Source organism: Uranotaenia lowii, chromosome 2 (genome assembly GCF_029784155.1).
Source record: "Uranotaenia lowii strain MFRU-FL chromosome 2, ASM2978415v1, whole genome shotgun sequence".
NCBI lineage: Eukaryota > Metazoa > Arthropoda > Insecta > Diptera > Culicidae > Uranotaenia > Uranotaenia lowii.
The window spans coordinates 326,793,739-326,865,827 of record NC_073692.1 but is presented as its reverse complement, the minus strand read 5'-3'; the positions used below and the strand labels follow the sequence as shown (position 1 = coordinate 326,865,827).

The 72,089-nt window shown below is 35.7% G+C and overlaps 1 protein-coding gene across 1 annotated transcript; it reads right to left on the bottom strand.

Annotated features, from left to right (window-relative positions):
• Positions 1-32,995: 32,995 nt before the first annotated feature.
• On the bottom strand, positions 32,996-51,725 carry LOC129742945 (ribosomal large subunit pseudouridine synthase B-like). Its single transcript, XM_055734882.1, has 3 exons — positions 51,503-51,725; positions 50,856-51,453; positions 32,996-33,206 (listed from the first exon to the last, which is right to left on the bottom strand). Exons 1-3 carry the CDS (start codon positions 51,723-51,725, stop codon positions 32,996-32,998), a joined length of 1,032 nt encoding a protein of 343 aa, XP_055590857.1.
• Between the last annotated feature and the right edge of the window lie 20,364 nt (positions 51,726-72,089).

Here is a 72,089-nt window from a genome sequence, read left to right as displayed (position 1 = left end):
TCAGGTCGGTTCAACATCTATCTAATGCCCCTACGACGAATGGCGGTTTGGACCACTTCGCACTACATCGGCCCACACGATCGGTTTGGTATTTTTGGGATTCCGTTTTTCGTTCAATCAAGCCGTCATCGAGCCATAATGATAGTTATAATCCTATCGGCTGTCGCTAATTCGATCAATCGTATTCGTGACTGATTCAGGTTCATTTTTTTTTTGCTGCGGCTTGGAGCTGATGTTGTTAGTTGGTTTTGATACAAATCAAAGCCTAATGGAGATCTCAAATCACTTGCTGGCCGTGAAGTTGTTGACACAAATGCATATTACCGAGCAACGAATCGACAAGATCCGGATTGTTGATAGTTGGTCCATCAATGAACAACTAGTTATTAACGATTTTGGAATTTGGGTTTGCAGATCAAACTGAACCTGTTCGAATTTGATAGGTTGTCAGAGTAAAGATACTTTCGGACCTGACAAAATGTTGATGACAATGCCAATTTGTTGGATTCAAAATGATATAAGGACTACATTTGATAAATTATTTTGAATGAATTTATCTGAAATCTTAAAGCAATTTGTGACAAACGTTTTAAGCCTAGTAATGAAATCAAAAAAAGTTTCAAAAATAGCTCAATAATTCCAGATTCATATGGACTGGGTGTTGCAATATCTTATGTTCTTATGCGATTCTAACTTAGGGTGTCTGTCTCACCCGAATTTCCCAACAGAGAGTCATAAGTTAATTCCTATTTCAGATTTTACGTTTCGGTCATTGACTACCGTACGCATATTTAGATTATTCGGCTCAATATGGAAATGCTTTAGTTGAACCTTCCTGGCCAAGTCCGGTCATTTTCCATGACCATCGAGTGCATAAATAAACCTTTAATTAGAACTGAAAAATGACGACCATGTTCCTACGAGGATGGGTAACTTTTCAAACGCTCCCAAAATTATCAATTCAAATGGCGAGGAAATTTAATCCACCCCGTTGCACCGGCTAGCAATTAATTAGACCCAGATCATGTCAGACGTCTTCCCGCACCAATAAACTTAGAAGAGTTGGACCGAAACGATCTCGACAGTTTTTTTCTGCTCAAGTCGGTTCTTGACAAATGACATTATAGCGAAACCACACTCCAACAACAACCCGACAATAAATTAACATTTAATAAACCTCACAGAATAACAATCTGAAAACGACCGATGAATGCAAAAAAAAGCCATAAAAAATCTATGCTTCTCCCACCAAAAATGGCCAAACGTGTTTCTTTTATTTCGTTTAAGGTGTTGCCATGATTGATCTCTTGTCACCTCATCTCTTGCGAAAATGTTTTCAGGACAAGAGCAGAAATACCCAGATTGGGACGGCCAGCCGAAGAACCTGGGCGCGTAAATTAATGGAGAAATTTGAAACCATCCAAAATCCGTGATCTCACGAGAAAAAAACGAGCTTGAACCTACCGCCGCAGCCTTGCAGGAGCAATAAAAAATGATCCAACTTTTTCTGTTGAAATCATTTCGGGTACAGTTTATCGTTCCGGCTTGAATTTTTTTTTCTTTCATTTGAATCTTACGCAAATTGAAAGAGACAAATGTTGTTTTTCAAATCTCATTTTTATTTACGATTAATCACTGATACATTTTTAAAAATAATTGTGAGATTTTTAAAGAACTAATAAAAATGTTGGTTATCTCAATGATTGTGGACGTGAAAGACCGTATAACACCCTGTGCAGAGTCGTATGGCTGAATGAATTAAAGGCCAAATTATAATTGGCTACATAAATTGTTATTTGAAACGTAAGACATAACGAAATTACCTATTGCGTATTTTTTTTTCGTTAAAAATTTGTGATACAGTAGTTTTTATTTCAACCAGCAATTTGAATCGATCGTGATAACCTGAACTGTGAACGGAAAGATCTGCCACAAGAAGTGTTTACAGAAGTATCTGCCTCCTCTGCTAACATGCTTTTCTAAGTTATTATAAAACTGAGAAAGTTTCATCGCAACTGATTTTAAATTATGCAAATTTGAAAAGATGTCCCAAAATACAATCTCTTCATACATTCCAACAAGTCTGTTCAAAACTGTTAAGCAATTTGTGCAATATATCTTCTACATCTCCGAACCTTAAATATAAGTTCAAACATAAATTTGAACAAAAAGTGATGCTGTATTTCAACATTTCCGAGAGAGGTTTTTCTAAGCCATGGTTCAAGCCGTCTGGTTAGGCTATCAATCATGGTGTGTACCAGAATGAATGTTTGGAAAAAATTTTGATGCCGTTTTTACACAAACATCATGAAGATGAACAGTACGTGGTTTGGCAGGATTAATCTTCATCGCATTTAAAAAAAACACTATCTATCCTGAATACTCGTTTGATCCCATTTGCCGAAGATTTTTTCGTTTTGAGCTCATTGATGTTTAAAAAAAATTGGAGGGTTAAGAACTGCAAACAATTGATTGGTAGAATCAAGAGATGTATTTAGAAAGTTGACATGAAGGTCGTACAACGCTTCTATTCCGACATTAAACGGATGCTACGGCGAACAGCCGATTATGGATCATTTTAAACTGTTCACCAATTTTTTTCAACAATGGACAATGTACGTATAAAACCAATGAATAAAATCTTCTTCACACTTGACTTTTTTTCACAACTTGAAAGAAAAATTCCAAAGTTTTGGTTACCACTCGTTGAAAACTTTTATGGCAACACTGCGAATTTTTCTGACAAAAAAATGTTTGCAAATATAAAAAATATTATTGTTTACTTAAACATCTTTGAAGCTTTTATTGATTTTACGTTAAGTACCTCATACGAAATACTTATCAATTAAGAGGAAGGCACAATAAAATGAAGAACATGAGAACCAAGAAAAAGAAGAACACAAGCAGTTAGAATCGTGATTTTGATAAATTCGTGATATTTATGGCTTATATTCTTTCTTCCATTGATTTTCATATTTTTACATTGTTAACGATCCAAACTTATACGCCTCAAAATTTACATCCTTGAAAAAAAAAAAATACACCGTTATAGAAAATCGGTGTTACGCTTTCGTGCATCGTTTTCGGTCTTTAAAAACTATGAATTTTTAATAAGCAACGTAAATATGTGGATATATTTCACTTTTGTTGAATTACAAACAAAATTTAATGATATTTTCAAAAGGATTTGATTTGATGTTCCGAAATTTAAAACGAGTTTTTCTCGTTTTGAGCTAACTGCTAGTTTCGCCTTTGTAAAATTTAACGGCAGATCTGTTCAAAATGTTTTAATTAACAAACAAATTTGACATATTTTTTGCTCAATTGAAGTGACACTGACAGACTAACTAACTGACAGATAACAAAAAATTCCAAACGGCACACTGAACCTCTTTACAGTAGTCTTTCAACTCAAAAAAGTAATGACAAATTTAGTTGCTTATGGATTCCGACATTATTTTTTCTTAATATTTGTTTATTGCTATTGAAATCCGAAGCCGTTCCGCAAATACCAAATTGAAGTAATTGGCTCGAGACTTGCGGCATATTTCAGAAAATCTTTTGGCCTCCTCGAATCCATTGGTACCACGGTTAATATGGTGGATTGCAGATGTGAAATGTGAGAAGTGAGCTGTAAAAACGAGTCATGTGAAGTGAGAAAGAAGAAGTTAGACATAAAAATTGAGAAATTAATAGCGAGAAGTTAACCAAGAAGTTAGTCGTGAGAAGTGTGAAGTCTCTTACCTCTCACTTCTTACGGCTCCCTTTTCAACTTTTTTGTCCCACTTCCCATGTCAAATATTTTTATTTCTCACTTCTCATTTATCATGACTCATGATTTCTCACTTCTCATTCCTCACGTTTCAATTCTCATGTTTCTCTTTTTACGTTTCACTTCTCATATCTCAATTCTCACTTTATCATTCTCACTTCTCACCCTTATTACTTCATGTTGAGGTCAAGAGCTATCTTTTCATGTTTCACTTCTCACGTTTCACTTCTCATGTCTCACTTTTCACTTTTCCATTCTTACTCCTTACCCTAATTTTATCATGTTGAGGTCTCATGATCACGATGGGCATGATGTTCTTCTCATACGCCGTCAAAATCCGATAACTATGACATATTTCGTTCCGGAACTGACCAGATTGACCATGACTGCAACCCAGTGTCCCTGTATCACTTCTAACATGGGCTCTCTTTTTGTTAGGCGAAGAGCTCTTCTCAGATTGTGGTCTTGATCTGACCACATTATTTAAAATTATCATGAAACCAGCGGATTGCCCCAAGTTTTCAATTTCAGGACAATTTCACAATTCTTGACTACCGTAAAACGGGGTAACTTTGATCACCGGGGTAAATTTGACCAACAATAAACTTTTCCACATTATCATCAATAGTTTGAAATTTGAAAACTGTTTTCTATGTTTGAAAGCCTGCTGATTGAGTATTAAATTGGCAAAATTTGGTTTGCATTTGAAATTTTTTTTTGTTAATAAAAATCTAATTTCAAAATCTTAAAATATTCAATTCTCCAAGGCTCGCAAAGAAACAGCTCTCTTGATGATACCAAAAAGCATTTAGAAGCAAACGGGTTGTTTAATGTGAAGAAAAATAACTTTTTTCATTGTATATTAGGACATTTTCCAAAACTAAACCCGTATTGAACAAATGGATCGGAACCTTATTAAATCGTTAACTTTGAAGAAAAAATAAAAATGGAATTGGTGGGAGGGCCTAGCAGAATGTGTGAAGGTTTTTTTTTTCCTTCATTGACAAAACTATGTACATATATTAAAGGCTCTTGATTCAGGATCATTTTGAGCCGAAGACTTTTAACAAACTAATTTTTAGTATTTCTACAAAATATAACCGATTAACTTTGAGGTATTATTTTTCTTTTGTAGTTCCAGGATATTCCACGGTATTCCTTTAGTTCCAGGTATTCCGTCTTCATGTACATTCCGTGCGTTTTTCGTCAGTTTCCAGGTATTCGTTGAATGTTCTTGATTTATTTCATAATTTCAAGCCAGCACTCTTTAGAAATTCAAATATCAACTTCATTGTTTGCATATCCCTTTGCCACAGAATATCTCTAATTTATGTATTAGAAGACTTAGATATTCTATTCAGAGAATCTATTAGTCTCCTCTATAGCGTTCATATTTTGAACAGTGCCACACAACATGATCTAAATCTTCGTAGTCTTTACCACAATCACAAATGTTCGTGTTTGACAGTCTGATCCGAAACAAATGGGCTGCTAGTAGAAAATGATTTGAGATAATCCGCGAGCAAATTTTTATGAAATTTCTTTCAAAAAACTGCTTATGAAACCATGATTTATTTTGGACTTGAGGTAAAATTGAGAAACAAAATCTTCCTAAGTCGCTACTACTCCACTTACTTTGCCACTTAGACAATGCTATGGAATGTGCAATGGAATAAAGTTCAAAATGTTGGAAACCTCTACAATAAACCAAGTCACTAATTGCTCCCTGCTTAGCAAGATGATCAGCTTTTTCATTCCCCAAAATTCCACAGTGGGATGGGATCCAGAAAAATGATATTGTATATCCTAAATTATTCAGATTTAACAATGCTTTTTTGATTTTACATGAAAAAATACAAGTTGTAGAATTTAATTGACCTGACATGAGTGAAGACAGAGAACTCATACTATCTGAGCATATAATGTATCTGGAAGGAGGCAAACTTTTAATGTATTCACACGAGTGATAAATGGCGATCATTTCTGCAACAAATATTGAACAAGGAGTCATGAATTTGAAACTTTGTGAAGAGGTCGTATGATACATTCCAAAACCAGCACCTTGAGCTGATACAAATCCATCAGTATATATAAAACAACCAGGATTGAAGCCTTCGAAAATACTGTGAAATACTTGATTAAGTGCGTGTACCCTTAAGCCAATTGGAAACTTATCAACTTCTTTCTTGAAACTCAAATCTATTTTAGGGGAAAATTGTATTTCGTCAATTGAAAAATCAAACATGTTTTCCTCAGGACTGTTGTAAGTATCTATTGTAATAAAAACTTTATAGTTATTCAAAAATTTTATCTCCGGATTTAATTCAAATAAAAAGTCCAACTTGTCGATTAATCTAGTGTTTCTGGTCTGGAATCTAAACAACTGACAAAGATTAAGCTCCAAAAAATTAAGTTCGAGTGGAATCACTCCTGCGATTACTTCTAAACTCATGGTATGAGTGGACATAAGGCTTCCTAGAGCTATTCTCAAACAGCGAAATTGGATACGAGCTAATTTTTGTAAATGGCAGTTAGCAGCACTAGAAAAGCAAAAACATCCATACTGTAAGATAGATAAAATCGTAGTTTTTGTTTTGAGAAAATTAACTCGCATTTGACATTTTTTAACTACATAGTTAACATGATTACGCCATAGCAGTTTTGTATCAAACCATATACCTAAATATTTCACTGAAAAGGACCTTTCAAATTGACTTCCTTTCATATTTAAGGATATATTAAGTGGATTTGTTTTCCTAGAAAATATCATCATTTCTGATTTTTGTGCTGAAAATTCAATACCTAAGTTGTCTGCCCAATTGCTCAGATTATTTAATGTAAGCTGTAATTTTTCTTCAGAATCTTTGATGTTCTTGCCAGATTTATATATGACGCTATCATCAGCAAATTGTATCATGTTAACCCCCGGATGTAAACAAGAATCTATATCCCTCACATAAAAATTATATAAAAATGGACTCAATGTTGATCCTTGTGGTAGGCCTAAAAAGCTTGTCCTCTGACATTTGAATTTACTGTTAATGTAAAAATGCATTTCTTTTCTTTTCATTAGGTTATACAAGAAATCAACTATGTAATTTGGATGGAACACCTTGGCTTGCTAACTTTTTGCAAAGAATCTCAATATTAACAGAATCATAGGCTCCTGTTATATCTAAAAATACTGCAGGTACATCTTCTTTCTTAACAAAACTAGTTTGTATGTCTATAGTAAGTTCAGCTAAACAATCTTGAGTGCTCTTGCTTTTCCTAAAACCAAATTGTGTTTTTAGACATAATATTATTCTTTTCTGCCCAATTTTCAAGTCTGTTCAATAAAATCCTTTCCATGGATTTTCCAGGACAAGGTAATAAGCTGATAGGACGATAAGAGCGATGATCACAGGGAGGTTTTCCGGGTTTTAATATCGGAACAACTTTAACCAATCTCCATTTTTAAGGAACAATATTCATTTTAATAAATTTATTGAATAAATAAAGTAAAAGTTTCTTGCAACAATCTGGCATATTTTGTAGAAGTTTAAATTTGATTCCATCCAAACCTGCTGAAGTGTTTGAGCTTGAAAGTAAAGCTGAAGAAAATTCAGTCATTTTAAATGGAGCACATAATTCTTCAAAAACAATTTTATATTTAAATTCATCGGCTGGTTTGTTTACAAAATCAGGACAAACTTTCATAGCAAACTCTTCTACCCAATCCTCAGAATATGTTTCATTGTTACTATGATTGCTGTTACGTAAATTCCTAGCAGTACGCCAAAGATAAGACAATGCTGTAGTTCTGGAAAATGATGAGGTTTTGTCTTTCCAATAAGATTTTTTCTTGTTTTGGAACATTTTTCTACATTCATATTCAAGCTGTTGATATGATTTGAAATGTTCAAATTTACCAGTTTTTCTGAACTTTTTGAAAGCGTATTTTTTTCGTTATACTTTTGCGAAGCTTCACTATCCCTTCATGGCTGTCCTCTTCGTCTGGATGTAATGTTTGGATTGAATGGTTTATTTTGGGCTTTTATAGCACAATCAAGAATACTTTGGTTCAAAAAATTATATACTTCTTCAAAATTGTAAATATTTTGAGTTGAATTTTCATATTCAGTTATTATATCCGACAAAAAGTTTTGATATTTTAACCAGTCAATATTTTTTGTTAAATCATAAAGAAAATTAAATCCTTCTACAATTTTATCGCTCACAAACGTTGTTAAAATGGGCAAATGATCGCTACCGTTCAAATCCTCTATTATCTTCCATGAACAAAAAAGAGCCAAGGAATTGGAACATAACGTTAAATCAACAGCGGAATCTCTAGAAGCTGGAGCACCTATTCGAGTAACTTGTCCATCGTTCAGAATAGTAAGGTTTTCCTCATCACATAAGTCATAAATAGTCAAAGCTCTGGTGTCATCGTAGGATTCACCCCACGCAGTTCCATGAGAATTTAAATCACCGAACAGAAATCTTGGTTCAGGAATTAGATTCACTAATTGCTTAGCATGTTCTTTTGACAACTTATATGGATTTGGTGGTATAGACCAAGATGAAACGGTGAAATGAAAATTTGCTGTTTTACAAGAGATTGAGACTTCTTCTGTTTTTCCAAATTGTGGTAAATCAAGTTTATGAAATTCAATTCCACATCTGATACCTATCAGCACACCACCATAAGGTGTTTCGCGATCTTTTCTCACAATGTTATATCCAGTAATACAAAAGTCAAGTTCTGCAGTTAACCACGTTTCAGATATACAGAAAATATCAATGTTGTAATCATTTAACAAAACAATCAAAGACTCCTTTTTTGGAGCAGTACTTTTTGCATTCCATTGTAAAAATATAATTTTTCTATCCATTAAAACTAACAAAAGATGTAATGAGGGGCCATTTACCACATAACTTGTCGAAAAAAAATTTTATGAGGGGCATAAATTTAAAAACTATTGATTTAATATATTCAGGTATTTCAAAAGCGTCACATATAAACTCAATAACATTCTGAATGGAAAATGTTTCAGCAGAATCCGTTTAAGGGGGTTCTGTTACAACGTGTGGTACTGTTTCAGGAGTTTTTTCTTTCAAATTTCTTAATTTCGTTGTGTGTACTTGGTTATTTATTTGAGCGAAATCTGAAATGGAAGTTCCAGGAGGGTCTAATGGAGGGAATGAAAGTTCTGGATTTGTATTAATTCTCGATAAAGTTTTTGGCTCTTTTCTCAAAATTTTTGGACGAGTTGGCTGTTTTCTTTTTCTTGAAATAATAGTTTCAGGAACATTGGGGTTGGGTTCTTCATCACAATCAGACATTTCTGAGGAAAGAACATCAAATCGATTGTTAAGGTTCAATAAATTGGTTTCATCAGATTTTTTTAAAACTTCTGTGTATGAAAATTTGTTTGATTCTTTAACAGTTTTCCTCCATTCACTTTTAGCTTTCCGGTACATAGGACAATCTTTAATGCTCAAATGTTGGGTGTTACAATGAAAACACAAGTTTTCTTTGATCGAACATTCTTCCCCAGGGTGGCTTACACCACATTTCCCACATTTTATTTTATTCGCACAATATTTCGCTGTGTGATTAAGCTGTCTACATCGTTCACAGTACATGAGTTTCGGAATGTAAGCACGTACCGGTAACAACACTTTCTCAATTTCGACAAATTCTGGCAACACAGTACCTTCGAACACGACCCGAATAGAAGCTGATACACTATACACTTTTTTTTATCTCCAACAACACTGACGTCATATAAGCGATTACAGTCCAGAATGCGAACCGGTGCTATAGCGCCATTACGCCACCTACCCTGACCAAAAGAAGGAAGATCTTCAAGACTGACATATCCATCAACAATAACCCCAGCAGTTTCAACCTCAAGGCTTGGAATGTACACGTTATATTCTAATGTAAAAAGAAGATTACTAACTATCTCATTAGCATGTTTTCTCTGCCCAACCAGCACGCGAAGTCGATTAAAAGCTGTTTTCTTTATTTCCAAAATAGATGAATAATGTTTATGAAGTTCTTTAGATATTGTTATTACATTTAACGGCTTTTGTTTAGGTTTGAAAAAAACTTGATACGGTCCCGAACATGTTTCAGGATACTTTTTTATTCTAATAAAATCCGAATTTGGAATTTGAGAGTTTTGGGGACCAATCGGTACTTGATCAGTAGAGGATTGGAAAGGAAGGTGAAGCGAGGAAATTTCAGGAGATGATTGTGAGGATGAGCATGGGGAATCAATTTGTAAAGTAGAAGGCAGCATTAGAGGTGGCGAAGTAAGCGATGATATCAATATTGGCGATTTAGATGAAACACGTGGTTGAGAATCTACTGTTAAACCCATTGTCGGTAGAACACTGTGGTGTGATGGGTGAGTCAAGTTGTTATTGTGGTCACTGGGGGTCCCCGCAAATTATCTCCCTTTTGATAGCAAACAATAAAAGTTTCAACCGAATTCTATTTTTGAGATACTGTACTTATCTTCTTTTGTTCGATGAGGTACGGTGATAGGCCTTCTGGTATATCGAAGGTCAGCTCAGCACTATTGTTCTTTTTTCGGAGGAGCTTAAATAAAACCGTCTATCTTCACCGACTGTTGAACAACGAATCATGTGTGTAGGTTTGTTTCACTTGTATTTTTAAGCTCAAACTATTTAGGCTAAATTATAAGCAATTATTATAATTTTTGCCCCAAAATATAGGCAGCATCATAGTTCTTTTTTCGATTATAAATATTTTTGAAATAAAACGTTTAAAATCAAGGTAAAATTAAAAAACTTTTATATGTTAATACACGAAGATTCTTGCACGGTTTTTTTACGCGGTACGTATAACAGTGTAAAAACAACATTACTGTATAATGAAAGTGTTTTGTATCTTTTATGATCAAGAAATTTCGTTTAAACCGTCAGAATAGAGATTGATCAATGTTACCTCAAAGCATCAAATTCTGAACATAGACGAAAACGATTTTTAAATCAAATTTAAAGTAGTCTTATAAATGTCTGTATCCATGTTTTACGTTCATTGTCGTCCAGTAGCGGTTTTAAAAATATAAAACATGCCACATTCCCCTTAGCAGAAAAAAATATCGAAATGTCTTGAAAAAAGTGATCAATCATTACCTATGTCTTTATGACCTGCTAAACACAATTTGTTTCACTGTTCTTCAGTCATATCCAATGCTGTAAAATTTTAAGAAAAAGAATGATTTTTCATTGAATCTTGCACGAAAATGTTTCGTATTGTGCTTCGATGAGATGGACTAGTTTATCTGGGACTCCTCGTCGCCTTAGAGCCGACCAGATGTTTTCATGGTTCAGTCAGTCGAATACTTTTTCAAAATCAACGAACGCCAGCAGAATACAGTTCAGGAATTCGTTGATTTGTTCCACTATTATTTGTAGCGTTGTGATGTGGTCCACACATGATCGTCCGGATCGGAATCCAGCTTGTTGCCTTTGGAGTGTAGCGTCGATCCTGGATTCTGTTCAGAATCATTATGCAAAGTACTTTGAGGGTTGTACAGATCAACGTTATGCCTCGCCAGTTACCGCACTCAGTCAGGTTTCTTTTCTTCGGGACCTTTACGAGGAAACCTTGCATATAGTCGGCCGGGAATGTTGCAAATCTTGATATGCTTAATATCGGGCAAACTCAACATCCCCTAAAATGTAGCTGACCTTTTAGAAAAAAAAAGATATTTTGAATTTTGCTTCATGAAAACCCCTTTCATTGAATTCTGCGCTCATATCCCTTATTTATAAGATGGCTTGGAAAACTAGACAGTCTATTATTATATTGAATGGGGAAAAAAGTGTATCAACCGCGAAGAAATTCAATATCTTCCCTCCTACACGGAACAAATCTATGAAAACATACTTTCCTTTAGTGAAAATGTCCGAAAAATTGGTTGGACATAGGATGCAAAAGTTTTTCCGGGGAATCGAATAAATACTATTTGAGCCTCCGCACGCATAATAAAATGAAGCTATAGCCGTTTTTATCCTCCATTCCTCATATTTTTTCAAATATTCAAACCATAACTCCATTTCACGAAACGTGCGTTGGCTCAAACAGCTTTCATTCGATTTCTCGGAAAAAATTACACATGATTAATATCTTTTGTTTTTAAATTTTCCAGTGCTTCGCTTGTTCGAAAAAAATCACACAATATAAGTTTCATTTGGTTCAAAATTTTCAACGCCGAACTTTATGTTTTCACAATTTATTGAAAAATATAGGTATATCGAGGGTACAATTAGCCATTAGTACATTTAACAAAGCTTGGGGTAGCTTAATTTGAATAGCCCTCACTTGATTTTTTGAGAAAAATCACACATGCAAGGTCTCATTTTGTTCAAAGTTTTCAAATCAGAACATGATTTTTCAGAAATAGTATTAAAAATGTTGGAAAATTTAGGTTAAAACAGCCATAACTCCATTTTCCGATGCTTACGGTGGCCCAACCAGCCTTAATTCGATTCTAGGGAGGAAAAATCACACAGATGGGTCATTTGCTTCATTTGCTCATTTGCCCCAAAATCTCCAGTCCGAACAAGCTTTGCCTTGATTATATTGAAAATGTAGGGAAATTAAGAATAAAACGGCCATTTCTCAATTTTTCGATGCATGCATCCGATTCTTTGATAAAATCAAACAAGATAAGTCTCATTTGGCTCAAAATGTTCAAGTCCGTACTTTCTTTTTTCATAATGAATGGAAAAATATAGAGCAATCAAAGTAGAATCAGTCAAAACTCCATTTTCTGAAGCGTGTTTTTTCTAGATCCTGGAAAATAATAAAAATTAACCGAGATATAAATATGAATGCTTATGAAATCCGAAAAAGTTACTTTTACCTCACCAAGCAAGGTGAAACTTACCCCACAATGAGGTAAAGTTTACCTGTATCGAGCAGACAAAAAAGGTAGAATCCACCTAGAAAAAAAAGGTGAATCCAAAAAAGGTACATTCTACCTTTTTTAGGCTTACCTTGTAGCGAGGTGAAGTTGAATTGTGCTGAACAAAATGATGCAATTCACCTCGAAACAAAGGTACCGTAAAACGGGTAACTTTGATCAACATGAAATTTTCCCACATAATCATCAAGAACGAAATCTAAAGTTGAAATATCTCAAATCTTTTTTCTACGTTTAAAAACCTTTATGTTGAATTTCAAATTGGGAAAAACCTGATTTGTTTTTGAAAATTTTAAATGTAAGTAAAAATGTAATTTCAAAATCTTGAAATATCTATTTTTTCGAAGGCTCGCAAACAAACACCCTTCCTAATGAAATCAAAGCGTTAAGAAGCAGTAGTTTAATTGATGTGAGAGTTCCACTTTTTTCCTAAATAAATGTATAGTTTTGGTGTAATTTTTGTTGTTTTTTTTTATGTTAATATTTGTAATTTTAAAAATAGGGACATTCTCCAAGAGTAACCCAGTCTAGGACAAAAGGCTAGAAACCCTATCGAACGGTAAAGTTTGAAAGAATAAATTAAAAAGGGATAGTGCGAGAGCCTAGGGAATTGAATGAAAGAAAAATTTCATTTTTTTTGTTGGTAATTTTTTTAAAGTAGTGTTGAAAAATCTAGCCCCTTAATTTATGCAACATCTTTTTATACCTTTAGATTTTAATCTCTTATCGGCCCTAATACGTTAAGGACCGCGATGTTGTTTTTTTTGGATCGCGAAGAAATCTAAACCAAGAAGCACAGAATTTCAACTATGTATATTTCAGTACTCACTGGACCAAACGTTACAAATTTAGTATCTTTGAGCCATTAAAAGTGTTGTGTTCAATTTTGTAAAGTCCCATGATTAATTTTATATCATTTGAGCTTGTTTCGAATTGCCTTAGAAATTCGTAGACTTTTGTAAACTTTGTTAATATTATGGAGGTATTTTGTATCTTAGATGATCACGAAAACTTCTTAAAACAAAGACGAAATCGATTTTTAAATCAAATCTAAAGTAGTCTTATAAATTTCTGCAACCATGTTATACGTTCATGAGAGTCCAGTGCTGGTTCTGAAAATATGAAACATGCCACATTCCCCTTAACAGAAAAAAAATAATCGAAAGATATAGAAAAAAGTGATCAATCTTACCCCGGATTACGGTAACTATTTTCTGAACCCGTTAATTTAGGTTGAGTTGTTTTTTCGTTCAGATATAAGTTTTGTGAAAATAGGCACAGAAAAGTTATAAGTATTAGATTATATTTTGTTGTGCCAGTTCTCAACATAAAACTATATTACAGATTGGCCTATCGATCTACGAAGGGTATTCCTCATCATTCAGGATTCAATGACCATTGTGGCGCAAAAGAACTCGGAAAAGGCAGCGTTGATGGCCAAGAGGATGTAAAAGTGTTTTCATCCGATAAAACGGAACATTCAAGAAAAAAAATGAAGTTATTATTGAAATTATAAAATTTTTAAGAACATTAGAATCCAAAAACATTAATCGCATAGGTAATGTAAAATAAAAATCAAATCTTGAATGAATTTGTGTCTTTGTATATTTATTTAAGTGAATTACCAGGACAGAGAAAAAAAAAACGCCTTTTAGACAGCGAATGGGGAACCGGTAGATTATACCTTTTTGCTCAGTGAACCCCAAAAAGGTAAAATATACCTTTTCTTCTTGATAAAAAAAACGACGCAATTCACTTTTTTGCTAAGTAAATAAAAAAAGGTAAAATTTACCTCGAAAATAGGGTGGAAAAAAATTACCCCGTAACTTGTTAAATTTTACCTTTTTATTATTTTCCGTGAATAGCTTACAAAATGTAGAGGAATTAGGAGTTAAACAGTTACTATATCTCCATTCGTAAATTCGTGCGGCGTCTTAAAATATGTCTAATAGACTTTCCGGACATTTTCACCGGTTTATAAACTTTTTTCCCCATTGTGCTCATTTCTCATTTGGAATTGAACAGTGAGACTCAACTCTAAGAAACGGTAGAAAAATACTAATTAAGACTTATCAAGTAGTTCAACAATCTATCAAAGATTGAACAACATTTTGAAACAAAACTATTTCGCTCTAAAAATCGTTGTTTTTACAACAGAAATAACATTTATTACACCTTAGTATCCCGAATACGTCTCAGTGGTCGAGTGGTTAGCGTGGTATGACGGTAATCGCTAGCCCACTGATGGCATGGGTTCGATTCCCATCTCGGTACTGGATGTTAAATGTTAATCTTAAGTTGTCCACGTCATTTATTCAGTCTGTAAAGCCTATATCGGCTAAGATGGTGTATGTCTTTCCAGCTTCGTTCACACTAGGAGACAGTTGGTATTGAGTCAGGCTCAATTTCTCCCATCACTTTGGGAGAACTCTGTTTCGCAATCAAAATCAAAATATCGCCGCCTAGTGTGGACTAGGCCTTAAATTTCGGCCATTGAGTCTCACTGGGTATTCTAGAAAATTAAATATCCAAAACATAGAAAAACACAGACAAATGGGCAATCGGAAAACCAACCTAGCATTGCCGACAGCAATAATATCACCGGCTGATTAATAACAACACAAATTGAAACCCTCCCGAGTGGAAAAATACGCGAATCCCGTACATCACCCGGTAATTTTCCGAACCATTTCGTTTCTGTTTGATGTTGAATTTTTGATCCGCCAATACGAATGCGATGATGCTGCACGTGCAGCCACACCACGCGTTTCATTCCGCGAACGCCACCCTCAACCGATATCAATCCACGTGTTCCATATCGCTTGTGTTCTAAGAGGATAACCGGCACCTCGGAGAGTGAGAGGCCATAGGTTGAGTCTCCGTAATTCGAATTTCGTTGTTTCTCGTTTCCCCAACCCATGAAGTTGTAGGTTCATTTGCGGAGGCGGATCTCCAACTGTGTGTACCTTTCTTTGCTATATGTTGTTTGCTTTCCAAGAACGACTTTCACCTCAAAAGCTGGCTGTAATGTGCGGAAATCCACACGTGAAAAGTTGTCGGTCTTAAGCCAGGTGACAGTTTACCACCCGGATGCGGATGATGGTGCGGATTGGTCTGGGTGTGGAAGGGGGGAATGGAACTCTTAGATGTCGTCTTTCTGGAACTCGAACTGCTGGCTAGAACTGGCGCTGGGTTCGTTGTAGGAATGTAGCTGAAGGCAGACCCGCACCAACCTATGTCAGCTAGCTAGAGTTAGTAGCAACGTCCTAGCAGCAGCATGTAGCAGAGATTAAATTGCTCCGGTGGCACCAAGACGTGGGTGAAGTTGATTTCTCCATCCATGTTGGTACCACACATCAACGTTTGCCGGAATGGTCTCGGGAGAGTGGGTCGCAAGCCTAGAAGTAAAATGGAAAAATATTCCTAGCCTCGTCGTGTGTGTTTGTTGTAATTCCGGGTATTTTATTTTATAATTCCACTTCAGGGAGTGCGACATACACTGGGAGATAATTTGCCGGAAGATTAAACAACTGCTTTCCTGAAACGATGCGGGAGTAGAAGTGATTCTCGGATCCGCTCGGAAAACATCCAAAATAATGAAACTTAAATATGGCTTAAGTCGTACATCATTCTATTTACCCCAGGTTTTATGTCTATTTTTTCGGAATGCTTCTTATCATGTGTCGTTTGGCAATCGAATAAACAAAATGTGTTTGATAAAACTTCTTAGGAAACAGGGTGGGGCAACAGAAAACTTATCCTAAAGCTTTAACTAGGATTCTTCTAGGAGCTATTTCTTAATCCCTCCCATTCTTGAGAATTGTAGCTAAAATCATGAGTGATACCAAACAGTGAAACAATTTACTATAGCGCCTCGTCATTACTTGCAGTTGTCTTAACAAATTGATGATTTGTTTTTATTTTTTTAAATTATTTATTTAAAGTTAAAAATCGTGTTTTTACATTGCATGGTAAACTATCTAGCCTATCCTAACTCATATCTAACTGCCATGTTTAAAACTTTTAACAACAAATATTTGAAAACACACGAACTCCGTTTTGAATAGCTTTCTGTTATTCCACCTCACTTACCTCAATTCTCTTTTAAAAACACACAAACTAGGATCAGCCACCCTCAAATTGTATGAAATCGCTTTCGTTACCAACAATAATGCTGACTTAAATTTTTTTACAATTGTTTGAAATAATGTTTTGTTAAATTATTTTCAATATGAATTAAGTCAAATTATTTGAAAGAAGTTTGTTTAAATAGCCGAAATATTTATTTTACCCAATGTTTTTCTCACAATAACCAATCATTTTTTGTTAAAAAAAATTTGAGTTTTCATTAAAAATTTAATGCTTTCTTAACTTTGATTCTCAGGCATTTAAATATACAGAGATTTAAAAGAAATTAAGTTTCAAATGTTTAAACGAAAAAACAAACAAACAAACAAACAAACAAACAAACAAACAAACAAACAAGAAATTGCTTTTTATTTATATAGATTCAACGCTGCCAAAATGTTGCATATCAGAACCCTAGGAATGTAGTTATCACCGGAATGATGAGCCCTCTCTCAATTGCCACTCAAAATTATTGAAACTTTACACAGGCCCGTGCAAAGGACTCGTCCATGGGGGGGGGAGGGGGGGGGTTCTCGAAATTCAAATTTAGCTAGAATTAACAACAATACCAAAACACACTATAATCGAGGCACGGTGAGTTTTGTAGAAGGATTTGAAGAAAAAAAAAATACTGTGACGCTAATTTACTTGCAGTAACGCTTGCATTTGCACCAAAAGTTAAAACATTTGGCGATGACCAGCCATCCAAAATATTTTTTTGATTTTTTTTTATTTGAAATGATTAAAAAATATATACTTTAAGTGTTTTACAATTTCAGTGATGCTAATTCTTTAATTTTCACTTAAAATAATATTAATTTAAATGGTTCGCAAAACATTCTTATCCAAATCCATGAAATTTTTTTAAAATTATTTTAAACTAGTTACAGAAAAAAGTGATAAAAACAAACAATAATGCATTAAAAAATATCTCCTAATCTAAACATTTGTAAATTGGCTGGCAAATCTTGTCAGCAGTCTTGAAAGGGTTGAATTATCTGAAATCATAAAAATTATCTGCTATAATATGAATCTATAAATGAATCCATTCTCTTTAGATTTTCTGATTGTAAAAATATTGGTGAAATTTTTAATAAACAAGATTAATGATTAAGAAAATAACTTTATATTTGATACCAGTTTAACTTTTTTTGAGATAACGCTTATCGTGATGCGATCTAGAGTTGAAACGTTTGTCATAATTTAAGCTTTAGGAAAACTCAGAAAATCAAATATTAATTGAGTCAACATTGTGAAATAAAATTAAGCTTTGAAATGGCTACTTCGAATCATTTTTCATCACAAAAATTTAGACTTGAAAAACAATGACAAACTAATTAAAAATTGTTCAAATTTTTTTAATGGTTTGACTATAAAATTCGGTAATTTTATTTAAAAAAATAAGTTAATTTACTTGAAAATAATAATGAAATGTTAACTCAATGTATCCACCTTGTCGGTAAAAAGTCATGTTCTTTTAGTAAGAACATTTCAAATTCATAATTTGAAAAATTGTTTCTTGAGGAACAAATTGATGACATGTGATAAAAATGCATCTAATCAAATTCTATTAGCTCTTTTTCATAACTTATTTATAAAATTCAATTGATGATTCATGTAAACGAACTTCTCGAAATCTGCAAAACGATTTGATTTTTGCTTTAAAAATATCTCAAATAGAATTAAGATAACACATTTTCAAAGTTCGTTTAAAATCTATTATTTTTCAAAATTGAGAAAAGTAAACATAAAAAAAACTTTAATACACTTTTCGCAGAAGTCAAAATGCCTAACAGGTTTGAGGAAATCTCTTTATTTAATTTTAAATTTTTTTATTTTAACGTTTTATCAGAACAGTGCAGAATTTTCTAAAATAATTTATGCCTATTTTCAAAAGTTGCAAGACACCAAAATTATTCAAAATTTGCTCTTAAATTCCTTGCACCTAAATTAAATTAATTGTTAATTTTGTAGCCATGTGTAGTTTATAAAAATTGTTTCAATGTCGAGTTGAGTACCTATTTAGAAGAACAATAAACACAAAATAAAGTTGATGTTTAAATTGGTTGGATTCTTTAAGAATATTTCATATCAGCATGAAATTTGTTATGATATAAAAGATTTCTATTATTATCACAGTGATTTTTTAGAACGTTATGGATAAACTTATTTTGAAACATTTCTTAATAAAAGCCAATTTCAAAGACAAGAAACGGTTTGTATTAAATTTTAAATCCAAACTGACAATTAAAAACTAGTTTCAAATCGTAAAGGTCATGTATTGTCGCAGAATGACGTGTCATAGGCCTAGAGGGACATAGGAGCAAATTCCGCCGGAGGCGAGAAAATTTTGTGATATGTTTGTTAACACCATATTTGATGAATATACATTTCTTGAACTAAGACATTTTACTTGGAAAAAATCTCCATGGGGGGGGGGGGGGTTAAACCCCTAACCCCCCCCCCCCCGTTCGCACGGCCTTGGCTTTACATATCATCCTGAGTGTTATCTTCATATTCAGATCCAAAGTTCTTAAGCTTAATTCTTTTGCAGAATTCAAAACTTCGAAATGGTGATTCAGAATTTCAAACAGAAAATAAGAATCATTATTTGAAATTTACATCTTAATTCATATTCAAATAAAAAAAATGAATTCAAATTGAAACCCAAAAATAAAAAATCGTATATCGATAACTGAGGGTTCTGAAACAAATTTCAATTTTGGCACTTATCGAAATATTGATCTGACATCTAAATTCAGAAATCGCTTTTTTTAATTTCAGATTATGAAAAAAAAACTGAGTAGAAAAGATTTTAGAGCAAATAAACAATTTTAATCATCGATGAAAGTATACTCTCTAATTAATTACTAAAGGATTCACCCTCCCTCCTTCCCCATGAGGCTGTTTTTCCTACGGCCCTGAGTCTAACCCGTATTTTTTTGCTTATTTTCTAGATCAGGGTTCTGAGCACTATGTAGATACTAGGAGGTGTCCAATTAACACTTTTTTTTAATTTCATAACACCTGTTTTTAGTCTAAAATGTTTCCTTTTTAGTCGAAACGAACGAACATTTTTTTTGTTGATTTTTAGAATGAGATTAAGGTTCTCGAGTTTTGCATTCAAATTTTGTATAAAAACGAGAAAGATCGTTTGAAGATTATTTAAGGCCCTTGAATCCAATGGGGTATACGTAAGTGCATAAAGGCTTATTTCGAAAAACACGCTTTTAAGTTTTTGGGTTTGGCCATTTTTCATATATTTTCCAAAAGTTTGTGTCTTTCTTCGGAACGTAAGAGTATCCAAATAAAATTCAAAAAAGTATGAAAAATCAATAAGTATAGCTTTAAATATGAAAAATCTTTTTTTTTATGTCACTTTCGAAATTTTTTTATTTTAATATCACTTTAGACTTTTTATTTCTGATTCCAATTCATGAAAACATGAAATCAAGGTAATGTGAATTGAATTTTTTTATTCTATTTAAAGCGTGTATTCGAAAAAAAAAATAAACACTTTATTTTGTGAATAACTTTTAAATGCATAAACGGAAATTGATGAAATTTTCAGCGAAGCGAAGTTGTTAAGTGATTTTTGATAAAGTGTCCAATTAAGAAATTTATCTACTTTTGTTACGACACCTGTTATGCATAAAACTATAAACCACATTTTTATCAAATCAAGGCTATTTTTGATAACGTTTGTTGTTTCCTGAAGCTTGACTATCAAAATAACTCAAAATTTTGAATATGGTTGAAGTTATAACAAATTTAGCCGATTGTCCTCCTTCGGCACAAAAACAACACATTTGACTTTTTATCACTTCACCAATGTTTTTGCGTGATGGCACAACTTCAGATCCAACTTAAACAGAATTGAAACTCTCATTTAATGGAGTCAATAGTTTTCATTTTTATTCAAATTTCAGCTCACTATTGGGTCCTCTGCGACTTCTTAAGCGATTTACCATGTGAACTTTGGTCAAATAGTTGATTTTCAGCTGTTTTGGGTCTCCCACTGGGACTTTTGGGGATTTTTCTCGATCCTGCCCAGAAAAAAATGTGAAATAATTTCAGACGCTATCCCAAAATCCACTTTACAGATCGTCACCAAATTTTGTAGACTTACAGATTACATTACATGGAAACTTCACAGAAAATTCAATTTCAATTCATGCATTAAAAAATTAATTACAAAACAAGTCGTCATTTGGACCGATACTTGGTCCGTTGATTGAATAAACAAACAAACTAAAACAAAGTGTTGGATTAATTTCGAATACACTCTTCATTAATATTATTAAAAAAAAATGATGTTTCACATGATTTCTCAATGAACTTAATGAAAACTGCGTTATAGAAAACTATTACAGAATTCAAAGTAATTAAATAAATGAATAAAATCAGTGGAGGAACCAATATTTAAAACAAATATATTTTTTTAAGTTTATTCTAGAAAACCGCAAGTGTTCGGTAATAGACAACTTCTCCATATAGCCAAAAAAAAAGTGGATTTTGCAGTTTCTAATAGCAAATGGTGTGAATTTTCCACACAAATTGAGGGTCGTTAAGCGTCTACTAAGAATCAACTAAATGAGTTGAAGTTTTAGTTGGGGCTTTCTAGAAGACCGCAACGATTCGAGCTCCCAAGATTATGAATCCAAAACAAAGCCTTATTTTTTCTCACCGTTATGTAGATAAAGTAAACTCTCAAATCTCCTTAGTTGATTTCTCTTGTTTGCTATCGTTCATATTAGAGATGTACCGAATTGTGGTATTCGGCGAACGGCCGAATATTGACCTTTTCAGCTATTTGGCCAAACGAATATTCTGTCGAATATACTGTTGGGTTTTTAATGAAAATACTAAAGCGATTATTTCAATTTCCTTCTATTTCTTCCATCTTAATGCTTTTCATGTTTTTGAGTCGATTATTTTCAACCAGATGATTTATTACAAAATCATTTTCAAGTTTACCAATAACTGAAACGGCATCAGATGACTTGTCGCTTCAAGGGCGTTTATCACCAAAGAGATGGGTTCCTCTGAAATCTGGCAAAAACACGTCAAAACTGGTGCCAAGCAACATCAAATTGCTGATTTGATATCGAATTAGATGAAAGTCGAATTTGAGCAAGATATCTTCAAAATAGTTGTTAAAAAGTACCATGATTTTTAGCAGTCTGTGGTTTTACCTCGGGCAAATCAGGACAATTTTAGCAAAAAAAAAAAAATTTAAAAACGGAAAATGTTAACAAAAGCAAGGCCAAAAACATACAATAGGCAAATGAAAGAAAATAACTTGAAATTTAATATTTTCATTGAATAGCAGGAGCAGTATAACAATCGTATCGTTTTCATTATGGAATTGTTTAAAAATCGTTTTTTAACATAAAATCTTGAAACTTCCAAAGAAAAATCAGAAGTCTTTATTTGATTTGACAAATTATTTGAATAAAGCCGGGCAAAATTCGGGAAGTTTAATATGTCTGAGTACAATATCTGAGCATCCTGGCCAGATTTGACTAATCTTGAGTTCTTTATTGGATTTATGGACAAGACTGGGTATTTAAAAAAAAACATTACTTTTGGATATTCTATAGAGTATCCAAATTCATTTCAAATTCATGAATTTGACAATTATGTCATTGTATAGGTTTTAAAAATTAATATTCGGCCTATTCGGCCGAATACTAAGCTCAACTATTCGGCGCCGAATATTCGGCCAACCGAATATTCGGTACATCTCTAGTTCATATACATTTTTTTTTCGAGAATGCTTGAGGTGTCTCCAAAATGGTTTGATAGCTTTAAAAATTGATTTTTTTTTAATATATCTTTATTAGTACCAATTCATCATTACATTTATATTACATTAATACATTAAATTAGGTGTTCAGTTCAATAATGAACTTTCAGAGCCCTATAGTTTAATAATCACTAAAATTTATTTATTCGACTTAAATTTGCTGAGCACAATCAAGCATTTTTATAAAGAAGAACATCCTGTAGTGAAAAAAAAAATATTTTAAACTAAAAACTAAAGCTATCCTAAAATTAAACTAATTGTAGAGAGAGCGAATCTCTGCGATGGAAGACTGCATCGATTTGCCTCTGAAGTTGGAGATGATTTTGTTGGCCATCTCTTCGATAGATTCAATGCCTGCAATCCGATGAAGATCTTCGGTGCTGTGCCAAGGTGGAAGCCGCAAAATCATTTTCAGAACCTTGTTCTGAATCCTCTGGATGGCTTTCTTCCTCGTCGCGCAGCAGCTAGACCAAATCGGAACTGCATACATTATCGCTGGTCGGAAGACTTGCTTGTAAATAAGCATCTTATTCTTCAGGCAAAGTCGGGATTTCCTGTTGATGAGAGAATATAGAGATTTAGTGTATTTATTACATTTAGATTGAATATCTTCAATGTGATTCTTAAAAGAAAGATTCCGATCAAGTGTGAGTCCCAGGTACTTCACGTGATCAGACCATTCTAAAGAAACCCCATTAAAAGTTATGGAATGATTTTCATTAGGTTTTAAAAAATTTGCTCTTGGCTTATGGGGAAATAAAATAAGTTGAGTTTTGGAAGCGTTAGGAGAAATTTTCCACATTTTCAAGTAATTCAAAAAGGAATTTAAATTTTGTTGCAATCTACTGCATACCACCCGTAAATTTCGACCTTTGGCTGAAAGCAAAGTATCGTCAGCAAATAATCTTCTACCTTTTCCTTCTGGGACATCAGGAAGATCAGAAGTAAAAATATTGTATAAAATAGGCCCAAGTATACTACCCTGAGGGACACCAGCTCTAATGGGTGTCCTTTCAGAGCATGAATTTTGATAGCTTACTTGCAAAGTTCGGCTAGTCAAATAATTTTGAATAATTTTGGTGAGATATACAGGAAAATCAAATCGAGCTAATTTAGCTACTAAACCTTTGTGCCAAACACTGTCAAAAGCTTTTTCAATATCAAGAAGAGCAACACCAGTTGAATAACCCTCAGATTTGCTAGCTTTAATCATATTAGTTACACTCAAAAGTTGATGTGTAGTAGAATGTCCATGACGAAAACCAAATTGTTCATCAGGGAAAATGGAATTCTGATTAATGTGAATCATCATTCTATTCAAAATAACTCTCTCAAATAGTTTACTTAAAGAAGGGAGCAAACTAATTGGTCGATAACTTGAAGGCTCTGAAGCACTTTTTCCAGGTTTCAAAATTGGAGTTACTTTGGCATTTTTCCATTTATTGGGAAAATAAGCCAAGTGAAAACATTTATTGAAGATTTTAACTAAAAAATTTAAAGTGCTTTCAGGCAACTTTTTAATAAGAATATAGAAAATCCCATCTTCCCCCGGGGCTTTCATATTTTTAAATTTTTTGAAAATCAATTTAAGTTCATCAATATTTGTCTCACAAGAACTTTCAAACACAATTTGCTTAGAAAGAATATCATCAAATTCTAGGGAAATTTGAGCATCAATTGGACTTACAACGTTTAAATTAAAATCATGAGCAGACTCAAATTGTTGGGCTAATTTTTGAGCTTTTTCTGAATTAGTTAAAAGAAGTTTATCCCCATCTTTCAAAGTAGGAATTGGCTTCTGGGGCTTTTTTAGAATTTTAGTTAATTTCCAAAATGGCTTTGAGTAGGGTTTTATGTCCTCTACTGCTTTAGCAAAATTTTCATTACGAATGAAAATTAAACGACGTTTGATCTCTTTTTGAAGGTCGCAATAAATTAATTTCAAATAAGGATCCCTAGTTCGTTGAAATTGTCGTCGACGAATGTTTTTCAGTCGTATCAAAAACTGAAGATCATCATCAATTAAAGGTTGATTAAATTTATGTTTAACTTTGGGTATTGAAGCGGCTCTAGCATTGATTATTGAAGTTGTCAAATTTTCTACAGCCAAATCAATATCTTCTATTGAATTCAATGGAACGTTTACATCTAAATTACGTTCAATAAAATTCATAAATCGCTCCCAGTTAGCCGTTCGAAAATTAAAAGTTGATTTTAAAGGGTTTTCAATGGGACTTTGGGATAAAGAAAATGTTATTGGAAGGTGGTCTGAATCGAGGTCCGCATGAGTAACTAATTGACTACAATGCTCGCCTAAATCCGTTAGAACCAAATCAATTGTGGAGGGATTTCTAATTGAAGAAAAACAAGTATGCCCATTAGGATATTCAACAGTATAATAACCTGCAGAACAGTCATTAAACAAAATATTCCCATTTGAATTTGATGAAATATTATTCCAAGATCGGTGTTTTGCATTAAAGTCACCAATAACAAAAAATTTAGATTTATTTCTGGTGAGTTTTTGTAAATCTCCCTTCAAAAAATTTTTCTGTTCACCGCTACATTGAAAAGGCAAATATGCGGCAACAATTATAATTTTCCCCATAGAAGTTTCTAATTCAATTCCAATTGTTTCTAAGACTTTTGTATTGTAAGAAGGAAGAAGTCTAAATTTGAGACGACTATTGATGACAATAGCTACACCCCCACCTTGTCGATCAAGTCGATCATTTCGTAAAATTTTAAAGAAAGCATTGCTTTTCAAGTTATTGTCTGGCTTTAAAAAAGTTTCAGTGATGGCAGCAATATGTATGTTTTGAGTTTTCAAAAATAAAAAGAACTCGTCTTGGTTAGCCAGCAAAGATCTAGCGTTCCAATTCATAATATTTAAACATCTATTTGGATCCATGAGGGAATCGTAAAGTCATAATAATTTTGTTAGCATAATTAAAAGAAGTTTGGAAAGCTTCAAACATTGAATTTGCTTTCAACATAAGTTGCATCATTTCCATTAAATTTTGATGCAAAAATTTTAATTTTTCCTCAGTAATCTCACCCAAATCAACAAAATTGTTAGAATCAGAAGAGGAAGGAGAAGAAAAAGTATTTGAATATCGGGGATTTTCCCAAGCCTTCGCATGAACGTTGAGACTTGGTTTTTTCCCATTTTTATTAGTTAAACCTGAAGAGGGTAACCCATTTTCAACCACCTCTGAGAACGATAAACAACGAGTCTGTGGCGCAGAATTAGCCCAGGTAACATTAAAATCACTTCGGGTATTACCCAGCCGTGATTCCAATGTAGGCCGAGGCTGACTGCGAACAGGCAGATTGTTTGCCGGTCTGACGTGTGTAGACGAAAAAGAGGAAGGAGTAGAAGAAACTTTTCTGGAAACTTTGGGATTTTTCCTAGAAGCAACAATTTTTGCCCTGATGGGACAATCTAGAGAATTCGAGGAATGATTACCTGCGCAATTCGCACACTTAAAAAATTCTGTTTTTGGCTTATCACCACCAAAAAGGCATTTAGATTTTTCATGATCGAATGAGCCGCAAAACATGCATCTGGCATTCATTCTACAATTTTTAGTGCCATGACAAAAAGCTTGACAACGACGACATTGCGTAATATTTTGTAAAAAATTGGTATGGGATTTACGAAAAGGTTCAAATTTTACTCGACAATGAAACATAAGACGAGCCTTTTCCGAAATTTTCAAATTATTAACCTGATCCTTTTTAAAATGGATCAAATAAAGTTCAGGAGCAAAACCCTACAAACACTACTGGTATTATTCGTGTTGGTTCTTTTCCTCATTTGAATTACTTAAATTGGAGAAAAACCTAACAAAGAATTTAATTCATTTGTGATCTCATCCGGTGTCTGATCGCCGGTGAGACCACGAAGTACAACTTTAAAAGAACGATCACCTCTAGTGTCGTACGTAAAAAATTGGTGTTATTTATTATTCAAATAATTTAAAATTTTTTGAAAATGATTAAAAGATTCCGCCAATATACGAGCAGTTCCCCTTCGACCGATCTGAAAAGAAATCTTCACATCCTTGACGGAAGTGACGATTTCTTTTCGAAAGGCATTGAAGTCAGGAATCGTGACCGTTATCGGTGGAATCTTTTCGTTTTTAAGAGTATAAGAAGAAGAAGAAGGTTTCTTAGTACTCTTATCAGAATTAAATATGAATATTTCCTCATCACCGATGTTATGAAGGACATCGAATGAATTGGAAATTTCAACTTTTTTGGCAGATGGCCCTGGATTAGGTTCAGCAATCCGTTTTCTTCCGGCCCTTGAGCCGGCCGAAGACTTCCCCATGCTGGAAAGAAAAGAGAAAATATGAATAAAAGAAAATGAAAATAATTTTATCACTGAAAAGTGCTGATTGAAATACAGGTAAGGAAAAAATAAATAATGTAAAATGTTCCTGCAGGTACACAGCAACGATACGATGCTCCGGCGTACGTGTTGACGGCTCAACGGTACAGATGGAAGTGATTTAAAAATTGATGATTTGATGCATTTTTAGGCGTTTAGGGATAATTCATAGTTCTCTCTCTTATTCAATGTGCGCGAATTTGTCAAGGAATATCGATAAATTAGTCCCTCCAAGCAGTTTTTTTAAAAATGTTTTTTATTTTATGTCTTTATTATAGAGATTTTCAGCTTTCAGCTAGTCCCCCCCTTCATTTTTTTTCTTTTTTTTTACTGTTGCTTCTGAGCGAATTTTGTTCTTCGATATTTGATTTTTGTTAACACTTTTTTTTCCTGAGTAATTTTTAAAATGGTAAATACAAATGTTTTCATTTAAAGAATACTGAATAAATTAATTTTTAATTTGAAACATACATTAAAATATATCATTGCAAGTTTGCTTGGAACTCAGTTATTCAGGAAAAAATGCTAGTAGTTTATTCAACTTTAAATATTGAGAATCGAAAATTTATGTTGTTTTTTTTTGTTTCGATTACAGTCATTTTACTATCACTATGGCATTCGCGAGTATATTACAACGTTGCAGTTGGCGTAAAGTTATTGAAAAACTTATTCAGTACAACTGTGTTCGATGTTAACTATTGGGCTTGAACTCGCATCAGCTCAGGAGGCAACGGATTTTCCAACTGAGCTATATCACAAGTCCATTAAACTATTGTTATTATTTTTTTTATTCATTTTTTTTTGCGATTATTATTCTTTTAAACCAAGTCTGATTTTTTTTTCAGAATATATGTTAAAAATTACAATCATGACCAAATGACAGTAGCTGATTCCTACAAGTTTGAATTGTTTACAAGCCTGCCTACCTTAAAATTAAAGTTTACGCAAACATTTTAAAGTCCAACTTTCTTCTAGCGTGTTTCAGACTAGCTCATCATTAACAGCTAATTTAACACTTAGCATATTTTTCCCCTCCAACTTCCATAGTTTATGACTAAAGTCCATCCGGGGTCGACCCTTCGAAGCTCCTCCGACTTACATAGGTCCGAATTGCGGTCATGAGCTGGCATTTCGCACCAAAACACTTTAAAGCTACGCGTTTTGGGGGGTATTCTCTGTGACGAGACAGAAAACGTTTGGAAAAAATTGCCACCATTTGTGAGAGAATTTAAATGAGCACTAATGGATCCGCGTGCTAGTCTTCACCCTTTTTTTTTTGTTTCTTTGGTGGTTTCATCCCGGGTGGGATCATCCACAATTCATCTGCTTGTTTCCCTCTGTGACGAGTTAGAGGAGATTGAAATAATTAGAGGAAAGTTTTTTCTTCTCGACCATCATTTAAACATAATTCACGCTCGTGGTTATCGTCTGTCAACTAGGAAACAGGCAAAAAAAAATCAAGCAACACTCGTTGAAACCCCCAAAAGGAACATGAAATGTTACTTGAACTTAGTTGCAAGTTGTCAGCGTAAACGTTGTGGATGAAAGATGACAGTTTATGGTTGATTATTACAGTTAAGGTTGGTTTGAGGGTAGTAAACGTTTTTTTAAATCTCCGGTATTTCCGGACAATAAATTTTTTTTTAGCCTCAAAACAACTTTACAGGGTAAATCTTCCCCTGGACAATTTTTAATGTAGATCATTGAAAAATTAAAGGTTCAAGTTGTTGTTTTTGAACATTGGAGTTTTGAAACATGCATTATAATTTGCCTAAAAAGATGATGGTCAATTCATAAATTGTAAACACAGTACATCAGTATTAAACAATTTGGTCAATTTCTCAGAACTCGTTTCTACTTCAAAACGATCATCTGCCTTTAGGTGAATATTGATATGTTTTGTTACAATTATTCAGTAGATTATTTTAAAAATGAAAACAACATGGGCCTATGTGCACTGTTATTATTTGTTTCATTAACTTGTATAGCCTTGAAACAGTAAAATTTCAAGTGTTTCTCATATCACAAATACCAGTTTCGTTCCAATTTACCTTCAAACATTTTCGCAAATGAAGGTTTTCTCGTCTAGTGGGTACTTTTGTAACGTTTCATGTATCAGTAACATCATCGGAGCTAATTGTTACAAGAAGATATGCTCCGTTTGCATGACGAAACTTTTCTCACCGGAAGTGTTTGTCAGAAAGGCTTCTCTTCAGCCACTCGCCTTGACACGCCAAGCAAAGCTTCAAGTGAGTAGCTAAAGTTGGCTCACAAGAAGACAAAACGCTGCTGCAGACGGAAGACTTTGTCTATATGTATCTGCTTGCCTTTTCCATACATATATTGATGTAAGTAACAACAAGGGCGAGAGAGACAGAACCGCCAGTTAAAAGTTGATTCATGCCAAACAGCTCTAAACGAATGAACGAGCATAGAACTGTGCAATATTACTGTGTAAGTATATATCAGAATCAGCAGCAAGCCGTTATTCGGCAAAGTTCAAGCAGCCTTGTTCGGTGCAAGTGTATATCCTTGCACGCCCCAAGCCTTTAGGACCGACGATGAACGTGGAGCAATGGTTTTCCGCCAGGCCGCCCTCCCGGAACAACTCCCGGAAAACTTCCGCCGTCCAAACAACAACCGTTCCAGAAAAACCAACTTCACTTTGGCGGTTGAACTAGATTAAATCAGGAGTTAATTTACGAAAAATATGTTTGTCTATACAGCCCGGCGACGGACTTAAACGAGACATAAGGAAAACCTTCAGAACGTCCGGGACTTCCTATTTTTGTTGGGGCTGGGTGGTTTTCGGGTCGGCCCTGGGAACAACATGATGAGGTCGACACCCAGAACGATAACGATGACGACGATGTCGACCTCCTTCCACCTGCACTCCGGTTCAATTTTGGAATTGGCGGAGGTTTGGTTTTACCTTCCGACTAACTTCTCTTCTCAATTGTTGGTGGATAAACTTAACCCTGACTCATGTCGTTCATATTAGCTTGAGAGCTGCTTCAGCTGAAAAGTATGCATTTGGAAAGGCACAGAAATTCGTTCCATCCGAAAATTTGACAATCTAAAATTTATGTTAATTTATTTAACGATGACGTATCATCGATAGAATGTTGTGGAATATTTCCGAAAATTTTCAAGAAATGCCAAGGCATTTGATTTCAATTGAGCACTCTAAGACCTGATGTTGGTGTTACTTATAATAAGGCCTGAGCTCAGAAAAGAGTGGGAACGCCTGATATCTCAGAAACTACTTTATCGATTCTAATACACTCTTGATTTTTACATAAATTTGTATGTTAAGCTTAGCCTTAGCCTAAGTCCAGCCTACGCCACCTTCTGGATACTGGGTTCGTCGAAGAGTCGCACGAGATTGTGTCCATCCTTCGCATCCAAACTTCGTTCTCCTGCACGCCGCCAAAGATACCTTTTAACACTCGACGCTCGAATACTCCGAGTGAATGCAGATCCTATCGAGCAATATCAACGTCTCGTGCCTCCAGAGGACAACCATTCTAATGAGCGTCGAGCACAGTTTACACTTTGTGCGAGAGCTAAGTCTTCTCGACAGAATTTGCTTGTGGAGTTCATAGTAGGCACGACTTCCGCTGATCATTAGCCGCCGTTGTTGTCTGTGGTCACCAGTGAGCCGAGATAGATTAAGGCTTCAACTATCTCCAATTCGTTGCCGCCGATCGTGAACTTGTTATTACTGGGCAAGCGGGCTCGGTCGGTCTCGGATCCGCAGGCTAGCATAAACTTCTTCTTGAACGTATTAACCATTATCCAAATCTTTCCTGCTTTGCGTTTCAGATTGTGGTAGACCTTCTTCTAGATCATCTTCTCCGCATAGCTCATCATGGTCGATCATGTCGTATGCGGCATTGAAGTCGATGAATAGATCGTGCGTAGGGACTTGGTGTTCACGGCATTTTGGAAGATTTGCCGTAGCGTAAAGACTTGGTCCGTCGTAGACCGTACCTCCATGTAGCCGGCCTGATGACTTCCCACAAATCTGTATGCTTGTGGCTTGGTGCAGAGTAGGATTCGGGACATCACTTTGCTGGCGGCACCTTGTATAATTTGTCGTCCGATTTGTAGATGGGGCATATAACCCTCTCCTTCCACTCTTCCGGTAGCTGTTTTGTGTACCAGATTCGGAGCATCAACCGGTGTAGACAATCGATCAACTTATCCGGTCCCACTTTGACAAGTCAGCTGCCATGCTATCCTTGCTAGCCGACTTGTTGCAATTCAGCTGGCCGCTTCCTGAACTTTACTTATCGTTGGGAGTGGCACCTCTACGTCGTTGGCTACGCCGGAGATGTACCTTTCCTCAACTTCTTGGTCTTCTGCATGTGCGCCGTTTGGCTAGTGGCACGAAACCTTTGAGGGGTGCATAGAGCTTCTGATAGAACTTTCATGTTTCATGGGAACGATGCAGCTCGCTGTCTCTTCCGCTGTCGTTGATTTTCCACTTTTTGACGGATGCTTCTCTGCACTACTGCTACCCGTGCGACGTTCTTTTCGTCCATCAAACTTCTACACTTCTTGGCGAACCAGTCGGTCCGTCCAGTTCCGTCGATGACGTTCTCCGCAACACTGTTGATGGTATCCCAACAGTCCTCGAGAGAAGCTTCGTCAAGCTCGCCCTCTGCCAGCAGCGCTGCTTCGAACGATTGCGCGTAGTCTGCCGTGATATAGGTTACTTAAGGCGAGCGTCGGTTTCGTATGTTGTTCAATACAAAGAGTTTTGGGCGCATCTTCACCATCACCAGATAATGATCTTACTTGATGTTGTCGCCTCGAAAGGATTCGAAGTCGATTATGTCCGAGAAGCGCCGGCAGTCTATCCATACGTGGTCGATCTGTGATTGCGTTTGGTACGGTGATCTCCAGGTGTACTTTTGTGGGAGGCTGTGCTGAAAAAAGGTACTTCGTACGACCATTCGTTTGGTGGTGGTGAATTCGATAAGTCTTGAGCTTGTTTTCGTTTTGTTTTCGTTGTTCAGCTGTTGCGCACTGAACCTTCCAATTGTTTTTTTTTCTCTTGGAGAGTCGTGCGCTTGGTTCAATGAATCTTTTCGCCTGAGTTGCTCCCTCTGCTGTTCTCCAGTTGGAGACAATGGTGGTGCTTTCCCAGTTCTTGAGTTCCATATTCAAGGCACTCCTAGATACTCCGCAGAAAGGTTCAGGTCCAATTAACAGGCCCTGGGATCCTTCCCTAGCTAGCTGGTCTGCTTCTTCGTTCCCTAGGATACCGCAGTGGCCTGGAACCCAGAATAAAAATACTCTGTTCCGTATGGCCAGGTTTCTTAGTGCAACAATACACTCCCATACTAGCTTGGAGTAACATGTGAAAGTACTTAGTGCTCGAAGAGCGGCCTGACTATCAGAGAATATATAGATACTTGTGTACCTGTATCCTCTTTTCAAACAGGCTAAAGTGCATTCTAAAATTGCTTGAACTTCTGCTTGGAACACTGTTGGCCAGTTTCCCATAGGAATTGAGATCCTGAGTCCTTCCAATTGATGGTTGAATTCCTGCTCCTGGCTGATGATCATCTTGATATCATGTTTTCGACAACGGTCGTATTTACGCTCCAGCTGCGCGTGGAATTTGTCTTTGTCGTTACTGATACTTCCGAGGTGAGGGATGTGCACGTTGATGATGATGATGTTGAAGAACCGGCCTTTTATTCTCAACCGGCACATTCGTGGGTCGATCGACCAAAACTCTAACACGCGGTTCTTCACATTTCACAGCATTATAAAAGCTGTTCCAAGCTCGTGTATGTTACCGTAGCTCTGGTAGGTGGCATGACCAACTCGGGACGTTCGTACCGTGTAGCCCTTCAAGCAAATCTCCTGCAGCGCTACGATGTCGAATTTGCGTCATGGATTCGCACGGCTCGTAGCTAACCCCACTATCTCGCAGGAGGACCGTCGTGATGTTGCTGTGTTGGGTCCCAAAAACCATCAGGACGTCGTTGCACTCCGCACGCCATCCCTGACATGAAGTACAGACGCGTACTTACCGAGGTTGGGTAAACGATCTTCGTCAAGGTTGCTCGTACCCTAGCTAGCACCACGGAGAGGTAGAGAATCGAAGTTGTTAGACAAGAGGTGATATGACCACTACACGAAGGTTGGATGTATGGGGTCTCGAAAGGTACATTGTCTACCGTTCGCTAGCCAAACGATCTTCAATCATCATGAATTCTTAAGCCTGTTCTTCCGATTCTTTTTTTAAATTTCAACCTGCTTGAAATTCTTAACATTTTACTCAGGCTGTCTTCTTAACTCGCCTTTTGATTTCAAGCTGTTCTTTTGTCTCGCTTGATTTCTCATCAACAACTCAGGCTGCTCTCTCAATTCGCCTTTCGATTTCAAGCTGTCCTCTCAATTCACTTGGAATTCTCACAAAAAGATCGGATTGGTCTCTCAACTTGCCTGTATTTAAATATTCATTTTCATCTTTATTTTTTATTTAAATCTGTTGAATTCTTATGTAATGTCATTTTAAGGCTTTCTTACTAACTTGGCTAGTTTCACGTTAAGATCAAAGTTCACAAACTTTTTTCAAATCCAATTCGGGAGAAAATTTGACTCAATTACTTGCATATATTGTAAACTACAGGTCACCTTTCCCCGAAAATGCTTCAAAAAATTGTCATTATAAACTAGTTCTCGATATTTCTAGCGATATTTTTTGAAGCGAAAATTGCGAGTTCAAGTCCCTTAGGTGATCCGTTGTATCTTACTAGAACAATTCATGGTTTTTTCGGCTTATGTTTATTTTTTTTTGGTATCCCATGTTTCTCTAATACTTAACATCACTTTCGAAAATTTGAAAATTTTCAGGCACGAATATGTACCAAGACAACTTAAGAAATTAAAATAGGATTTATTTATGTATGTATGTATTTGATTTAAATAATATATTCTTACTTATTTATAAAAATGGAGGCAAACATGTGTGCAAACACGAATAACTCTTACAGGATTCATCCGATTCGCATGTAATTTTTTTTTGTTGCGTTCGGTCATGCGCGGTGAAAAACACAACGGAAAGATTTTTTTGAAAATGTTTCTGTGGAATTTGATAATAATTTTTAGTTTTTATTCGTATCAAATAAAAATCATGGCACCCAATTTCCATTTTTTTTTTCGTTCAAACACCCAGAGTAGGAAGGCGCCAAAAACAATCAAGGCTTACTGATGCAACTGATGCTCATCCATAGTTTTGTAAAGAGTTTTGGTGCCCATTTTAAATGCCACTGTACTCTTCACGCGGCACTAGTAAAATGGATTCTTGGATGTGATTATAAATCTTCCTTATCGGGCGAAGAAAACGTTAGTAGTCGGAAAGGAGCATATTGCCGAAAATAGTCAGTTTTGCTTCAGTATCCAGGCAACTTTAACATTTTTTAATCTGATTAACCCAAAGTTTGCCAGATCACCCGTTTTTACCCGGACATTTGATACAAATTTTGAGGAAGGTCCGGTACGACCCGGTTGCTGGGATTTCGTTGAAAAAAAAAAACTCGGATTCAGCCCGGTTTAATACACTTCATTTGCAAAATCAAACAAAAAATGTTATTTAATTATTCAATTATTACGGTTATGACGTATAAATATGAAATATTTAGAGCATGTTTTGACAAATGATCATGAACGGTTTCTAGAAGCTTTCAATACAATTCTGTATCAGCTGGTGTATTCTGATGCAACCGATAATCATTCCGATGTTTTTTCTTAATTTTTGTTGACTATTCCCTGAATTTTGGCCAAATTTGGATTGAAAATTTAAACAGCAAACACCGGATATTGTCATATTTTATTAAATAGCCCGGATGCGCGCGAGATAAAATCTGGTGATCAATAATCTCGTTATTTCGTTTTGTTTATTTTACGGTCATCTTGAAGAATTTTTCATATTTCTCAAGGAGAATAATATTCAACAATGTGACTGCAAATTTTTTGCAAAATGATTGATGTTTTTATATTATGTAGCTTTTTCTGTATTTGAGATAAGGTGTAGAACGTTTGTTTTATTTCAAGATTCAGTATGCTACCGGAGTTACTTCAAGTTTCCAAAGAAAAAACGAGACGATACTACAAATTTTTTTAAATTTATTTGGTCTTTAGGATTTTAACACCTGGATGTCATTCATCCCTCAAGACGATACTACAAACAAAACAATATCTACACAGAAAAAAATGTAATCTTACTTTACAAGTGAATTTAGTTTCCGAATAATTTCTGACAAAAATATGGAAAAGGCTATAGCATCTTTGCAATTGCAAAGAAATTTACATGAAAATGCTAGCAAAACACGCAGAAATTCAATGGGAATGCTTGTTCTAAAGGACATTTACATGAAACTGTATGTGCTCAAAGCTGTCAACTCACTTGTTGTTTTGCTCCAATTCCCGTAGGAATTGAATTCCGTTTGCTGCTCGCAGAATATTCTAGCAAGGTTAGTTCTGATCTAAAATCTATCCAAATGTCTGTGAAACGACGTTGTTGAATAGTTGTTACCAATCGTCACTAATCTTTTCACATCGATTGATCATTTTTTTTCCACAAACCATAAGAGCCAAAAGCAGCGGGTAAATGCAGCTAAGGACTTAGTAAAAAAAAATTTTTTTTTTTCTATTCTACAGTCTGCAGTCCAATTCCCAGGGGAACTTCAAACACTTATGAACAGGTGTAAACATCAATCATAAATTTTTTTAATAAAGTATGAACACCTGGTCAAACTTGTGTTTCCGATTTTATTTCGAACATTGCAATCCAATATGAATTTTGAATTGGGGTAAAAAAAATGTAAACTTACAATAAACGAAGCACATGAATGCTATTGGGATTTTACATGAAGTATGCAGTATCATCACATGTAAAAGGCCGATTCCCTTCTACCCATGTACTTGCATGTAATGCTACATGGATTTTTCTAACTGTGTACAGAAAAACAGAAAGAGAAGGACAACACAGCTCTAGTTGAACACATAATAGAGACAGGACACATTTTTAACATAGAAAAAAACAAATATCATAGACTCAAGTTTCAACAAACACACTCTAAATTTCTTCGAGATGTGCTATATTTTCAAAACTTAGAAAACAGCCAACCAGAGAACTGATGTCCAAAATCTCAATTCCATCTTTGCATCAGTTTTAGACATCTTACACAAACACAATTACAAAAAGACCCATAAAAAACTTGTCAGAAATATCGATATTCAGAAAACAACGCAAGAGGAAACTATTCTAAACAATTCTACGTAAATGTCCTAATTTATGTTTTGTGTTAGAAAATTTAAAATTTTAAATTTGAATGTAAGTGGATAGTTTCATCGTATAAGGCAACCAAAAACATAATTTTACAAATTTCACAGTGAAACCCCACCACTATACATCCGGACAGTACACCTTTACTAAAGCAATTCGAAATCATCCATTTTGTAAGTAACGCTAGAAATTAAGATATCAACACACATTATACACTTTACTAATTGTTAAAATAAACTACACATCACGCACAGGATCCCTGATGAAGGTGTTAACCAACACCGAAACGTTGGATCAAAAATAAATGTTTTTGGATTCAATAAAATTGGACTGATTTGCCGTTAATTTAAACGTTACTAAAAATATTTACCGATTCTGCAAACGCGTTCTTTGAATTTAAGAATTCAAGAATGAAATTAAAATTTCTTTAATTCTCTGCTTAAAATGAGTGCTTTCAATGCCTTTTAGAAAAAAAAAACTGATTTTATAACCCTTTGATATGAAGTTGCTGTGAATCAGAATTCCAATTTTATTTGACCAGAGCTTAAGCATTCATGTTTTGAAAATATTACGAAACTTTATGTTTTCGACCGTGATTCATGTTTTATAGTAATATTGGCTATTTTTCGGTCCAGGAATTCAATCAAACAACTTAGTTTTTGAAATGCTCGACGTTTCGACAATTTTTGGTGATCTTTCTCAAGGGAACTGGAAGTTTATTATCTTCCAGTTCCCTTGAGAAAAACCACCAAAATAGGTTGAAACGTCAGGCATTTCAAAAACTGAGTTGTTTGATTGAATCCCTAGACCGAAAAATAGCCAATATTACCATAAAATATTTTGAAACTTTAATTTGAGAGAAGTTCATATAATTTCTTTGTGATATCATGATGAGAAGTGTTGATTGAAAACACTGTAAATAAAGATGAGCCGTTTCTGCAACATTGGTATACGGTGAAGAATACTTCTTACATAATTTTGGTGAAAAAAAAGGCAAAATTGCGACAAAAAAAAACATTCTTTCGCGCACTTATCTTGGGGTGAATCGAAAATGGACATAAGAATATCTCTGTAAATGAAGAAAACAATGCAAAACGGAAGAAAATTCATTTTTGAGTTTATTCTAGAAGATATCCGCTTTCAGCTTTTACTGGAAATCAAGCAATAACAACCAATATTTTTTATGTTTATTTTTGCACCTAGAGGAAGGCACCAGCATTAAAAAAAACTGCGAAGCGAAAAACAACGCAATATTCCAGGTTCAATATGATGGAAGCTCAAATGAACGTTTTCTTCGATTAATTAGCCACTGTCTCTAGTGAAGTGAACTTGGGGAGTGAAAAAATTGCTGTTTGAAGAATGATAGTAAAAATACTTACAACATTCTTTTAGATTGAGTTCGGTTCTGCCGTGATATGCTGAAGTGACGTATATGCCATATCTAGTTTTTACCAGAAAGCCAAATTTAAAAAAAAAGTCTGAGAAGTAGATAATGGGAAAAAAGAGAAAAACACTCTTATTGAAGAAAATTCAAAATGGCATATTTGTCACTTCAACATTCACGGCAGTGGTTAGATCCACTTCATATAATTTGACAGAAATATTACGAAAATAGTCCGATATCTGTCCCGAATATCGCCATTTTGCGGTAACATCTACTCTCTATTAACGTAATAATTATTTTTGTGAAAATTCAAAGGCTTAACAAAGTTTGCCGGGTCAGCTAGTGTATTTATTAACATGTAATGTTAATAACCTAAAAAAAAATAAAAAAAAAGTAATTTTTCCGCGATAAAAAAAAAATTGAAAATCTGAAAGAGTATAGCAATGTTTTTTATATAAATCGTGGAACTGCAGTTTCGACATGGAACATCAGAAGAAGTACAAGGTGGCAGGGATGTATTCTGTTTGATTAACAAAAATATTTTTCAAAGACTAGCAAGGAGAGCAATTTGAGGAAGGTTAATTGCTTTCTCATGCTTATGCCTCTTCGAAACATTGCAATAGATTAATTTAATCTGAAAGTTTTCACTCAAAAAATCTCAACAATATTTAAACATATGAAGCATGCAATCTCCTTTCAAAATTTTGTTATAACTCAATCTTGAGCTGCTGTATTTTATTTTCTACAAAAGTATGTATGCCTCAATTGTTACCTAATTTAATTTTTTTTGAAATGTTTTTTTTTGTAAATATTAAAATTTAAAGAAACACCTAAATACAGCCCACCGGCGAGGTATATCTCGTGGCAACATTAAATTTGTATCCGTTTTCGAGTGATCCTCCGACCCTTCACCGTTGCATTGATTTCGGAACAACTTCTGCTCGAAAACCTTTGCGCTTATAGTTAGTTTTAGTTTAAACAGCTGAAGAGGAAAAGTTCCTCATCGGGACAGTAGTATGTAGGTACCTTCTCAGTACTTGGCTGCAGTAAGTAAGTATCTATGTTTGGATTTGGAGCAACAGACTGTGTGCTACCACCAAAGAGAGAGATATAGAGAGCTAGATTCAGAGGTAAAAGTAGGAAAACATATTCTACCGTAAAATAGTTGGGAGGAATCGGCAAGGATAAAGTTGGCTTGGCCCAGCTCGTAAGGATTTTGTGGTTTTGCTACATGCAGGAGCCGGAACCGAAGCAAGTGGTCAAAATTTGTGTGGAAAGGGAAAGAAACGGGGTTTGCACATGCAATTATGTGGCATAAGGACCAGGGAACGGGACTTTCGTTTGTCGGAACAGTTTTACGCCCGACGGCCATACAGAAAGTGGAAAATGTTTCAAAATGCAACTAGCGAATGTGCACACTGATTTTGTTATTTTTAAAGGCAAATTTTAACACAGCGCCTTAGGAAAAATTTCTCCTGCTTCGTTTGAACTGTTCGGTGGAAAACAGAGGGAAAAAACAAAAAAAAAGTGCTCAAAAAGTGGGAACGTTTCGGTTGAACGCATGTCGTTCCGGAAAACTTTTGCAATCGTCTGCGAATGTTGTGAATATTTTTTTTCTGTTCAGCCGTGCTACTGCAATATGCCAAGCATTTCAATGCCACATCACGGAGAAAAGTTTATTAATGATTCATCCTGTAACGCTACGGTCGACGTTGCAAGACCTGATTTTTTAAAGCTGGATTAGTAAATTCATTGAAAACAGAGAGGTTTGAAAATAATCTTCTGAGCCCTTTTGAAGGAGATAATTGCTAAATTTATAAATTTTGTCTTTAAATATGCAATTCCAATCTTCTATATCTTTTACTCAAATTTATGTAAATTCCAGCATTTAATATTTATCACTAAACTGTTACATTGAATGCAAAGAATAAATATTGCATTAATTTAAAAAGGCAAACAAACCCCCCTATCCCGTTGTCAAAGATCTTAAGAAAATGTCAAACACCTTTCCCCTCCCTATGTGCTTGCGTTTTTTGTGAACGGCCCCTTATTGAAAAACTAACTTCCGCTCTAACATTATTTTTTTGTGTCTCAAAACTCTATACATTTCGTTGAAAATATGACCGTCGCAGTTCCTCCCACTTTGGTCTCATACATAAGCGAAGAAATAATGTACCTACTTAATTTCATAATTGTAAACAATCGTAATTAACTTTCCCCATTGCTTGGGTTATGCCTCAATGCCCCAAAAATGAGCTGCGTTCTATATGGATTTCCTCCATTCTAAACGGAGCGTGTGAGTTGCGGCATTTCAACCATCAACCAAAGGCATCCGTTAGAGCGCCTCGAGACTGGTTCCGAAAAATTACCTCAAAATTGGTCTTCCATTTCGCTTTAACCTCCTAGGGTTTAAACCAGAAAAAAAAGTGGCAGGGGTCTAATGACAGCCCTATCTCTTGGCGCAAGGGAGTCGGGCCGCCGCCAGTTGAATGTCATCTATCCACCACTGACTGCTCGTTCACATCCGGTGAAAATGAGCGAAATTAAAAATCCCAAAATGAAGGCAACCTCAAAATAGGCAGCCCCGGGAACGGCTAAACGAGGTTGTCTTCAAAATATTTGCTTTAGATTAATCTAATAATAATGATAGGCTGTGCGGAGGCGCCCTTCGGGATTCAATTTTTCATATGGCGGTAGTTGTTCCACACATGGGACCTGCTGTAAAGCTGCTTTAATCTGTTGATGAAGATAATGCTGAGAGTTTTACTTTCGAAACGTTAATCGGTTAAAAATTACATCGAAAATTATATCAGCTGATGAGGTTGTCATTTATCATTTCTAACGGAATGTTTGTAATTTAATGGTTGAAATAATGGCCAAGAAGTAATACCAAGCCCTTGGCAATGTACAGAAATATTGTTCAAACCATTTAAAAGGGTTAATCAAAGCTTTTTTTTCCGATTTTTTCTACCGTAGAAAAAGTTGTATCGGAACGGTTTATGGAACATTATCGATACATTTTCATAAAGATCGGCTCATATATTCAAAGGTTGGATATTGATGGTGCATTTTGTTTTGGCTCCACAACTATGTAAGTTTAAGAAATACAAACAGTATCAAGGATTTAAAACTTTTTTTTTGTTTTTTCACACCCTCTTATAGAGGATGCCTAGCTCCAGATACAAAAAAAGTGAAAAGAAATTCATAATTTTTTTTCGTGTTTTTCAGCAAAAGCTGTAAGTCAGAATTTCCTTGAATCAACTTAAAAGTAAAATGACTTTCCATTTTGATCATTTTCTTTTGTTGTTTGGGATCCTAGATAATGTTATGCGCTTGTCCTGATTCACCCCACTATAAGCAGTGCTATAATGCCGGAACAAATTTCAAATCCTTCTTTTGTCACTCGGAGTTGGAACATCGCGAGGGGGGGGGGGGGGACAATAAAAACTAATAAATTGGAATAAATTGCACGGAAGCTTGTATGCAACAAAACCTTTAAATCGAGTAATTTTTTATCGAATAATTGAATGAAGTTGTCAAGAAAACAAAAGGTGAAATAACTCCCATCTTCTTAAATTTAATAAATTTAATTCCAAAAATTTTTCTTAAATTTGATTTTTAGTCTTGTAATCTTTCAGATTTTGGAATTTTCTATTGGAATTTACATAAATTACTTCAAACTTTATTTATTTCCCCCTTCGGGTTTGTGGAAATTTCGAAGGGGGGGGGGGACAAAAGAAGAAATTGATCTTTGTGCCAGCCTAATTAAACCAAATAAGCAAATTAAGCAAATTTTTAAGAATGGTGGGGCTCTCATCCGGAGGGAGGTGATCTGATTCACTCAAAACATTTATTTTTCTTATTTATATATATCAGTAATTTATCCTACTGATTTAGGCCAGATTGAAGAGGGTTGATGCATTTTCATTATCTTTTGGTATGGAATAACCCATGTTTTTTAATTTTTTTAAAAACAACAAAATTTCAGTTCAATTCCTTTAAGCTGTTTTGCTTTAAATTAAAAAAAAAACTCACGAGTCATGGAAAGAAATAATCTGGATTGCTTGATCTCGATTGATCTTTACGATTTTCACCATGTCTTTCGCGATCAACCATCATGTCCCCATTCAACCCATTTTTCGGTTTCGAGAATTCAACCTTTTTGTTCGAAGTTATTGTCATGAAATCGGTTATGTTTAAAAAAAAAAGTTTAGGTGTTTTTTAAATTTTGCATTTATCAATATCTCTTTTTTGATAATCTTAAAAAGAATTAACTTTTCCAATAAATTATACTTCCAGGTAAGTTGCTAATAAAATATTGTTCCAAAAAATGTTTCAAAGTACTCAGTATGTAATACTATAGTAGTAGCACTTGATGTTCATGTTACTTTATTAGATAATAAATCTTGAATCGATTTATTCACTTGTTTACAGGATAAAATTGCCTGAAAATTGTAAAATGTTTGCAGTCTTATGATCATTTTCAGACTTAGTGTTGGTATACTCTCAGGTTTTTTTTTACGCGTGGGAAAAGTGTCGCTGAAAAAGAGCTGAGATTTAGAACTACGCAATTCTCTAAATTCACATAAAAAGACCTTACTTAGTCTATGACCTGATGAACAAGACCGCAGTGGACTTCACGTGAAAGGACATCCTGAAATTTATTTCAATTACACGAGAATTTTTGCAGAAATAATTCACACCAAAATAACTGGAGACAATGAAGTTGTAAATAAACAGAAAGATTCAATGAATTTTGAAACAGCATAAAACTCCATTTTACTAAAGATCAAAACAGTGACAGACAAATATGAACATAACATCAAAAACAAATACAAAACAGACAACATACAGTAGTGAGATGTTCGCTCGATGAAATAAGCTATTTGATGTAGTAAAATGGGAAATTGTATAACAAAACACATTTCATTTCACCCTATAGTTTCCAATCCCACCTTTAGACGGGATATATTCAAATAACCGCATAACCGCAAAAAACCGTATCGAATAGTTGGTTTTACAACTTTTTAAGCTAAATGATTAAAGATATGTATTAATCCTTGTAACTGAAAACTGTTTAACTAGCAGTTGTCAAAAGTAACAGCTAACTGAAGCTTTAAAACATGACAAAACTTCATCTGGTTTTTTTTTCTCGAAAAATGATCAAGTTCGTTGCCTCAGATATCCTTGGTCAAAATGTTTTTCGATCTAAAAATTTCATCACTTTAAATTTTATTTAAAAATCGATTTCGTTTCTGTTTTGAATTTGATGCTTTGGAGTTACATTGATCAGTCTCTATTTCAACGAGTTTTCTCTATCATAAAGGATACAAAACACCTTCATAATATTTACAAATGCTAGTTTATTAATTTTGTCTTGCTTTTCAACGTTTTCTTTCAAAAACATTTATAATGGAAAAAAGTAGTTCTAGGTTGCATACATTTAGGGGCAAAAATTAAAACAATTGCTAAATAGTTGAAGATAGAAACTACAAATGAAATTTTACCTCCACACATTCCTCTAGGCCCCCCCACTATTTCCATTTTCATTTTTCTTTAAAATTAACCATTTGATAGGGATTCTATGCATTTGTCCAATACGGGCTTTATCTTGGAAAACGTCCTTATTTTTTAAATATCAAAAATATACCACTAAAAGACTATAGATATAGCACTATAATTGTACATACACAAAGAAAAAAAATTGTTCTTTCACATTCAACAACCCGTTTGCTTCTAAATGCTTTTTGGATTCATCAGGAGAGCTGTTTGTTTGCAAGCCTTGGAAAAAGTGGATATTTTAAGATTTTGAAGTTACATTTTTACTAACAGAAACAAAAAATCAAATACAAACCAAATTTTGACTATTTGATACTTAACTCATAGGATTTCAAACGTAGAAACCAGTTTTCAAAAATTCAAACTATAGACTGAGTTATTAGTGATAATTTGCAAAAATTTATTGTTTGTCAAAGATACCTCGGTGATCAAAGTTACCTCGTTTTACGGTAGTCATAAAGTAAGACAATAATTCAAAAAGAGGCGCAATATTTACTTTGAATTTATTATGAAATTTCTTAGTTATTTGTAGGTCAATTTTAACAAAAACTACATCATTTAACGAAAAAATTAAATCAGTGTTCACATACCTCTAAATTAAAGAAAAATTGGTTAAAGAGTGTAAAGATAACATCCCAGTACTGAAAGTCAAGTTTTTTACCCTCTGTGCTTATGCAATTTTTGAAAAAAATATCAAAATTTGTCTTTTAACTAGGAAGTTATTCGTAGAACAAAAGTTGTTTGCTTCTGTGATTTTTAAGCGAAAAAAAAAATTTGTTATAGAGGGATAAGACCCACTAAAGAGGAGCGAACAGCCAAAAGAAGCTCGAAACGTTTTTGCCGACTGGTAAGCAATGTGTCGATAAAATCAATAATCATATGATGTATTACGTTTTATAGTGTTGAATTACTAAATTCAATGATTTTTTGTTGTTTTTCTGTTTATATCTTGTTTGGTCCAGTTCGATTTTATGATATCATGCCATGGTTTATCATGATCAATTTTGTCTTATCGTGTTTTGCTCCACCTATTTAATTTTTCCAATGTTATTTTATCCAGGCGTTTTTAAACCCATTTTAAATTTTAATTTTAAAATAGATAAATAATGTTTTTCCTCTTACATAATTTCATTAAGTTTATCTTTGTTTTGTCGTGTTATATCTGGGTTAGTTGTGTTTTATTAAGTTTTATTTGGTTTAATCTTGTATTATCTGATATCATCTTGTTGAAACTTGCTATTCTCAGTTTAATCTTAATTTTCCTATACCGTAAACTGAGATAATATGCAAATATGCAGCACTTTTCAACTTTGATGGCTTTCTTAAAAACTACAAAGACAGCTTATCTACCCGCTTATGCATCAAAAAATTCAAGGTTGATAGGACTTCAAATTGACGTAGTCAGAAAAATTATTTGTTTGGCTAGTTAATCTTAATTTTTTTAAAACAAGCTACATATTTTCACCTAGCTTGGAAAAAAGAAAAATTTCAACAATCTTTGTTATTATTGAAAAATTCAATGAAAACGATTGAAAATTTATAGTTGTTAATAAATGTGTGAAACTTTAATGCATAAAAACCAGTTACAGTATTTTTTTGTTTTGTTCGAATAAAATTTTACATTTTTTTTCAGTCAAAAATGTTTTTAAAGAAAAAGCATGAAAGTGCTGCATACATTAAGGGGAAAAAATACCACATACAAAAAAATTAACTAGCTGATATCATAAAAATAAATCGTTGGATGGATGAAATTTTGATGTTAACAAACGCATGATGGAAAATAAGTATGTTTTTGCATATAGAAACGAGATTTACAAGGTGTGAATTGGATTTGCAGGCTGGTCGCTGATTTATGAAAATATTTATTTAAAAAAATTGGTGATTGTCCGAAAAATATTTTCACATAAAGAGTGTTGGTATAGGATACTTGAACCAATATGCAGTTTGTAGGTTATATCATTGGGATGATCCATTATACCGGGTAAAACTGTTTACGGCTTCGAAAAATGTTGAAAATTGTACATCAATTGCTAGACTTTTTTTTCATTTTTCATGAAAATCTTTAACTTTAAAAACTAGCTTAATATGTAAGAAATTATGTCATCATCACAATCAATGAATGATAACTCGATAACATTATATCAAAAATCAAATTGAATTAATGCTGTCCGTTGTTTCAGTCCCCGCTGTTGCATGATATCCCGTTTGATGGTATGATCGTAAATTATCCTGGATTTCATGTTTTTTCTCATATATTTAAACTAGTTATAGCAAGTTTTGCCTTTATTCACAAAATTCTTTCTTTTTAAATTTTATTTAATATTTTTTTAATTTTAGTTTCAATTTTCAACATTTTCTGTTTCTTTTTTCAGGTTCATATTATTTCGTCATGTTTTATTTCTTAATATTGCTTTTTCTTGTATTATCTTGTTTTTTACTTATTCAATTTTTTATGATTTAATCTTGTTTTAGACCTCTGCTTGTTGAGCTTATTCTCTCAATTTTTGTATTTTGGGGATTTTTCGTGATTTTTAGGATAAAACCACGTTGTATGTGTTTCAAGTATGGTTATCAATTTTTTATCCCTTTTTATTTCAATTGAAAAAGACTAGTATTGCGTGAATTGTAAACAAAAAATCAGAAAAATATATCTGCTTTAAACCGCTCAATAACAACCGCTTAGAAAGTGTATTGAAATTCCATCAAATTGTTAAATTTATGAAAAATAATTGGGCGTTTTAACTCATAATTGACGCTTCACCTTCATCTTCTTCAATGGTACCAAGACTTTTCACAATCATTACTATTCATGAAAAATTTATCAATGTCTTACGATTTAGGTTATTTTTTTATTTGATAGATTTCCGAAGACTGTAGACGCCCTTTTGAAGCAAAACAAAAGCGTTATCTTCTGCTCAGAAAAATGATTAAAGAAATCTTTTAGTGGTCTTTAAAATATAAAACCTATAACGTTTACCAATAATATGAAAATTATCTTATTTGGACGTAATGTTGAGCGCTTGAAATAAATTTGAGAATGTTCCTGTTTCAATTGAGTAAAATACTATTGAGTTCTAACTACGTGTTTGAGTTTACTTAATTGCCCAACTATGTTCTCCAGTTCCTCAACTAATCAAATTTCTCCACAGTTAATCATCTGGCCATCGCTGCTTGTCTGGAGGAACAAAATTTCAATATGAGATTTTTTTTTTCAAGACGAAACGCAGGAATTTTTGTTTTAAATTTTTTCAACCCTCAAGTAGCTACATATATGATAATTTTTTTTGGTTTTTTTTTCGCTGCCAGAAATAGCAATAAAATTTTTGAAAGCTTTCCATTCAGTTCTCAATAAGCGCAACAAGTTTTAATTTCGTATAGAGTTTTTTATGGGAAAACAAAATTTTTCATTCAAAAATCTCCAGAGATGTACTAAAAGTACCAAAAAAAAATTAAGCTTATAATAAAAAATATTTCCTGATTCATGCAGTACATTTCATGTGAACAAAGATAAACCCTATCTTGTAACCGTGGGATGAGAATAAAAAATCTCAAAAAACTGCGTTGCATAGCCAGAGAATTCTTTCATTTTATAACCGTTGCAAGAACATTTCATGAAATTATTAAATGCTCTAGCAAGCAAAGTCTTCCATTTTTTTTATACTTTTCAATGGATTCAGATTTTTTATTTTAAAATGGTTATATCTAACTTTTTTTCAATAAATGCTTAGCTGCTTGTGATTTTGCAAAAAATAATGCTTAAGAGTAGTCAAAACCAAAAATCAAGACCAACTTCATTTTCAGCTCATTTAAATTTTCTGGATGATTCAATGTGCAATTCTTTTTCCACACAAAATTGAATCGCGTTGCGCTCAGGAATGGATCAAATAATTTCCAATTTAACACTGATGCTTGAACCAAAGGGCATAAAAAACCTATGGGAGAAAAAGTCATTTTTTGCAGCGGTTTAATGTACATACATTCATGACTTTACACATTTTTACAAAAACGTTACCAACTTCAGCGTATTTTGAACAAATAAGTTGAAAAAACCGAAAAATACGCGCCAATTGGTCACACTGAAACTATTTTTCTTCCCGTTTTGGAGCGCTATTTAATTAGGTATTACGAGTGGGATTTGATGTTTATTTAGCTCTCGCACTTGATGAATTATTACACCAGTTTTGTTTGTCCAGGAAAGACCATTTCGGGTTTTACGAGTTTTATTCTCGGGCCGCTTCAAGTCACCGCTCGTTCGTCCGGACTTTTCATTCACGCCGTCCATCTGCGCAAACAATCCCATAAGCTGCCTCTGAAGAAGACCTCCGAAAGCCACCCAAGAAAACGCGCTATAATTATATGCATCTTTTATGTGGCTTAAACTTTACTGCAACCAGAACGACAGACAAATAGAAGACAACACACATTGTAGATTTAACAGGCATACAGTTCAGGTTTCGGGTTTGTTTAATGTTGAATGGCGAGAACGCGTGAGGAAACGACACTTTCGGGCAACTACTGGAATTTAAAAGTCCAGCCGGCCTGTCTGTCGGTTTACATCTTATGAGGAACGTCCGCCGGTCGAGTCGTGTGTTTGCGCGGTGTCAACGGAACATTCTGATTCCGGGGAATGATTAATGTTTAGCATTTTTTTCTTAACTTTTTCATGGTCCTAGGAATCTAATTTCAATGTGCGTGATGAGCTGTTCGAGCTCATGATGTCGCATATTCTTGGAAGTTTGGAAAAAAGCGCTGCATCATTTTAAGTAACTTATAAAACCGTTTGTTGTAAGATTTATTTCAAGTTAAATATTCTATTTAATTTCAACACTGCAGAGCTTTACCGCTGAACGTAAACTGAGGCAGTTTTTTTTTAAAGACTAGCTGATCCCGTACGAACTTCGTTTCGCATTTAACTATAAAGTTGATGATTTTGTATTTGGTTGGTAATTGGGAGGAATTTTCACCAAAAAAAAGTCTTAAAATACTAAACAGATTTTGCAAGCGACCTATTTGCTAGTCTACCAAACGGAAAATTAAAATAAGAAATTTATTAGCCGTCGAAAAGAACACCCGTGTACGATTTTTTGACTTTTTCTGATGCATAACAACGAAATAATGTCTAAAATATTTTAAAGGTAACATTAACTACCGCTTTTCTGTCGTCTGATTGAAAAATTTAATTTACAAATCAATTGTCCGTTTTGTAAAACACCCGTGAATGAATTTTTGTCTGGATCTCATGCTAATAAAACAATTATTGCGAAAACATTAAACATTAATTGTGGACGACCCCTTTTTCTATCGTCTTATAGAAAGTTTGTTATCAGGAATCGATTCCTCATCCTGCAAAACTCTCGTGTTTAACTTTTTGCCTCGATATGATACCTTACAACGTAATTATTGCAAAAAAAGAATTCGAAAAAGTTAAGACAAACCCTTTTACTGGTTCGTTGTAAAAATGAAATCAATAACATGTGCTGTAAAACTCCCACGTGCAAATTTTCATTATAATCCGATGTATAATCAAGACAATAATGTAGCATAAACAGTGAACAGATGGCACTGGGGGTATAATGTTCAGTGTGGGCAAAACGCCCCACTGCAATATCTAGATAGGTATACACTTTTTTTTAAAGAATTTTGTACGTTATTCCCTTCTAATCTACAGTAGAAACCTTTTGTACAAAAAATTAGCATCAAATTTGCGATAAATCCCTGCAAAAATCCAAAATAATTTTTCAAGCCATATTCCTTGCAATTTGTGCCTTGACTTTCGTAAGGAATTACGGCATCTATTGTCAAAAAAAATTACCTGATATTTGTTACAATGATGAACATTGGTCCTGAAAAGCATCACAAAACGAAAAATTTCCTTATTTAACTATTTTTTCTGTTATTTTGAACGATTTTTAATAAACATGTCTAGGTAGGGCAAAACGCGCCATGTCCGTTTGTCTCTAAGCATGTTTCATATTTGATTAAATGTATATGCAGTTTCATCATAACAATTTTAAAGATATTTATATGTTGTATTGAAAAACATAACTTGAATATGAACGAATATATTTAAAATTCCTAAATTTAATATAGATTTAATTACCTATCCACAAGAATTTCAGTATATCTGGCAGCTCTGCGCGAAGCAATATATTTTTCCATCTGAGAAGTAGAATAGAAGTTTTTTTACCTGGCAAACACTTTCGGAGGCACTTGAATCAATAAACACTTATTTACACACATATGCGTATTATGCCCCTACTGAATCTGAAATCCAATTTTCAACCTACTCTTCAAACTTCGTTAAATTTGTGGAAAAAAGTTAAATATAATATGATATAAAAAATTTCCCCTTTACCAGTCATTTGACTGGTCACGGTCCGAATAGGTATATTCAATATGCCGGTCCTTCTAGTGTTAAAGCATCTTTTTGGAATTGATCATTGTTTATGAAAAGTTCGAAAAACGATTCTAAATAGTAACTTTAAGAATTTTTTTCAATAAGCAAATACAGACCCCGTTCGATTTTGGCAACACACCCGTACATTTTGTGTTGCCAAAATCGAAGGTTGCAAAAATCGAACGGTTTTTTTTCTCATCGTGTTTTTCAGTTATTTTATAAAATAACTATTATAATTATCAAAAACGTTGGTTTTAGTCAGTTTCCGACCATTTGTAGTCATTTTTTAATTTTTTCATCATGTTTTTGATGCATTTTGCACTTTTCTTGTTTTGTTTATAATGTTTGTTTTCTTTTGTCATATTTGCTGTTTTTGTCAATCTTCATAATTTTCTTGTTGTTTTTGTCATATTCGGTCTTTTGTTTGAATTTGTTTTTTAACTTTTTGAATTTTTCATCTTTTTGTCATTTTTGAGTACTTTATCAAATTTTAAAAAAAACTTTGGTTTTTATTGTTGTATTTTATCACCATTTCAGAACATAAAAACGTATTTTTGATGTTTGTCTATATTAAATAACGAAAACTAAAAGATAATGTTATTTCTAAAAACCGTTCGATTTGGCACATGAGAGGACTCACCAGTTTCTGGGGGTGCTTATCAGTTTCTGAAGAAATTTCTCATTTTCTGCAGAAACTCATTAGTTTCTGAAGGAACTCATCAGTACCTGAAAAAACTCTTTACTAACTTGAAGAACTCATCAGCTTTTTAAGGAACTCACCAGTTCCTGAGAGGAGTCAACAATTTCTGGAGGTGCTTATTACTTTCTGAAGGTATTCCTCATTTTCTCAGTGGGTATTCCTCACACATCAGTATCTGAATTAACTCATTAGTTTCGGAAGGAACTCATCGGTTCCTAAAGGAACTTTTCGTTTCCTGAATATTCTTATTAGTCTCATACTAGACTCAAAGGAATTAAAAGAAGACGCAAAGAAGTATTCTTAGACAAGTTACGCTAATCAAGTCATACACTTACTCTAGTGTTGAACTTAGCTCTTCCATTTCTGAATAAGCAGTCTACAAATATTCCAATGGGAACAGTGGACACTTCTTGAAGGTCCTATTACTACAAGAAAACGTAATAAATTACTGGTAGTCCTCGGCCTTGAAGGCCTTCCCGGGGCCTTGAAGGCCTTCCCGTGGCCTTGAAGGCCTTCCCGTGGTCTTGAAGGCCTTCCCGTGGCCTTGAAGGCCTTCCCGTGGCCTTGAAGGCCTTCCCGTGGCCTTGAAGGCCTTCCCGTGGCCTTGAAAGCCTTCCCGTGGCCTTGAAGACCTACCTTCCCGTGGCCTTGAAGGCCTTCCCGTGGCCTTGAAGGCCTTCCCGTGGCCTTGAAGGCCTTCCCGTGGCCTTGAAGGCCTTCCCGTGGCCTTGAAGGCCTTCCCGTGGCCTTGAAGGCCTTCCCGTGGCATTGAAGGCCTTCTCGTGGCCTTGAAGGCCTTCCCGTGGCCTTGAAGGCCTTCCCGTGGCCTTGAAGGCCTTCCCGTGGCCTTGAAGGCCTTCTCGTGGCCTTGAAGGCCTTCCCGTGGCCTTGAAGGCCTTCCCGTGGCCTTGAAGGCCTTCCCGTGGCCTTGAAGGCCTTCCCGTGGCCTTGAAGGCCTTCCCGTGGCCTTGAAGGCCTTCCCGTGGCCTTGAAGACCTTCCAGTGGCCTTGAAGACCTTCCCGTGGCTTTGAAGACCTTCCCGTGGCCTTGAAGACCTTCCAGTGGCCTTGAAGACCTTCCCGTGGCCTTGAAGACCTTCCCGTGGCCTTGAAGGCCTTCCCGTGGCCTTGAAGGCCTTCCCGTGGCCTTGAAGGCCTTTCCGTGGCCTTGAAGGCCTTCCCGTGGCCTTGAAGACCTTCCCGTGACTTTGAAGACCTTCCCGTGGCCTTGAAGACCTTCCCGTGGCCTTGAAGGCCTTCCCGTGGCCTTGAAGGCCTTCCCGTGGCCTCGAAGGCCTTCCCGTGGCCTTGAAGGCCATCCCGTGGCCTTGAAGGCCTTCTCGTGGCCTTGAAGACCTTCCCGTGGCCTTGAAGACCTTCCCGTGGCCTTGAAGACCTTCCCGTGGCCTTGAAGGCCTTCCCGTGGCCTTGAAGACCTTCCCGTGGCCTTGAAGGCCTTTCCGTGGCCTTGAAGGCCTTCCCGTGGCCTTGAAGACCTTCCCGTGACTTTGAAGACCTTCCCGTGGCCTTGAAGGCCTTCCCGTGGCCTTGAAGGCCTTCCCGTGGCCTCGAAGGCCTTCCCGTGGCCTTGAAGGCCTTCCCGTGGCCTTGAAGACCTTCCCGTGGCCTTGAAGACCTTCCCGTGGCCTTGAAGACCTTCCCGTGGCCTTGAAGACCTTCCCGTGGCCTTGAAGACCTTCCCGTGACCTTGAAGACCTTCCCGTGGCCTTGAAGACCTTCCCGTGACCTTGAAGACCTTCCCGTGGCCTTGAAGACCTTCCCGTGGCCTTGAAGACCTTCCCGTGGCCTTGAAGACCTTCCCGTAGCTTTGAAGACCTTCCCGTGGCCTTGAAGACCTTCCCGTGGCTTTGAAGACCTTCCCGTGGCCTTGAAGACCTTCCCGTGGCCTTGAAGGCCTTCCCGTGGCCTTGAAGACCTTCCCGTGGCCTTGAAGACCTTCCCGTGGCCTTGAAGACCTTCCCGTGGCCTTGAAGACCTTCCCGTGGCCTTGATGACCTTCTCGTGGCCTTGAAGACCTTCCCGTGGCCTTGAAGACCTTCCCGTGGCCTTGAAGACCTTCCCGTGGCCTTGAAGGCCTTCCCGTGGCCTTGAAGACCTTCCCGTGGCCTTGAAGGCCTTTCCGTGGCCTTGAAGACCTTCCTCGGCCTTGATGGCCTTCCCGTGGCCTTGGAGACCTTTCCGTGGCCTTGAAGACCGTTCTGTGGCCTTGAAGACCTTCCCGTGGCCTTGAAGACCTTCCCGTGGCCTTGAAGACCTTCCCGTAGCTTTGAAGACCTTCCCGTGGCCTTGAAGACCTTCCCGTGGCTTTGAAGACCTTCCCGTGGCCTTGAAGACCTTCCCGTGGCCTTGAAGACCTTCCCGTGGCCTTGAAGACCTTCCCGTGACCTTGAAGACCTTCCCGTGGCCTTGAAGACCTTCCCGTGACCTTGAAGACCTTCCCGTGGCCTTGAAGACCTTCCCGTGGCCTTGAAGACCTTCCCGTGGCCTTGAAGACCTTCCCGTAGCTTTGAAGACCTTCCCGTGGCCTTGAAGACCTTCCCGTGGCTTTGAAGACCTTCCCGTGGCCTTGAAGACCTTCCCGTGGCCTTGAAGGCCTTCCCGTGGCCTTGAAGACCTTCCCGTGGCCTTGAAGACCTTCCCGTGGCCTTGAAGACCTTCCCGTGGCCTTGAAGACCTTCCCGTGGCCTTGATGACCTTCTCGTGGCCTTGAAGACCTTCCCGTGGCCTTGAAGACCTTCCCGTGGCCTTGAAGACCTTCCACGGCCATGAAGACCTTCCTCGGCCTTGAAGACCTTCCTCGGTCTTAAAGACCTTCCTCGGCCTTGAAGACCTTCCTCGGCCTTGATGGCCTTCCCGTGGCCTTGGAGACCTTTCCGTGGCCTTGAAGACCGTTCTGTGGCCTTGAAGACCTTCCCGTAGCCTTGAAGATCTTCCCTGGGCTTGCAGATCTTCCTGGAAGGCAGATTGTCTGAAGACTACTTGTATTGAAATATTATTGCCGATTATCTGAAAACTTAATGTCTAAATACTGATTGGTTAAGACCAATTGCTTAAGACCAATAATTCATTGATCTACAACTCGTTTTATTGTGAACCAACAAGCATAAATTTGGTGTGTTTTAGATGTTTCTATAAAAAAAATGGAAAAATTGATTTCCAGGCTACGCAGTTGCTACGTAAAACGAAGGCAGAAGGCAGTTGAAAATAATTTTTGTATGGAAACACGTAAAACACATCAAATATATGCTTGTTGTGTTCAAATATATGTGCGCAGAGACAAACGACAATAACACCAATTTGTTGAACTTAGTTCAAGCTTCAATGTGGTTCATTAGTTTTAAAAATTCACTTGCACGTTTTTGCAATAAACGCTCGTGAAGTTGAGTAAAATAAAACTTAAAGTTGCAATAAGTTGGCTAGGAAACGTCGTAGAGTGTTGAAGTTTTGTGCAAAACGTGTGATTTAAATGCCCCAACAAATGTTCAGATTATTTTGTTCATGTAAATCCACATCCAACTATAGTTAAGTTTAAAAAACTAACTTTTAAATACCTTTTGAAATAAAACCTTTATAACTCTGCTTTGAAAAGAGATAGAGTTTTGATGTATTCAACAATGTTTCATATTTTTACATATTTTACAACTTTGCAGTATAAAACAAAGCTTTATCTATTGAAATAAAAAAGTTAAAATTTTCAATTTTTTTAAAGTGGACTTCCAAGTTATGAAGCATATTTGAAGAAGCAAATGTTCTGAAGACACTTAAGAGATAAGTTTGTCATAAATGGTAGATCTTCAAATATTATGATTCGCGATGAACTAACTCCTTTATCATTAGAACTTCTCACTGAACTCCGAGAGTCTCAGGATTTGCTGGGCATGAAATATATCTGGCCTGGCAGAAATGGCGTTATACTTTTAAAAAAAGATGATAATTCTAAACCAGAATATGTTAAAAACAGAGAAGATCTTGACCACATAATGACAAAGTTAATGTTCCCACCAAACAATGTAAACCATTCTGTTTTAAACTCAACACCTTCGTAAGAGGGTCTGAGAACGTATACAAAATAGCAAATAAATTTAGTCTAGTTTTCTCTTTATTTTTATAATGGATACTCTAAAAAATAGATATAACGATAGCATAGAAGATTTTAATTTAGCAATAAGTAATGTTAGTAATAAAACTCTGCGGATTTTCCAATGGAACATTCGTAGTATGAATGACTTGCAAAAGTTTGATAATATTTTACAAATAATTCAACTCTCCAAAGTAGTGTTTGATGTGATCGTGATTTGTGAGACTTGGCTGCTGAAAGATAACTGTAGACTCTACAACATACCTGGGTTCTCATCAATTTTTTCATGTAGATCTCAATCCAATGGCGGCTTAGCAATGTATGTGAATAGTAATTTAAAATTCAAGGTCACTAACAATATTGAAATCGATGGGTTTCACAATATAAGCATTGAACTGTTCATCAATAGCCAAATCATTGACGTTCATGGAATTTATAGACCACCTTCCTTTGGTTTTAATACTGTTTGCGAAAAACTTGAAGGCATACTGTCATCGGTTCCAGATAATCATACGTGTTTTGTTGTCGGAGATTTGAATATTCCGATTAATATAGAATCCAACAACACAGTTATCAGGTATAAATTAATTCTTGAATCGCTTGGTTACATCTGTACTAACACTTTCCCAACGAGACCATCAAGCCAAAACATCCTAGATCATGTAGTTACCAAACTAATTGATTCGCCTCGGATCACGAACGACACTATATATAGTGACATTAGCGATCATTGTCAGATAATATCAACATTTGAACTCCAAACTACAAAGAAAAAAGTCGATCTTGAAAAAAACATCATTAATTATACAAAATTACATCAACTATTCAGTGATTATCCCAGACAAATTCAAACTGTGGATGACGCGAATGTCTGTTTGACTAATATTTCGACCGTTTATAGCTCATTGCTCCTGCAATGTACGAAAAAAATAAGTAAACAAGTAACGGTTAGGGGTAATTATTGTCCCTGGATGACTCTCGACCTCATAACTCTAATTAAATTAAAAAACAACTACATTAAGAGAGTTAAACACAACCCTGGAGATACCTATTTAAAAGAACTTCTGAAACATGTCTCAAAGAAAGTTGAAAAATGTAAACGAAAATGCAAAAAAGATTATTTCGAAAACCTTCTTAACAATTCTCCCCATTCGAAACTTTGGAAGAATATAAATTCTGTCTTAGGGAACTTCAGAGAAAATTCTAGAGCTGAGATCAACCTGACTGTTAATAATCGAAGTACTAGTAATAAGAAAGAAATTGGTGAACTTTTCAACTCCTATTTTACCAGTATTGGTAGAAATTTGGCAAATAATACTGTAGTCGACCCATCTTTCGACAACTTATCTTTCATAAACAGAGTTCCTAACACCATTTTCTTACGACCTGCTACAGTCAATGAAGTTATTCAAACTATAGGATCTTTGAAAAATAAAAAAAGCTGTGGTCCTGATAACATTCCCTGCAGCTTATTAAAATCTAACTGCTTAGAAATGGCACGTATTTTAACTGCATGCTTTAATTCTATTTTGGTATCGGGGGTCTATCCCGAAAGTCTAAAAGTCGCTAGAGTGGTTCCCGTTTTTAAGGCAGGCGATGAAACGGATATAAATAATTACCGTCCAATTTCAACACTTAGTGTGTTTAGCAAAATATTCGAAAAACTTCTGGTAAGTCGACTCAATAACTTTATCAAAGAAAATAACATCTTATATAACCTGCAATTCGGTTTCAAAGCTGGGTCTAGTACGCTTATTGCAATGTGTGAATTGATAGATTCGGTAATTGAAAACATAGACACAAAAAAAATTGCAGGAGGATTGTTTCTGGACTTAAGAAAAGCCTTTGACACGCTTGATCATGACGTTCTCCTTAGAAAACTGGATTGCTATGGAATAAGAGGAGTTGCTAATAACATCTTTCGTAGCTATCTTACAGGACGGAAACAGTATGTTTCTATTGATAAAATAAATAGCTCGTTGGGACAAATAGAAGTGGGTGTGCCTCAAGGTAGTAACATTGGGCCACTACTTTTTCTACTATACATCAATGACTTATGCAACCTGCCATTACATGGTACCCCCAGATTATTTGCAGATGACACAGCTTTATTTTATCCAGAGAATTGTCCCAATGTCATAATCGGAAAAATGCAAAAAGACTTAGAGATTCTTGGCAAATACTTTAATAGCAATCTGCTGACCCTAAACCTTTCTAAGACCAAATACATTTTTTTTTTTTTTAATATGTCTTTATTAGTCTTTTAATCATTACATTTAAGTTACATTATTAAAGTTAAATTAAAGTGTTCAGATCAATTATGATCAGTTCAACTCTTTGATACAGTTAATTTTAAACATTGTTTATTTGATTTAAATTTGCTTTAGCAATAAATAATTTGATTTATAGGAGAATATCCTGTTGAGTTAAAAAAAAAAATGTATAAACTTAATCCTAAATCCTAAAAACTAACTTAATTGTAAAGAGAACGAATCTCTGCGATGGAAGACTGCATCGATTTGCCTCTGAAGTTGGAGATGATTTTGTTGGCCATCTCTTCGATCGATTCAATGCCCGCAATCCGATGAAGATCTTCGGTGCTGTGCCAAGGTGGAAGCCGCAAAATCATTTTCAGAACCTTGTTCTGAATCCTCTGGATGGCTTTCTTCCTCGTCGCGCAGCAGCTAGACCAAATCGGAACTGCATACATTATCGCTGGTCGAAAGATCTGTTTGTAGATTAACATCTTATTTCGCAGACACAACCTGGATTTCCTGTTGATGAGAGAATAAAGAGATTTAGTGTATTTATTACATTTAGATTGAATATCTTCAATGTGATTTTTAAAAGTAAGATTCCGATCAAGTGTAAGTCCCAAGTACTTCACGTGATCAGACCATTCTAATGAAACCCCATTAAAAGTTATGGAATGATTTTCATTAGGTTTTAAAAAATTTGCTCTTGGCTTATGGGGAAATAAAATAAGTTGAGTTTTGGAAGCGTTAGGAGAAATTTTCCACATTTTCAAGTAATTCAAAAAGGAATTTAAATTTTGTTGCAATCTACTGCGTACCACCCGTAAATTTCGACCTTTGGCTGAAAGCAAAGTATCATCAGCAAATAATCTTCTACCTTTTCCTTCTGGTACATCAGGAAGATCAGAAGTAAAAATATTATATAAAATTGGCCCAAGTATACTACCCTGAGGGACACCAGCTCTAATGGGTGTCCTTTCAGAGCATGAATTTTGATAGCTTACTTGTAAGGTTCGGCTAGTCAAATAATTTTGAATTATTTTGGTGAGATATACAGGAAAATCAAATCGAGCTAATTTAGCTACTAAACCTTTGTGCCAAACACTGTCAAAAGCTTTTTCAATATCAAGAAGAGCAACACCAGTTGAATAACCTTCAGATTTGCTAACGTTAATCATATTAGTTACACTCAAAAGTTGATGTGTAGTAGAATGTCCATGACGAAAACCAAATTGTTCATTAGGGAAAATAGAATTCTGATTAATGTGAATCATCATTCTATTCAAAATAACTCTCTCAAATAGTTTACTTAAAGAAGGGAGCAAACTAATTGGTCGATAACTTGAAGGCTCTGAAGCACTTTTTCCAGGTTTTAAAATTGGAGTTACTTTGGCATTTTTCCATTTATTGGGAAAATAAGCCAAGTGAAAACATTTGTTGAAGATTTTAACTAAAAAATTTAAAGTGCTTTCAGGCAACTTTTTAGTAAGAATATAGAAAATCCCATCTTCCCCTGGAGCTTTCATATTTTTAAATTTTTTGAAAATCAATTTAAGTTCATCAATATTTGTCTCAGAAGAACTTTCAAACACATTTTGCTTAGAAAGAATATCATCAAATTCTAGGGAAATTTGAGCATCAATTGGACTAACAACGTTTAAATTAAAATCATGAGCAGACTCAAATTGTTGGGCTAATTTTTGAGCTTTTTCTGAATTAGTTAAAAGAAGTTTATCCCCATCTTTCAAAGTAGGAATTGGCTTCTGGGGCTTTTTAAGAATTTTAGTTAATTTCCAAAATGGCTTTGAGTAGGGTTTTATGTCCTCTACTGCTTTAGCAAAATTTTCATTACGAATGAAATTTAAACGACGTTTGATCTCTTTTTGAAGGTCGCAATAAATAAATTTTAAATAAGGATCCCTAGTACGTTGATATTGGCGTCGACGAATGTTTTTCAGTCGTATCAAAAACTGAAGATCATCATCAATTAAAGGTTGATTAAATTTATGTTTAACTTTAGGTATTGAGGCGGCTTTAGCATTGACTATTGAAGTTGTCAAATTTTCTACAGCCAAATCAATATCTTCTATTGAATTCAGTGGAACGTTTACATCTAAATTACGTTCAATAAAATTCATATATCGCTCCCAGTTAGCCTTTTGAAAGTTAAAAGTTGATTTTAAAGGGTTTTCAATGGGACTTTGGGATAAAGAGAAAGTTACTGGAAGGTGGTCTGAATCGAGGTCCGCATGAGTAACTAATTGACTACAATGCTCGCCTAAATCCGTTAGAACCAAATCAATTGTGGAAGGATTTCTAATTGAAGAAAAACAAGTATGCCCATTAGGATATTCAACAGTATAATAACCTGCAGAGCAATCATTAAACAAAATTTTCCCATTAGAATTTGATGAAATATTATTCCAAGATCGGTGTTTGGCATTAAAGTCACCAATAATAAAAAATTTAGATTTATTTCTGGTGAGTTTTTGTAAATCTCCCTTCAAAAAATTTTTCTGTTCACCGCTGCATTGGAAAGGCAAATATGCGGCAACAATTATGATTTTCCCCATAGAAGTTTCTAATTCAATTCCAATTGTTTCTAAGACTTTTGTATTGAAAGAAGGAAGAAGTCTAAATTTGAGACGACTATTGATGACAATAGCTACACCCCCACCTTGTCGATCAAGTCGATCATTTCGTAAAATTTTAAAGAAAGCATTGCTTTTCAAGTTATTGTCTGGCTTTAAAAAAGTTTCAGTGATGGCAGCAATATGTATGTTTTGAGTTTTCAAAAATAAAAAGAATTCATCTTGGTTAGCCAGCAAAGATCTAGCGTTCCAATTCATAATATTTAAACATCTATTTGGATCCATGAGGGAATCGCAAAGTCATAATAATTTTGTTAGCATAATTAAAAGAAGTTTGGAAAGCTTCAAACATTGAATTTGCTTTCAACATAAGTTGCATCATTTCCATTAAATTTTGATGCAAACATTTTAATTTTTCCTCAGTTATCTCACCCAAATCAACAAAATTGTTAGGATCAGAAAATGAAGGAGAAGAACAAGTATTTGAATTTCGGGGATTTTCCCAAGCCTTCGCATGAACGTTGAGACTTGGTTTTTTCCCATTTTTATTAGTTAAACCTGAAGAGGGAAACCCATTTTCAACCACATCTGAGAACGATAAACAACGAGTCTGAGGCGCAGAATCAGCCCAGGTAACATTAAAATCACTTCGGGTATTACCCAGCCGTGATTCCAATGTAGGCCGAGGCTGACCGCGAACAGGCAGGTTGTTTACCGGTCTGACGTGTGAAGACGAAAAAGAGGAAGGAGGAGAAGAAACTTTTCTGGAAACTTTGGGATTTTTCCTAGAAGCAACAATTTTTGCCCTAACGGGACAGTCTAGAGAATTCGAGGAATGATTACCTGCGCAATTCGCACACTTAAAAAATTCTGTTTTTGGCTTATCACCACCAAAAAGGCATTTAGATTTTTCATGATCGAATGAGCCGCAAAACATGCATCTGGCATTCATTCTACAATTTTTAGTGCCATGACAAAAAGCTTGACAACGACGACATTGCGTAATATTTTGAAGAAAATTGGTAGAAGATTTACGAAAAGGTTCGAATTTGACTCGACAATGAAACATAAGACGAGCCTTTTCAAGAATTTGCAAATTATTAACCTGATCCTTTTTAAAATGGATCAAATAAAGTTCAGGAGCAAAACCAACACTACTGGTATTATTCGTGTTGGTTCTTTTCCTCATTTGAATTACTTGAATTGGAGAAAAACCTAACAAAGAATTTAATTCAGCTGTGATCTCATCCGGTGTCTGATCGCCAGTGAGACCACGAAGTACAACTTTAAATGGACGATCACTTCTAGTGTCGTACGTAAAAAATTGGTGTTTTTTATTATTCAAATAATTTAAAACCTTTTGAAAATCATTAAAAGATTCCGCCAATATACGAGCAGTTCCCTTTCGACCGATCTGAAAAGAAATCTTCACATCCTTGACGGAAGTGACGATTTCTTTTCGAAAGGCATTGAAGTCAGGAATCGTGACCGTTATTGGTGGAATCTTTTCGTTTTTAAGAGTATAAGAAGAAGAAGGTTTCTTAGTACTCTTATCAGAATTAAATATGAATATTTCCTCATCACCGATGTTATGAAGGACATCGAATGAATTGGAAATTTCAACTTTTTTGGGCGATGGACCTGAATTAGGTTCGGCAATCCGTTTTCTCCCGGCCCTTGAGCCGGCCGAAGACTTCCCCATGCTGGAAAGAAAAGAGAAAAATATGAATAAAAGAAAATAAAAATAATTATAGCACTGAAAAGTGCTGATTGAAAAACAGGTAAGGAAAAAATAAATAATGTAAAAATGTTCCTGCAGGTACACAGCAACGATACGATGCTCCGGCGTACGTGTTGACGGCTCAACGGTACAGATGGAAGTGAAGACCAAATACATGATATTTCGTTCAGCAAGAAGAAGAATTTATTGCAGCAATGACCTTTCTTATGATAATACTATAATCGAAAAGGTGGATAACTTTAAATATTTGGGGCTCACGCTTGATGAAACACTTTCGTGGAGTTTTCATGTCAACAACCTTATTAAGAAAACATCGTCCTTTAGTGGTATTCTTTGGCGAATTATAAGTTTTTTGCCGCGTCATGTTTTAATTAAATTTTATTTTGCTTTCATTCACTCTCAGTTGAACTATCTCATCGCGGTATGGGGCAGGGCTTCCCTGTCTATCCTCGGGCGATTGCAGACATTACAAAATCGTTGCATAAAAACCATATCCAAACTTCCTTATCTCTATCCTACGTCTTTACTGTACTCGAATAAAACTTACAATATTTTACCTCTTACCCACTAGTGTAGTCTGCAAACATTATTGTATGTCTTCGACAATTTGAACTCATTAGACAACACAAGAAATTTATTGTTTAACTCAGGCACTCGTTCTCGCCATACTCGTCAATCACATCATTTGCTTCGAAGCCGTTGCTTAACATCTTTTGGTCAACGCAGAATTTCTTACATTGGACCTGCTTCTTACAATTGCCTTCCAGAAGTTGTCTAAAATGCTAACAACCGCAACATTTTCAAATCGAAAGTGATACGTCACCTCAAGGAACTTCAGTTGTAAACCTTATCATCATGCCAGTATTTTTTTAATTTTTTATTTTTTGTTACACATATATTTTAACTAATTTTTTTTTCTAAAGTAACGTTCACATTTTTTTTGTAAATATTTTTTCCTAGTTAATATATTAGCTTTATCAATTAATTTTTAATTTGTTTCTTTTGTATTAATTATTTGTAAAAATGGATCTCTTCAAAGGAATACTCTTTCCACTGAGATTCATTCTTAGTTTAGTTGAGTTTACTTGTCTAGCTTCATTCCCTCGCATTAAGTAAAAAAAACATTTTTGTTAAAGTTCTCAGCATGAATAAATTTTGCTCGCGTTTTTGTTTTTTGTTTGCTGCCAGACATGCTGAGAACAGAAAGCGTCCATTACCAGGGGGCTCATATGAGCTTTTTGGTGTGGGGGAGTGTGGTGGGCCGCTTTATATGTGTAAAAAAAAAAAAAAAAAAAAAAAAAAAAAAAAAAAAAAAAAAAAAAAAAAAAAAAAAAAAAAAAAAAAAAGTTAAAACACAGAGGCGCTACGGAAAAAGTTCCACTTTTAGCCCTTTTGGACCACAGTGCAGCGGCCTTAAACTAGGGAATAATTGATGCCTATGATTTGATAATAGTTTTTGGAAGATTTTGACGTCCTGAATTCGAATCATTTGCCAGCTTTTTCCAACAATATGGCCTGTGATTATTTTGAAATTGACAGAAATCTGATGGCTTGAACGGACATTTTATTGTGTTTAGGTAATAATTGAATCCATTGATTTCAACTGAAGATTTAAAAAATTACTTTGCGTTGTTTTGAATTTTTCATATTTTAAATGTTTTTTTTTTCATTCATTAATTTTTTTAGGATCCATGAAGATGGTTAAACAACAATAATCGAAACATAAAAATGTATCGATTTTTGGATTTGAAAAAAACATTATCATGTTAATTTACTGTACGAGTATGTCCACGTGGACATGTTTAAATCCCTTACCTCCTCTTTGGAAAAGCGTGAAAATTTGCGAACCTCCACCCAATCTAAGTTTTCCACGTGGTGTATGGTTGGCCTCTTACTGGAAAAAATGCAAGTACTTTGATTTACACTTGAGTCTCAGAACCAATTCTCCTATCATTTTTCATCATGTACAGATCAAGATTTTTTTATTCATGTGTCGCAAGTTTAAATCTGATCATTTTGATTTTTCGGATTCTATTTTTCGGAAGCTAGGCAACAGTAGTGATGTCAAATAAATTGATTGCATTTAAATGCCAAAAGACACACTCCTGTTCAACAGCTTATTATTTAAAAAAAGATACGAGTTATGATCTTCGATAAAGTTGTTTAGCGGAAAATTTCTTTTTAAATTGACCCACAAACCACCAACAGGCTCTGTTTCACAGAAATAACAAGATTGATGTTTATTTTTCAGCACAAAATAGTCAATTCTCCCATACTAACCTAAACCTCCGGGGTTTGAGAAATTCAAAAATGAACCCAAATTGACTGAGTCTATTGCTACATACTTCTGACCTTCTGTTGGCAAGATTTTGAAATGTAATAATATATAAACATTGAACTGTATTGTCTTTTGTTTATAAAGTAAGTTTGATTGAAGTTAAAAGAAAAAAAAACCCAACTGAATAGACAAAAAATGCCCAAAAGAGTTTTAAAATAAATGTTTTTTGTTTCAAATTTATGTTATTTAATCTTTATCATCATCCGCCAGTACAAAAAAAAATCGATCTTTCCATTCTTCGGGCCCTCCAAGGTCAATCAACCATCGTTGTTTACGTTTAGCTTCTTCGTCCAATCACCCTCTGGCCTGGCTGGCTTTGTCATTTTGTCAAGGAGGTTTCCTAATTTAGTCGGAAGACCTCATTATAGACTGCTTCCATCAGCAGCATCCGGAAATGGTTTCATTAGATACTTCGCAGCCGAACGCTCCCCAAAAACACTCCAGCACACTAAATAAGACTCATTATCTGATAATAACGATAAAGATCAGCCGGAAAAGATAATCTCCGGGCACACTCCGAGAAAAACGGGACAAGGAAAAGAAAGCTTTTGGAGCCTTTTTTCGCTTTCTTGTTTGTTTGTGTTGTGGTCCTTGGCTTGGCTTCAACCCTCCAAAAGACACCCACTCGACGACCCAAATTGGAAATGATACGCCTCAACGTAATTGTATTTACTAGAAACAATCTTCGAATTTATTTATTTTTATTTAAGCTAACATAGCCGCGTCGCCGGGCTGCGAAATTGCTTCCATTGTCGGGATGTGGTATATACTCGTCGTAGTAAATACATGCTTACTAATAGTACAAGTTAGTGGAAAAAGATCGTTTTCAGTCTTATCGCACTGGTAACAGGGAAAGCTTCCATCCGATGCTTTTTTCCCCGACTCGCTCCTCCGGTGTCTGTTTTTATGCTTTGCTGCACAACATGAAGCTCGCGTTTGTTTGGGCTAGAGAGCACGGTCGTAAAATAAAATGAAGCTTAATGAAACCAATGAGGAGTGGCAGCAAACGGCCGTTGTCAGCGCGATATCTTCTTGTGGAATTCGAAAAAAGACACCCATGTCACCAGAAGAAATTGCTCCATTTTGGCTTAAGATTGTTTAGAAGTATGCTGCTGGAATCAGTGTTCCATTTGGATTTGAAATGTTGCAAAAATTAAGTCAATTTGAAATTATTTGCAAAATATACCTCACTTTCTATACAATCAAAGACACTGCCACGACATCACGTTGTTCCAACTGAACACAATATTAGAACTATTCATAAGATTTTGTAACTTAACCTTTAAAACTGAAGAAAGCATCCCAATTCTCTTCAAGTGACTTTTTAATCCGTTTTGAGGACTTTTTTTGCACTTTTTGGGTTTTTCAAATTCCGTTTTGAGTACCTAAAATGTGCACTTTGTATGACGTTAATTCTGTACTGAATACTTTTGATGCACTAAAGAAAATTCGATAGATAATTCGTTATGGAAATCATCTTCAATGCACATAATTATTATTTTTTATAATTTTTATTTTCGCTTTTGAATACATTCATATTAAAACTGAAAAATATACTATATTCCCATACCTTTTCATAACATATGTTCCATGTATGTACGGCCAACCTTCCCCCAAAATAAAGCCACAAAGTGGTAACAACCATAACACAGTGACAACAACTGTGAAAAAGCGTTTAATGACTAAATCATGTTCTCGAAGCAAGTTATTAGCGGGCCTAACAGGGTTCAATGTAAGCCCGAAGGGGCAAACCCACAGAGAGTGAAAAAAACAAGGAACAATGCTAACCCTACAAGCTTTCTCCTGAGGAGAAGGGGGACCAAAAATCCACCAGAAGTTTTCGATTTCTACCGTTTGGAAGGCAAGGATGAGGGCCACGCGGATAATAAAAAAAAACTACTCCAAACCAGCAAAAACATTCAACAGCTCACATAGAGAGTCGAAAAGCCGGCATCACAAGTTGATCGTAAAAAAAGCCTCCAGATAGTTAGAACACACAGAAACTCGAGCGAGAGAGCTTACAACCTCACAGGGTCGGCAGGCCGTGTAGTTTATTTGGATAGTTTTGTTGCTGGGCTCATAAAACGATCCACTTTTTACAACTGTAGGAAAATATGTAGTTAAGTCATAAAATGGAAAATTTTAATGACGAATCGTATTTTGTTTTCTTCATGGTGGTTCATTTACAAGGCTCTTGTATGGTGGCCCGCAGCATCGAAGAGCGCCCAAAAACTAACGTTCTGAGCCAGTGTGTCTAATAACAAACTTGCTTAGAATTGTTTTGAAAACGAATCAATCTCTGTTGCTTATAGAATGATTTGAATTGTAGATTTGACAAGTGTCAAGATAGTTTCTTAATAAAGCCGCTCAGTTTTCTGGTGAAATGCACAGTTGGTTGTGTTTCTTTAACTTTGGTAAAATAGCTCGAATTATCTAAATTATGTAGTTATAAGAAAGTAGTAAACAGTTAAATGTATCCTCTCCCAGGTTTGCATGCAAGTCAATTATTTGAAAGCTCAGGTAGAAGAATTTGTAAAGGAATGAAGAACAGGCGGATAGGCAAGCTTCAGATGAGCTTCCTCGAGCCTATAAAGTTGCACTGGCGAGATTTGATGGCCCAAGGTTGTCCGGAAAAAACTTAAAGAGATCGTTGCATATCTTTCCCGCAGCATGGCCCCCGACGAAGTGGTCACTTACCCCGTACGATGTGGGTACCCACGACATTGAACGACTTGTGTCTATCGCTGCGAAACTTGCGGTGAATAAAGCCCCTGGTCCGGACGGAATTACAAATGCAGTGCGAAATCTGGGAAATGCTAAGGACCCATTTGTCTACTGGACACCCTTGGTAAGCTACTGGAGAGGATAATATTCAACAGACTTATTATCTACACAGAAGGCGAAAGTGGACTGTTGGACAGACAGTTCGGTCGCAGACACCAGATACCCAGACTGACCACTGAAGGCTGATTTTGGCGCTTGTTCCGCAGCGCTATCTACGGGTTATCGTGAAACTAACAGCCACATACACAAATGGAAAAATCTTACACAAACATAACATATTTTGTGTGCATATTGAAACGCCCTTGATATATCACACACACATTTGCATTGTGCTATTTGTTTTTTTTTTACATCTAGCGATGAACACGGTCGTTTTTGGTTACCTACTTTTGATAGAAAAAATAACACGATATATTTCGAAAACCACTAAAGAACCATTTTTGAATTAGAGTGCATTACCAAATGTGGTTAGAATTCAAACATGAAGCTTTAAAAAAATACATCGGCATCAACAGAATCGTTTGCGATATTAACGAAACGTTTGAATTTCTTTCGTAATGTATGATGAGTTGGTGGTTTGGCATTAGGAAACTCACTTGAAACGATGTGTGAAGAAATTCATCACTCAATTTTGATCAATCAAAATAAATTCAATTAACACTTGCAATATTGCACGACGCTTTGTTTGATGTTTGAGCTCATCAGTAAACTTTTATGAGTTGCCACCATTTACGACTAAAGCGATGATTTTTCAACGATTTCAGTTGGATCAGTATTGATAATTGTCCGCTACACTTCCTTATTGCGTTGTGGTTGAAAAATAATCATTTTCTGAAATCTCCGATGTGGTTGAAAATCACACAATAAATAGCTGCCTAACAATTGCTTCATTTGTGAAGATCACTTTCATCTGCAAGATTTCGTTAACCCCCGGAACCTCCGTCAAGGGTAAATTCAAGTATCCCGAAAAACATTGTAACGACACAGCTATAAAACAATCTAGGAATTGTTGAGGAAATGACAAATGAAATCGTAAAAACATTCCACTGATTGTATAAATGTAATAAATTAAATAAAAGTAAATGTGATATTTACAAAATTTGAAAAGCAATGTGTAGTTTACAGAAGAAACTAATGAAAAACGCAACTACGAAATATTCTATCAAGTCACCATCTACAATAATAAATCGGTGTCAGAATTTTATTCACTTTTTTCACGAATAAATCCTGAATCTTTCCTTTCGATGGAAAACTTAGTCACATTCGAGAAATGTCTGCATTTCGAAATATCGAACTAATTTTGGATATTAAACGAGCCCTTTTACCGCCCACTGGACGAGGCAGTTCTCGAAACAATATTTTGGACCCCGAGATGACGCATCTTGTAAACATTTTCCCGCAAATTTAGTAAAATTTTTAACAAAGTGCGTTTATTGAAATATGATGAATATTGACAAACAATCTCAACCATCCGAGTCTGTTTAATTAGAATAGCTTAGCTTTTCCTGATCTGTTGTTCAGTTATTTTTTCATTATTTTTCTTTTTAGTTAAATTTCGAACCATTTTATGAATATCGCATGTGTAATTGATTTTATCATGGGTATAAAAAAACGAACGTGTATCCGTCCCATCGAAATCAAAACATCAAATGAATTCACGCACACAGACATGCGATATTTGACATTCCATTCAACGACAGGAAAATTAAAATGGCCTTCGTTTGCATCAAGATAGTAATGTTCTTTTACCATTCAAAATTAGTTTTGGGGGTGTGGAAAAGCATTGAGCTCGATATATAAGTTTAGTTACAGCGAAATTATTGCTTATTTATAAGACAGCAATTAAGGAACATTGAAATGAACATTATTCAAAATTATATTTTTTTGAAGAATGGATAAGTTTAGTAAGCTAATTACTTTCGGACTATGGTTTAAACAAAACTTTAAATCAAAGAATTTTGTTTTTAGAAGCAAAGAGAAATGGATTTAAATAGACTATTTGAAATATTCAAAATTCAGTGCATATTTGCCTTGTTTTTCAACCATTTTTTTTTTAATAAACTATTTCTTAGTTGACATTTATCACGCACACTTGCTCTCGTGTACGGAATAAGACAGGAAAAACAGTCTTAAAAAATGGTCGCTTTTAAGTTTAATTTTCCCCAAATCTAGAATTATGCTGAAAAGGCCATTACAGTTGTTTTTGACATTTCTCACACACACACTTGTTGGGCGTGTACCAATGAAAAAGGAAAAATAACCGGGCGACAAACACGGTCGTTTCTGAAGTTATTTTTCCAAAAATTTATAAGCAACAGCATTATATCACGAACACTTCCAGCGCCAAATAGGATTAAAGAACTTATCAATACATTCTTCACGTTTATTATTCTGTTTTTTTTAATTGCCTAAAAAAGTTCTAATCAATCCAACGAGAATGTCAATAACTTATTTCACTCCTCAAAACTATCTATAGGTATAGATAAATTGGAATTCAAGTTTTTCGAGGAGTTCTATGTAGTTTTTTTTGTCGAAGTAAACAATAAATCAACCATTCGGATGAGGACGAACAATTCCGAATTATTTATAATTTACAGACATTAAAATTTTCAACAGTCACTCAGCCTGATAAATTTCGAAATCAAAACTGAATCCCAAAATTATGATACAAGAAATTAAAGTTAACAATTTAACATTGAAGACTTTAAAAATTTTAAAGATATCATTTCAAATACTAAGAGGTGATTCAATCAAGACAGTTTTAATTTGGCTTGTTAATTATCAAGTGTATTTTTTTTTCTTGATGAAGCACAATGGTTTCACGATGCCCCGTCAGATGGCGTATGATTCTGAGCAATTTGTAGTTGTATGGGCTCAACCGCCACTGATCAGTCTGGGTATCTGGTGTCTGCGGTTCGGTTTTCGGAAAGAGGGATCTTCGGTGGACGCCTTCAAAATGGTGAAAGAGTACGCAAAGCGCGCATATAAAAAGAAGCGGACAAGCGTTCGTTACTGCGTCATCGTTACGATTGACGTTAAGAATGCCATCTGGGGAGCTATCGCCAAAGCGCTTCACACGATGCGTGTTCCAAATACCTCGCTCGTGTTCTCGCCAATGAGGACTCGATGTCCAACTGGCAGCAGCTGTGGGACAGCTCAACGAGAGGAAGGTGGACCCATCGACTGATCCCACACATCGGGAGCTGGAACGGAAGAAGGCACTGTGAAGTGGACTTCTATATGACGCAATTCCTGACTGATCATGGATGCTTCATGAAGTACCACTACCGGTTTGGACATGTGGCTTCGCCGTATTGCCCAGATTGTGGTGATGAAGAGGAAACATCCGAGCATGTGGTGTTTGTCTGTCCGAGGTTTGCGGCGGTACGTACTTCCATATTTGCCGCCTTTTGGGCCTGACACGACAGCAGATAACGTTGTACGGAGGATGTGTGCGGATTCCAACACTTGGCATGCGGTCAGCGATGGGTTCACCCGGATCATGACTGCCCTGCAGAGGAGCCTGAACCAACGGCAGTCCGCGAACGGTGTAGGATGACTCCATCGGTGGGGAGCATCTGAGTAGTGTGCGTCCGATCCCCTCATCGAAGCTACAAAGATAAGGCAACATCTTCTGCGTAGCGGAGGTCAGGGCTGCGCCGCGAACTTGTGTAGGATACCCCATTGTCGGGGGGTATCCGAGTAGTGCCGCTTCCTAAGAGGGAAACTGCGGGGATAAGATCTTCCTCGTAGCGGATCTCGAGGGAAGAGGGTTAACCACTGTCGGGGGATACCCACGGGTAGAGAGGCTCTCGACGCCGGGAGAGCCTCTCGAGTCGGTGTAGGATGTCGTCACCGTCGGGAAACATCCGAGTCGTAGCGTTCCAAGTCCCGTGACAGGCGCGAGCCCAGGACAAGCTGCTCTCGATCTGGCACACAACGGGCAGGAAACTCCGCGGGCCAAAAATCCTAGAGTTGCCAGCCAAGCGAGATAAAGAAGACCGGACAACGGTCGGAGTAGACTGACCCCATCGACGGGGGGCTGTCGAGTAGAGTGCGTCCGACCCCACGGTGTGAAGCTACAAAGATAAGACAATACCTTCTGCGTAGCGGATGCCGTGGGTGTGCAGCGTTCGTGCGTAGGATGCTCCACCTTCGGGAAGTATCCGAGTAGGGCGGTTCTCAACGGAAGAAACTGCGGGGATAAGACATGACTTTCTTCGCAGTGGAAATCGTTGGGAAAGGGTTATTCCACGTTTGGGGAATACCCACGGGTAGAGTGGCTCTCGACGCCGGGTGAGCCATTCCAGTCGGAGTAGGATGAAGTTTTCGTCGGGAATCATCCGAGTCGTTGCGTTAAGTCCCGCGCGTATGCCGTGACAGGCGCGAGTCTAGGATAAGCTGCTCTCGATCTGGCACACCCTGAAGATAAGAGGTCGGGCTTCGAGTCGTTAGAGGAGAGGTCAGGCCTCAAATCTTCAGGCGGAGAGGTTTGTGTGGTCAACCCCGAGTCTTTATGATAAGGGGTCGGGTCTCGAGTCGTAAGAGGAGGGATCAGGCCCCTTATCAACAAGAGGAGGGGTACAAGTGGTAACCTCGAGTCATTACGAGGATAGGTCAGATTTCAAGTCGTTAGAGGAGAGATTGGGCCTTGAATCGTGCAGAGGAGAGGTAAACCTCGAGTCGATGCGAGGAGATGTCGGTTCTCAAGTCGTTAGAGGAGAGTTCAGACGTCGAGTCGTAAAGACGAGAGGTTTTGCTGAAAGTGGTCTCGTAATGAGTATTGCCTTGGAGCGCATTAGCGCGAATAGACCTCCCACTATTGAAGCATAGTGTACTAAACAGTTCGAGGTGGGAACCAGGTCTGCGGCCCCAGGTGGAGTTTAGGGAGTAGGGGGTATACTCGGAGTATATCATGAGTCTTCCCATTGTACCCATGGACCCAGAGTAGCAAACTGGGGGGACGCGGTGGCTCGCCGTGCCTTGGAATACAATCCGTAAACCGGGATTTACCACCTGTGGTTACCAACTTAAAAAAAATAAGGTGAAACCACACGAAGCCCAAGGTGGTTTTAGTGGGACAAACCCACCCAAAAATAAAGATGAGCTTCGTAGGATAAAGTTTTGGATAGGTGGTGAAATTATAAGTCTAGGGCATTTTTGTATTAGAAAGCATGAAAATGTGGTGGTACGCCTTTGACGTACATCAGACTACTCTGTATAGGAAGCGTGATCTGGATCATTAAAATAGACTAAATTTATGCATCTTTTAAATTTGAGAAACCTCGTGGGAAGGAAACCCATAAGTGTACTTAGTATGCAATTTTGCCTAAACCTCATTTTCGTGGAGTTAGAATGTTGAATAACTTTGGTGTTACTTGACCGATTTACTTCGTTCCAGAAAATATCTGATGTATCTCGAACATGAGTCTGTAAGTATTCATCGAAATTTAAATAAATACACTGCAAGCATCCAGCAAATGTTCACAGGATTTTTTATACTGTCTTAGCATGCTGTCAAGAAATTATCAAAAACAAAATAGCAGCAGCTTAATCTTCATCATCGTCTTCATCGCTCCAGTAAGACCCATCCATCCACCATTAGAAGTCATAACCTGGCACAATAATAATCTGCGATGCTGTAGCAGTGTCGATGCTCCACTGGGGATACTTTAAAATGGCCACTTAGTCGGGGTGAGCTTGTTTCGTTGCCACCTCAAATTAAATCTTGCAAGAAGATAAAAATATTTTGATAGTAGCTTGAACACGAGAGACCCTTACAGTTGAAGCGAAATCAGCCAGTTAGCAGCAACAACTTGGAGCAAAAAAAGGGAGCCCCCTTTCCATCATCATTTAACCCTAAGCAATAAAGAAG

What these genes read in the sequence shown, in the direction of transcription:
- LOC129742945 (XM_055734882.1), bottom strand. Translation starts at nt 51,725, where the DNA reads ATGGCCTTCAAGGCCACGGGAAGGCCTTCGAGGCCACGGGAAGGCCTT. An exon ending in GCCTTCAAGGCCACGGGAAG is followed by an intron (nt 51,454 to 51,502) that starts GTCTTCAAGGCC and finishes AAGGTCTTCAAG; the next exon opens with GCCACGGGAAGGTCTTCAAA. An exon ending in TTCAAGGCCGAGGACTACCA is followed by an intron (nt 33,207 to 50,855) that starts GTAATTTATTAC and finishes ACCTTCGTGTAG; the next exon opens with TGGTCATATCACCTCTTGTC.